This window comes from Ochotona curzoniae, unplaced genomic scaffold (genome assembly GCF_017591425.1).
Source record: "Ochotona curzoniae isolate NIBS_2020 unplaced genomic scaffold, NIBS_Ocur_1.0 contig_3432, whole genome shotgun sequence".
In the NCBI taxonomy this organism is placed as follows: domain Eukaryota; kingdom Metazoa; phylum Chordata; class Mammalia; order Lagomorpha; family Ochotonidae; genus Ochotona; species Ochotona curzoniae.
The window spans coordinates 5,668,608-5,740,696 of record NW_024465859.1 but is presented as its reverse complement, the minus strand read 5'-3'; the positions used below and the strand labels follow the sequence as shown (position 1 = coordinate 5,740,696).

General features: G+C 38.7%; 1 protein-coding gene across 1 annotated transcript; it reads right to left on the bottom strand.

Annotated features, from left to right (window-relative positions):
- Positions 1–32,479: 32,479 nt before the first annotated feature.
- FIBIN (fin bud initiation factor homolog) lies at positions 32,480–33,115 on the bottom strand. Its single transcript, XM_040980293.1, has one exon. It carries the CDS (start codon positions 33,113–33,115, stop codon positions 32,480–32,482), a length of 636 nt encoding a protein of 211 aa, XP_040836227.1.
- Positions 33,116–72,089: the final 38,974 nt, after the last annotated feature.

The window sequence follows — 72,089 nt, the reverse complement described above, 5'->3', positions numbered from 1 at the left end:
ATAGCATTTCAAATAAATGGGGTACATAAAATATACAACCAATTCCCCCTTATTTATCTAACTCTAGACTATTATTTAAGGGGATAACATGCTAATAGTTCAACTAGTATCTTCTGTAGCTTTATTGTTTACATAAAGGAATGGCTGCACACACATACACACGCATTCATGCATGAAGAATGTTCAAGTTATTGCATACAAAAAGCTAGATCTGATTACACACAGCTTTGCACATGTGAGTTTTGTTATTATACAAGAAAATTTTCCATGTATTTACACACAGGGATATCTTACTGTTTCTAATCACTGACATAAGAATGGTAAGATATTATTGCTTTGATATTAAAACACAGAACTTCTGGCTTATTTTACTGATTTGACAGAATGTTAAAAAGCTACTAAGCCAAGCTTATAGAAGGGTTTGTAGAAATAGATCTCCTTGTTTCCAATAGGTGTAGATGTAAACAGTTTCAGCATCTATCCAGTGTCATTTGGGAAGGGTATAAGTCAGTATTCTCCAGAGAAACAGAATCAATGAGGTAGATGAACACTGGTGCTTCAAGAAGATCATGGGTTGGAGAAAGGGCTGGATGCATGAATGGGAACTTCCATTCCACCAGCTGATTTTGGCCATGTGAATGGGAACCTCACTCCACAGGCTGCTTTTGACTGTTGGGTGGGTTGGTTGCAGGGAGCAGTCTAGCCTGGTTGAATAAAAGCAGGTGGTGCTATGTTGGCTCAGCCTGGGTGTGTGAACGGGAATCTCCATGTCACCTGCTGCTTTTGGCTGTAGTGGTGGGAGATGCAGCCTAGCCTGGCTGCTTAAAATCAGCCAATGCCATTTTGGCTTAGGTTGGGTGGCATGGGAACAGGACCCTCCACCATACTAGCCGTGTTTGGCTGGGGGTGTTGGGGCGTAGCCTAGCCTGGCTATGTAAAAGCAGTCAGCTCAATCTTTGCTTGAGTGGACAGTGGGCGAAATGTGGCATGATTGGCTACAAGCTCTGGGGACTTGGGTGGGGGTGTGGGATTACTGCCTAGGGACATCCATGGATAAGGCCACAGCATGGGTAGTTAAGCAATGAATCCTGAGGGACTCCCAGACAGGGCCACTGTACTTTCAGGTAACCAAGGGGACTGACAACTAGTGGTTTGGAGGGGAGATCATGGAGGATCTGTATGTGTCAGACCGATGCAACAGACCAAATGGGAGTCCTGAGATGGGCTTGGTAGCATGGAACATTGCTGACTACGACATGCCAGCCCACATGAAAGCTAGGGCTGTAGGGCCTGTGTAGTAGGGCTAGATCCCAGTACCTGACAGTGAGTGTTGAAACAGGGAACAGGTCACATCAGTTTGTTACATGACACTAACCAGCATGCAAGAGAACCAGGTCCAGGAGGAGATTCTGTGAGGAATATGTGGGCCTAACCCTGTGGGAAATACAAGATCTGCTGGTTAGCTTAAGAGTTGGGGTGACCCTGGCCCCTGCCGACACTTATCGGACCCTGCCGATACTGGGGCCGAGAATAGGCTGGGTGGGTTCACTTGCATGTGCATCCTAAAATAGGGTTTTGGGCATGCCAGATCTCAACATTCACCAGCTCATCCAAAGGCCAAGATGGAGTGGCAGGCTATGCAGGGTAGGGAGCTAACATCCACTGGCATATGTGATATCTGGGTCTAGGAGTGAGCTGAGTGGAGGAACTTGAGAAACTCACCTGGAGGATCATAGCTCATGCTGGTGAACACATGGTTAATGCCTGGGTGTTGGACAAGCTGGGCAAGGTAACTCCATCTGTTGGCAAATGCGTGGTTTGGTTTTGGAAGGGGGCATGCCAGGCATGGCTGAGAAAATCTTAGCTCACTGGCAAGTACAGAAACCAGGCTGGAGCACAGGTCGTGCAAAGTTAGGCAATCACACGTATTGATTTGCATGAGCCAGGGATGGGAGCAGACTGAGCAGGGCCAGGTTCCAGCACATGCCAGTGAGAGTTTGGACTGGGGGCCTGTTTGGTCAGGACAGGCTGAGGCATCCAAAGGCAAAGGCCAAGACAGGTGAGGGATCATGCCAAGCTGGGTCAGAACCATACTGGTGTGTGCAAGATCTGTGGTTGGGAGCAGGCCTGGTTGGGGAGCAAAGTGGATGCCCTGGCTGGGTTTTGCTTCTTACTGGTGAGGGTGAGGGCTGCAGTGGGACATGCTAACTTGTCTGGACATGGCTTCTGTATCCCTCAGCACAAGTGTGGACTGAGTCTGGGATTTTCCAGACTGGGCTAGATTCCAGCACCAACTGGTACTCATGAGAACCAGGGTAGGTGTAGGACAGGCTGGGCTAGGTCTCTGCTTCTGCTGAACCATGTGTGAGCTGTGTCTGGGTGTGGGGCAGGCTTGGCTGGGCTGTAGCACTTCAAGGTAAAAACTGAAATAGGTGAAGGCCAGAAAGGAAAGGTCACTGCTTCTGCCAGGACAGGATGTGAACTAAGTATGGCCGGTCCATGAATGCACTGGTGGGAATTAGATCTGGCATTGGGAGAGGTTCTGATGGAGGAGCTTGGTGAATTCCTTTGTTAGGACATAGACCCTTTAGGTGAGTACAAGGGACCATAATGGGTACAGCCCAGATCAGGTCAGGTTATGGTACCCACCAGCATACATTTGGCTCAGGTTGAGGGCGGATTAGGTTGGGCCAGATCTTATCACCCACTGGCAAATCCAAGCACCAGAATGGAGTGTGGATCTGGTTGAGTTGGGCTGCAATACTAGCCAGTTCACATAGGGGCTGGACTAGGGGCTGGCTGAGTTGGGCTAGGCTGTAGCCTCCATCAGTGTAAGCTTGAATTGGAAGTGGGCTGGGCTGGGTCAGACTACAGCACTCATAGGCAATTCTGAGGTGAGGCAGATCATGCCAGATTGGTCTACAGTGCCCAACCAGCACACGTGAGACCTGGAGGAAGCAGGCCAAATCAGTAGGGGGATGTCAAAGAGCTTCCCTGATGGACTACCACTCTCACTGGTGGGCATGAGAGCTGAAATGGGGACAGTCCAGGTTGGACCAGGCTAAAACAGCTGTTGTCCTCATTTGAACTGGATCAGGGGAAAGCCGGGCTGGGTTGACTGTTCCTACTGGTACATGCATAAGCCATGGTAGGTGTGGGTTGGTTGGGCTGCCCCACATTGTCAGCTGGCAGTGGGGGAGGGGCGCGCAAATTCTGCCAAGTTAAGTTGCAGAGCAACCTAGAGAGTCCAAGATCCAGGAGTGGGAGTGAGTCCATGCTGAGCATGAGAACCAGGACTTAGGCAGACATGGCTGGACAGAGATGGGTACCAACTGGCACCTGTGTTGGCTGGATAGTGAGGCTGGTTGGGTTGAACTAGACTTCAATGCTCATTGACTTGTATGAGAATTGAATGGGATGTGGGACAGACCAAACTAGTCTGCTGACATACAGGCAAGCATGGGAACCAGGGCAGGGGATCTCCCTGCTAGGGGCTATTGCAGGTTGCTCCAACTGTGCTGAAGATCCCATTTGTTTATGTGAAGACCAAGTGTGCTGTGGGCAGGATCAGGCTGAGCTGCAACACCCAATGGTTTGCATAGAAGACAGGGCTGGAGACAGAACTGAACTAGCAACTGCAGCCACCAATGTTTGTGTAGGACTGTGCTGGACCCTGTATTGGCAAGCACACACAAGAATCAGGTCTGAGATCACTTCAGATGGAGCTTCTTTGGGGATTCCCCCAACTGAATCGCTGTTCTCAGAACCTCAATCATGGAGAGAATTACAGTTTCCATGATCTGACTGTGGAGAGCATGTGTCAGAACTAGGTCCCCTCAGTGGCTTAGATGGAGCAGTCAATGAACAGCACATCCAGGTGTACATGGAGAATATGGCAGTGTATTGAGGCCTGCAGAGGACACCTGGTACCATAACAGAGGTTAGAGGACAGAGGGCAGAACAAATCGATCAACTACCCCAGCCAAGTGTTGGCATTGAATTTCTGGGCAAATGGAGACTCTAATGTGAATTATGTCAGCCAGTGGATTCTGAAGTGATTTCATTGTGCTTACAGTGGTGAGACTGATAGTAATTCTGAACTGTTGAACTATAAAAACCTCTTGAGAAAGACCCTCGGAGCTTGCTCCTGCATCAGTGGCCCTAGCATGGTGTCAGGTGGCTGTCCTCCATCCTACAGTATCAAGGTGGTTGCAAGGTTGTTGCAAGGCTGTGTTTAGCTCCTCCTGTTATCATTCACCTTCCCCAAGATACATGAAGGAATAAAACGAATGTGGAAATAATGGTCTCACCCACCTTCCTGTAGCCCTTGATCTTTTGCACCCTAATTTACTATGGAAAAACCATCAATAATAATAGTTATCATTATGTTAAAAATAAATAAATTAATAGGGACAAAAAACATCATGGGAAGTAGAATTAAAAAAATGTTTGTCATTTTGGGATTGACTTGTTTCACTGAGCTTATTGGTCTATAGTTGGGACCATTTGGTTATAAATGGTAGAATTTCATTCTTTCTTCCTGATATAAGGCTATCCTCATGCAAAATATAGGATCAATAGCCCTTTCAATATTGTTTTTACTACCTCTCAGGATGTGTGATATTTTTGTTTTTATTTTCATTTGTTCAAAAAGGTTTTTGTTTTTCTTATTAGTTTCCTAATAGGTCATAGAATAGCATCATTTGCTTCAGGAAGGTCTTTGACTTTTTTTTCCATTTCTTCAGTGACACATTGGTTATTCAATAGCATGTTACTTAACTTCATATTGCTATAAATTTTCTATGTTTCTTCCTGTTATTAATTTTGTCTTGTGGCTTTTCATTTAAGGGGATATATAGTAACTTTGTGGTAGAACTATTACATACAGATGTGAAGATACAATGCAGTGTATACCTCTACTTTCAAATCAAGAATGGACTCCCAATAAAATAGCTGAATGTTTCTTGATAATGAGATGCTGGACTCTGCCATTATCTATGCCCACAATGTCAGGATACACTTAAACAGCAGAATGATGGATGTATGATTTATTGTGAAGGATTTTACTATTATAATGACATGGGAGAAATTAGTGCAGAGACAGGGATATGGGGAAAGGGGCAGGGAAATTCCAGAGCCTATGAAACTGTATCATGGAATAATAAAATAAATAAATGAATTTAAGAAAATGCCTGTAGTCTAAACACAGAAAAAATGTTTATTTTGGTGCAAAATAAAGAGATTCATTTTAGGATAATTTTCCTTAATTTTTTTCAGTCTGACTGTCTATTGCAGAATAACTTGATGATCTGATATTTCACCAGATGCTTAGCCCTCTTGGTTGTGTACTAGCAGTATATTCTCTGTTTGGTCATCATTTCAATGTCTGCTTAACCTTGACATTTTCATATATCTTTCCCAAGCCTCCCTATTGCTGTTCCTTCTTGCATACTATGGTCTCTTTCCAAATCCCTTTCTGTTGCTTACATGTGTGCAGAAGGAAGATTAACATGTATACTATCTTTATACAGGTTCAGTTATGGAAGAAGGTACCCATCGTAGGCTAGTTCCATCACCTTCTGTTGTTTCAAATGGTTCTGTGCTTCATCCTCAATTGGTTTGAATTGGAGATGGGCATTCTCACCCAAGCCATTAGATAGGAGATGCAGTGCTCCCCATTTGGCCATCTTTGCACCTATGTCTATAATTTTCTCTTTATCCTGACTTGAGGTCATGAAGTTGGGGGGGGGGTTGGGGAACAATTCATGTAGCTGAGATACAGTTGAAGTCAAAAGAGCTGTTTTCGTTTTTTTAAGTTATCCTTTGAGAGACTCTGGTTTGTCTTTGCTCTCTGTTGTTTTTAAAATGTAAGACGTTTAACATTAATTTTTTAAAAAGCACTGAATTATAACAGTCAATCCTAAGGAAATGAAAAAATTCAGGTTCAAACTGCTTCGTATATAGAAAACGGTGGAGTTTCCTGTCAAAATCAGCCATGTTACTAGGGAAATTGTTATGCCTGCAGGATCTAATTTATGTTCTCTGCAAAACTCTTTTGCCCTGGTTAAAAATACACGCTCCTAAAATTCCAAAACAGGTTGGAATCTCTAAATATAGCATTATGTCTACAAGGACTAATCTAAAAGAAAGCATAAATCTCTTCTATTTTCAGTGTAACTGTCAGGAATCCTATTTTCTGGTAGGTGAAAAATCAGATGAGTAATTAGAGCCTTCCTTGGGTTAAAGAATATCACATATACCCACTCTAGAGCAACCATAGCATTTCTCTTAGAAACGCTCAAATCAAAATAAGGAACTCCTTTTTCTTCTGACAAAGAGCACATTACTGTTTCAGACTGACGCTTATGGGTGCTTCTCATAATCAGGGAAAACAAAGGTGGTGGAGTCTGAGAGATCTGGGCTGTAATCTTTTCTCTAATTTTTAGCTGAGTGGCCTTACACAGATTAAACCAGTTTATAGAAACATTTAATTGTTTGCTTATTTAGAAAGTTGAGAGTACAGAGAGAAGGGTATCTTCATCTGCTTGTTTGCTCTCTAAATATCTGTTAACAGCTCAGTATGAGTCAGGCCAAAGCCAGGAACACAGAATGCCATCTAGCTTTCTCGTGTGGGTGGCTGACACCCATATACATGGGTGTTTTCCACTGTCATCTCAGGTGCATTGGCCAGATGCTGAATCAGAAGTAGAGTAATGGGCTCAGAACAGCACTGCAATATATGATATGGGCTTTCCAAGTATAACTTCAGCTTTTGTGCCATAATGCCTGCTTCAGTTTAATACAATTGTGCTTAAGTGATATAATGTAAATAAAGCTATTGGCATACAGTTGACTTAATAATATTGCTATTATTATTTTATTGTCTATTATTGTTGTATTTATTATTACTAGAATTTTAAAAGAAGGTAACTAAATCAAAATGTCATATGAATCACCATACCTTGTCTTGAGTCCTAGTTTTGAAGACTTTAGTAAAAGATACCAATAATTCTTGAATATTTTGTACTAAGGTTACTTAACGCACTAAAATCGAAATAAAAGGAAAATTCAATATTCATAAAGCAAAGTCCCAGAAAGGTGATCTTGGATACTAACCATTTTCATTGTTATTTTGGCTCCATGTTTCATTTCTTTGTAGTCTTCTATTGAACATACACACTGCATTAAAACATCCTTCTCTCTCCTCCGTGATTGTCAATTGAATGCTGTCCAGCTACTTGCACAGTGCAGTTGTTCAGTGGGTATGTGTGGATTTTAGCATTAAGAAATACCTCATCAGTTTTGGGGTACTTAAAAATTTCATTTCTTATGTAAAAGTGAGAGAAAGAGATTTATCCCCCATCTGGTGATCCACTCTTCAAATTTCTCTCATGGCTAGCCCAGAAATATGCTTGATTGTTTCTAGAGTCTGAAGCTGTGGATGCAGCTTACACAAATGCACAAATACAGTTACTTTGGACATCACCAGGTGCTTGTCAGGATCTATACTGGTAGAAAAATTGCCTTAGATGCTGGAACTGGGAATTGGGTACAGAAGTTTCAATGTGGGATGTGGGCATTTTAACCTACACTCCAGTTCTAGGAGAATAGTTACATTAGCCTATGCAGCTCATGTGCTCTAGAATCACAGAACTTGCAGTTCATGACCTGCTATTGTGTGTTCTTATGAAGTTATCTTTGGCCTTTGGTATTTGTCTTCTTGAAAGCTTCTTGTCAAATGGGGAAAACTACGGAACTTGGAAACTAGTAGCAGTCACCAATTGTCCACCTGAGTTCACACTTTCCACACTTCTTCAAATATTCCTCCATTCATGTTGAAAATTATTTCCAATGAAATGAGAGTGGGATTGATGAATATCATTCTACATGCAACCTAACCAGCTCTCCTGTCTTCCCTCCAGTGCGGTTTCGCACATATGCTGATGAGATACTCCAGCGTTGTGGAGCCACAGGTAGGGGTTTGCCTCGTTGTGTGGTCACACAGAGGACAGTTGCCTTGTTGATTAAATAATGCTTTTTTGCGCTGCAGAGCTATTAAGTCACTGATTGTTTGTCAGATCTTATTATAGCCCATCTTAAACAAATTACATAACCAGGCAGATTTAAACATCAGAATCTAATGTTTAATTCATGTAAGGTACAGAGTTGTTGAACTTATTCTTTGAGCCTGTTTATTTTGTGTGAAATAAGGATTTGATAAATATATGAGAATCTTTTGTGTTCTGTTATGTGATGATCAGTTAGGTATTGTTGGAAATGCAGGAGATGTAGGAGAAGCTAGGGGAAACAGTTTTTAGACTAATAAGTCCTAGGAACATATCACACAGTGCTAGGGTGAGCCAGGTGGCAGAAAGAGCAGAAGTAATGAGAGGATGTTTCCTATGGTAAAAAACAAGGCAGAACAGAGTAAACAGTTTAGAGTTGGCTAGTCTGAATAATTTCGGTGGGTGCTATGTAATGGTTGCCAGGAACCTTGCTCTGGGATGATGAAGGCCTGGTATATTGCCAAGCTGCGTGTGAAGCCAGGATGGATGGAGGAGGTGTGCCTCTGGAATAGCTTTCATATCAAAGGCTTGCTCCCAGCTGAGCCCTATGCTATTTCTCAGATTTGGTTAGCCTCAGGAGAGGCTCATTTTTTAGCCAGACAGGCCAATAGGATGTCAAATCATCACAATATCTGGAAAATGGAAAAATATATACAAATAGCATATTACAACAAAATTATATTTAGATGTTAATGTATATGAACTATTCAAATTAATGTAAAACAATTTTTCTTGTTGTTTGGGCTCAACTGTACAGGATCGCATTAACCAGTTGGTTGAAAGTATTCTCATTGCTTGCTCATGATGATCATACCTATTCAGTGGCTTTGTCTACTTGTTTATGGTTATTTATTTTTAGCATCACAACTCATACTTGGGTATGCACCAATCAATATAAGAATTAGACTAATGCTTAACAAGATACCTTTGCCACCTTAGCCCAGAGTAGTATAGATACTTAGGATAGACAGATGTCAGGTTGTGGAGTGAGACTAAAACTCTTGGGATGAAGAGCTTTTGATGTGTTCAGTTGTTCGAGAGAAAAAGAAAAAGAGAGAAAGAACAAGAGAGACAGCTCTCATCTGCTGATTCATGCCTCAAATGCCTGAAGTGGCTGAAACTAGACTAAGTGAAACCAGGAGTCAGAAATTCAGTACAGATATCTTAAAGATTGGCAGGAACCCAATTGCTTAAGGCATCGTCACTGCCTGTCTCAGCTGAGAATCAGGAACTGGAGCCAAGTATCAAACTCTAAGTGGTACACAGGCATCTTAACCATTCAGCTAAGCACCTGCCCCTGTGGGATTCAATCAGCGTGATTTAGGTTTCTCCAGCGCCTCCTAGGTACTGTTGAGAGTCCAGAGAAAAACAATAACATCACATAGCACAACTTCTAAGTACGAGTCTAGCCTGCTGCTTGGTTTTTCTTAGTAGAAGGTAGCACCAACCTCTCCTTTACTAGAATCAGGTCGTCAGGTTCTGAACCTGGTAACTGCAACTGCAGGATGATGTGAGTGAGTGACAGGCTTTAACCCCAGGATGTGAACGTCTATGTTTCAAGAAGCAGAAGCCCATCCCACTCATAATCTGGGAGCTGTGATTTAAACCTTGTGGCTGACAAGCATTCAAAGTAAGCATTTGAACAAAGGTTATTCCATGGAGGTGCTTGGACACATTAGATTCTTTTCCAATATATCAATCTGCTGTGCATTGTTTTTGGAAATCCTATCTTTTTTCTTTCAACCCTGTTCATCAACATCCTTTTTTTTTTTTTTAAAGATTTATTTTATTTTTATTGGAAAGGCGGATATACAGAGAGGAGAGACAGAGAGGAAGATCTTCCGTCCGATGATTCACTCCCCAGGCAGCTGCAACGGTCGATACTATGCCGGTCCGAAGCCAGAAGCCTCTTCCGGGTCTCCCACGCGGGTGCAGGGTCCCAAAGCTTTGGTCCATCCTCGACTGCTTTCCTGGGCCACAGGCAGAGATCTGGATGGGAAGCGGGGCTGCCGGGATTAGAACCGTTGCCCATATGGGATCCCCGGCATGCAAGGCGAGGACCTTAACCACTGTGCCATCTCGCCAGGCCCTACATCCTTTTTTAATAATGAGTTGTATCAAACATCTTTATCAGTTTGATTATGTTCACCAAGAGTTGAGTCTAAAATGGTAACCTGCATTGTACTTTGTATTTTCAGAATATTTTTGAAACTGGTTATTTATTTATATATTTATTAAATATTTATTGCCTTTCCCCTGAAATTTTTGTTACACCATTTTATTGTGATGTTGACCTTTCCTTGTGATTTCCAAGTGTTCTATTTTCTTGCTACTAATCTTTTCTAGTTATACATGTCAGAAACAGCTTCTTCCAGTTTGCCATATATATGTTTTAATTATTTGAAAGACCCAGAGCTAAAGAGATGTAAAGAATAAGAGAGATTGGGCCAAGTATCGTTAGACTAGTGGCTAAAGTCCTTGCCTTGCATGTGCTGGGATCCCGTATGGGCACCAGTTCTAATCCAGGCAGCCATGACTCCCATCCAGTTCCCTGATTGTGACCTGGGAAAGCAGTTGAGGACAGCTCAAAGCCTTGGGACCTGGCACCAGTATGGGAGACCCGGAAGAGGCTCCTGGCTCCTGGCTTCAGATTGGCTCAGCTCCAGCTGTTGTGGCCACTTGAGGAGTGCATCATCAGATGGAAGATTTTCCTTTCTGTTTTTCCTCCTCTCTGTATATATGACTTTCTAACAAAAATAAACTTAGTCTTAAAAAAAAAAGAATGAGAGGGAGAGAGACGGAGGGAGATCTTTTAAAGACTGGTTCACTCTCCAAGCGGTTGCAACAGTAAGATCTGGGCCAGTCTGAAGTTAGAAGGGATGAGCCTCCTCTAAGCCTCCCAGTTGGTTGGTGGGAGCCTAAGAACTTGAGTCATCTTTCTCAAGTTCATTACCAAGGAGCTGGATCAGAAGTAGAATAGTTGGGACTTGAACTAGTGCCCCCATCTGCTACCAGTGTCACAGGGGGTGGCTTTACAAACCTGCCATGGCACCAGCCTCTTAATTTTTTTTAAAAAAAGATGTATTCTTTTTTTTTTTAACTGGAAAGGAAGATGCATAGAGAGAAGGTGAAACAGAGAGAAAGATCTTCCGTTAGCTGCATTAATCCACAAGTGGCTGTAATGGCTGGAGATGTGTTGGTCCAAAGCCAGGAGTCTCTTCTGCCTTTCCTGTGTGGGTGCAGGGTTCCAAGGCTTTGGAGCATCCTCTACTGCTTTTCCAGGACACAGCAGGGAGCTGTATGGGAGGTGGAATAGACAGTACTAGGATTAGCATCCATGTAGGATCCCAGCACTTGAAGGAGGATTAGTCAACTGAGCCATTGTGCCGTGCCTCTCTGCTTCACTTTCTTCAACATACCTTTTGAATGGGAACTGTGATAATTTTAATGTAGTTGAAGAAATCATTTCTCCACTTATATTGACTTGTTTTGTGTTTTAATAAGCCTCTACCTGTTGGTCAGAAATCGTCCATTTCATCTTCCACCAAAATCTCTATTTTGACATTACATGTTTAATCTATCTGGAATGAATTTTGTAGAGCAGGCAGAAGTTCTATTTTACTTTTTCTGGTATTGATTACTAACTTGTAATAACCTTTGTATGTCATTCATAATTTCTGAAAATTGATTTCAGCATTCCACCAGGATTAAAATTATTTGTGGTATGTCATTAACCACAACACTTTCATTAGACAAATACCCTCTTCCTCCACCTTCATCAGTGTTGTGTTCTGAGTATTTGTGTCCTATCCAGATTGAAATGCTGAGGCCTAATCACCAACCTTAGAATATCAAGCAGTTATGCCCTAGAGGCAATTACGTTATGAGGGCAAAGTCCTTATTAATAAGTGCATTTATTAAAGAGGCCTCAGAGAGCTGTTTCATGTTTCATCATGTGAAATGAGCATGAGAAACTGGGCCTTACCAGACAAGGACACTGCCAATGACTTTATCTTGGACTTCACAGACTCCATAACTGTGAGAAATCAAGTCATATTGTTTATAAGCAGTGCAGTTTACTGTTTTTTGTTGTAACAGCTTGAAAGGCTAAGTTAATTTAAGTAGTATGAAGACGGGCTTCCTCTTCCAGTTCTATTTACTTGTTGATGTTGTTCTCATGGGTGTCTCTGAACAGAATGGATTATATTCCGTTTCTTATATTCTTCTTTATCTCTAAACTATTTGCTTGAAGTCATTGCTGGGGTCTGTGTGGTGCGGGTGGAAGATGGGAAGGTGTGAAAAGTATTGTTCCATTGCAGGCAGGACTGTAAGGAATTTCCTGCTGTATGGCAGGGACCGGCGGCTGTCTCTACAACCACCTGAATGCAGCTCCACCTCCCTTTGCATGGACACTGGACAATCCTGCTGAGAATTCTGTAATTTATTTAGGCATTGTCTGCCTCTGCGCAGTTAATGTTTACTACCAATGTGAGCTCTGAAGTTAATATTGCTGATATCGTTTTAGCCAAAGGACCTTTTACAATTCATTCTGTCTGTCTCTGCTGCTCCCATTGACCATCCTTGATCTTTAGCTCCCTCCTTCTGTGATGCATTTCCTCTAACTGATTTATGAGCATTGTAGTAAGAATGTTTTATTGATTGATATGCACTGCCTATTGAGTCCTTCCTGACCACAGGGTCAGGATGGATAACATCTTGTTTTGAGTTGAAACGAACAGCAGAATTATCCTTAGAAACACCCACTTGACCATGATGTAAAAAGTCTGAGCCAGAGTTTGACTGTTTCTTTATAAATAAAGCAGACAGCTTTCCTGCCTTGTCCATTATGATCATGAAGTCATAGTGGTCCATTTCTTTCCTCTTTACACCGCATCCATGCACCCTTCTCAGTTGGAACTGGACTCCGGCAAGTCATGTGTCTTAAAGAACTGATCCCAGAGTGATTGTCCTGGTGTAGGTATTCCCATCGGGGCCCACAGAACCTCCCTTCAGTTTTATAATCTGTATCAAAAAATGAAAGATGGGTGCTGTAAGTGTCTTATACTTCTGAGTAAAAGCTGTATCAAGTGCATTTAAGGATCCTTCAAAGAATGCGTAGGCTAGAGTTTTCTGTAAAACTAGCAAGAGACACATTTGATCAAGAGTGGGAGACTTAGAGAGCTAGTGTTTATTTGCATGGCAATAATCCCCAGTAGAAGTATGTAAAAATAGTCAGCATGTTCAGTGGATGCGTGATAAAATCCAGATCTGCTGTGGTTAGCATTAAACTGTGGCTTTCAATGACATTTCTCCCTAGGGATAGGTTCATTACTCGGAAGAAGTAAAAATAGGACTTAGCAATGTTAGTGTAATGTATTGTGTCAGTAAACTTATTAGCCACATATGTATCAGTACTTTTTGAAAACAGAAAGTAAGATCCATTTTAACCTATTTTAAAAATGGATCTTATTACTTGGTGGCATAAAAAAAAGTTTCCCCCAAACACAACTGCTATCTCATTCTTATTTAACAGACTTTTGCACACTGCTTAACGGAACTGATTTAATTGTGGATAAGAAAGTACAGCAGAAATCCATTAACATGGAGGAAAAACAGAATTTCCCCTCTAAGATTTAGGAGGGAAAAAAATCCACAATAGTCAATAATTACTATTTAGCATGCATTCCTTCTAGTTCTAAAAACCAATGTTGCTGTTGATCCAGAGTCTTGTGGTTAAATCAGAAGCTCCAACTAACACTTCAGTCCATTATAGCCACTTCATGATGACATACCACCTACTAACACAGTTGTTTTTGAAAATTTCATTTATAGAAACTCACCAGATCTTTCAGTAATGTAATGAGATGCATAATTTGTCCAAGAGGTGATTAAAAAAGGAGTTTCTGAAATCCAGAACCTAATCTTGGGCCATAGTTTTCTGACGGTGATAAAATATTATGGTATCATTGTTACATATTTGAAAAATGCCTGTTTGATTTTAATTAAATTTAATATCTAACAAATGCTTCATTATGCAAAATTTATGGAGTATTTATTATGTACAAGGAATTTCCTGGGGAATATGATGAAAAGACATTTGTGTTGTTTTCAATTTATTTGGGAGGCAAAGACCTTCTTGGTAGTAAGCAATAAGAACCTGTCTGACTACTTTAAACAAACACTTAGTGGCAAGATTTGAGAACCTGAACAGACTTAAAGGCAAGGGGAGAGTAGGCTTATAAATGAGAAGAATTAATGACAAATCAATTTATGTATGCTTGTCTGTCTGTCCATCTATCTATGTAACTAGTATCTCACCTATCATATCAATGTTGCATTTCAAAGGACTCCATGGTCGGATGTTGGCATTTATAAGGATTCTACCAAGTTCAAACAAAATGGATGAAGATATTCCCTCCCCCCCAAAATAAATTAGATAGATTTGGAAAAGATATGGCATTAGTTACTGTCCATTACAAACAATATGAACATTTCATGCCTCATTGAAATAAGGATCACAATGACTCATTGAATTTGCAGTTGATATAACAATAAAGTATTCCAAAGACAAGAGAAAATTAAACAGGACAGACCAATCAGAGTTAACATAAATTAAATACTTCAGACTTGATTAATTTGAAATAGAGAAAGTTATACATAAAATACAAAAAAAAGAAGTGTTGTCTAGACCAGTTATCCAAGACCGAAACCCCACTGAAGGTGTTACTTTACCTATGAATGCTGGAGGCATTATAATACCAGTCCTCAAGGTGTCCTGCAGGGAAGTTGTAAGCAAAATAGCCTGATAATGACACAAAAATAGACTCAGATATGTAGACCAATGGAATAGAGTATACATTTCAGAAAGTAACCAACATATTTACACCAACTGATTTTTGGCAAGCAGGCTAAAATCAATCCAGGGAGGAAGGACAGCCTCTGCAACAAAAGGTTCTGGGAAAATTGGATCTACACACAAATCAACTCAAAATGAAGCAAGGATCCAACTTTATCATTTAATATCATCAAATTACAGGAAGAATAATATCCAGGAAACTACAAGACATAGACATAGTTAAAAACCTCTTGGAAAAAAACACAGAAGCATAGGAAACCAAAGTTAAAAACAAAACAACATAAAAACAAATTGTATTGGGCATGGTGCGGTGGCCTAGTGGCTAAAGTCCTTGCCTTGAACGTGCCGGGATCCCATATGGAATCTAGTTCATATCCCAGTAGCCCTGCTTCCCATCCAGCTCCCTGCCTGTGGCCTGGGAAAACAGCATAGGACGACCCAAAGCCTTGGGACCCTGCAACCGTGTGGGAGACCCGGACAAAGTTCCTGGCTCCTAGCTTTGGATTGGTGCAGTACCAGCCAGTGCGGTCACTTGGGGAGTGAATCATTGGGCAGAAGATCTTCCTCTCTGTTTCTCCTCTCTGTGTATCTGACTTTGCAATAAAAATAAATAAATCTTTCAAAAAAAATTCTATTATATCAATAAGAAGCTTCTGTACTACAAAGGAAGCCATCAGTAAAATGAAGAGGCAGCAGCAGAATGGAGAAAACATATGTAAGTTATACCACTCACAGAAAAGTAGCATCTAGGACATTTGAAGTGCTCTAGAAACTCAACATCAGCAAATTAAATAATCTGGGCAACAAAAGAGCAGAAGACATGAACAGGCAATTTTCAAAGGATGAAATACAAACAGCCGACAGACACATGAAAAATGCTAAGGTTCACTAGCCATCAGGGAACTATAAATAAAACCCAGCGCCTATAAAACTGTACTACATAATACAATGTAAGCAACAATAAAAAACAACAACAACAACAACAACAACAACAAAAAACCAACTTGAGATTTTAACTCATCCCCGCAGCTATCATCCAAAATAAAAAAAGACAATAGATGTGGTGAAACAGTAGCCAAATTCACTGTTGCCGAGCATGTAAACTAGTACAACATTATGTAAACTAGTAAACTAGCATGTAAACTAGTACAACATTATGTAAACTAGTAAACTAGCATGTAAACTAGTACAACATTATGTAAACTAGTAAACTAGCATGTAAATTAGTACAACATTATGAAAGACTATACGGAGATTCCTCAGAGATCTGAAAATAGATTATCACATGACTCAGCCATGCTATTCCGGGGAATTTACTTAAAAAAATGAAATCAGCAAATGAGTGAGTTATTTTTACAACCATGTTTATAGAAACTTAATTTGCAGTAGCTAACATGGAATCAATCCAGATATCCACCAATTGATGCCTGGATAAACATAATGTGGCATATATACAGTATGGTATACTAATATGCTATAAAAAATTAAATCCTGCTTTTTGCTAAAAGGTGCATAAAGTTAGAAATCATTATGCTTAATGAAATAAACACATACAAATATGTATTTTTCTGATACATACCCTCGTATATAGAAAAAAATGTAGGAATGAAGTGGTCACTTTGGGATAAGATTGTCATTTATAGTCTTTACTTACACTCTAGCTGAAACATGATCTAGTGATCGCTTTAGTTTATACTATTGAATATTACGATTAGTAACCAAATAAGCCTGTGAATATATTATGGATTAAAATGAAGGCTCTGTATATATTGTTGAAAAGAGGAAACGGAGGAAGGGGTTTTTAGGGAAGAGAGCAGGGGAGGAGAGTGGATTGTGATTGTCTTCTTTTTTTAAAAAAAAAAGATTTATTTTTATTATTTTTTTATTGGAAAGGCGGATATACAGAGAGGAGAGACAGAGAGGAAGATCTTCCTTCCGATCATTCACTCCCCAAGTGAGCGCAATGGCCGATGCTATGCCAATCCCGAAGCCAGGAGACTCTTCCGGGTCTCCCACGCGGGTGCAGGGTCCCAAAGCTTTGGGCCGTCCTCGACTGATTTCCCGGGCCACAGGCAGGGAGCTGGAAGGGAAGCGGGGCCGCCGCGATAGAACCGTTGCCCATATGGGATCCTGGGCGTGCAAGGTGAAGACCTTAACCACTGCGCCAGCGCGCCAGGCCCGTGACTGTCTTCTTAAACAGAACATACAGAATGCATAAAATCTGTTCTCTTTATACTAATGAAAAATTAAAAAGGTAAAAATAGAACACATCAGAGTACAGCAAGGGAGATTTAAAGAGCCCTAGGCCAGTAAAGAGAGTGCCCTGATTAGATGTTAGAAACATCCATTTCTATCAGGTAGATGTATCCTTATCAAGAAAGCAGACATACTGAAGTTATTAAATATTTCAATAATCAGGATTAATGGCAGCAGATTCAATTATTTGCATACCAAATTCCTTCTTAAAATAGCTTCCATATAACTATTCTATACTGAGAGAATGTGCAATAGAAAAGATTTTTTTTTTGTAATGCCTATCTTGGTTCATGTACCCAAATCAGAATGAGTTATGATTTGATATGATTAAATTCTGCAAAACAGTCAAGGCTGTTTCTGTAACTAAGCAGTTAAAAGTCAGAGGCAGTGTTTTACTCATTTATTATACATAAATACATACCAATGCATACATATGCACTTGGAAATTGACATCATCTCACTTCTGTTCCTCTTTTTTATTCTCTTCTAAATCTGATCTTCATTTCTTCATTTTTCTGTCCTTTTTAAAAACTTTGGCTTCTAAGGAAGAGGCCTGGCCGTTGCTCGGGGTCTTGAAGGCATGGAGCAACATTTCTGTCCCTTGGTTCACGGAGCTGTAGAACTCTTTTGCTTCTTTCCTAGGACAGAAACATTTGCCAGGAAGAATAAGGAAAAGATCTTTCCTTGCTCCTGTCTTCAGGCTCTTGTCCTTCAAGAATCCTTCCTCCTTCTGCACAAATGACTGCCAAAGGACTTGTGATTATGAAACACAAAATAGCCTTTCCTCACATTTAGGAAAATGTATTTTGTTTTTTTGAGAATGAGATGGAGAAATTTTCTAATTCAGATTTGCAACAGAGGGAATAAACTATGCATCTTCCTTTCGTTAGGAGTTTTCAAATTTAATGTAAAGTTGTTAATTTTGAGGTTTCCTACTACTTGAATCAGTTGCTAACTAGTAGCTAGTAATTACTGTGTTCTAAAGTCACATTGAAAACATTCCGCTTTCTGTCACCTCAGAAAGTTTAAAATGATAATGTCAGTTTTGAGACAGTAGTTGGCCGTATCTTGAAAGAAATGTGCTTCTTCGTTCTTATTCTGTACATAATGTGGAGATTTTATCAGCGTTTTATTCCCCAACAAGCCTCACCTGTTCTAATCCTCTTATAAACTTTCATAGCAAGACCTATTTATAGTTTGCCTCAAATGTCATAGCTGAAACTATGCACTTGTTTATTTATGTTGCAAATATTTATGGAGTGTCTGCTTTATGTCAGGTTTTGTTCTAGTTTCAGGGTTACAGGAAAGAACAGTATATACTTCATAAGCTGGCTGCTCTTACATAGATTTCTCTTGTTGAGGAAGACAAACAATAAGTAAATAAAATAATTTTATGCAGAGATGCAGGCTCTAGAGCAAATAAAATATGACAAGGTAGTAGAAAGGAGAATTTGGTGAAGATCTTGTCCATACTAATGACCTTCAATATCTGTGGCTTAAATCAATGGCGATCTCAGCTTCCCACAATGCTCTGAGTTGATTGAGTCCAACTGGATGATCTTCCTTCTCAACAATCTAAAGCATGATGTCACTTGTGTGGTTGCAATTTAGGACCTTCGCAAGCTATGGCATGTTCCATGACCTCTGTGTTGTTTGGATCTTTATGCAGGTGATTCTTCATTTGGAATCTAGACCTATGTTTTTTACAACTTGTCTAGCATTTGAGGAGAAAAGGCAAAAACTGTTTGAAAACAACTCCAGATCAGTTACAATGCCACTTCCCGCACTCCATATTGCCTAAACTGTTAGAACTTACCCATAATGTAGGAGAGGAAAGTAGTTGCCACTTATGGATGAAGCAACAAGTAGCTCTATCTATAATTCAACAAAGACAGATGATTGCTTGCTTAATGACTCTTTTACTAGATTTTTAAGATCTGAAAAAAATCCTGCTAATAATATCTGCTGTTGCTTACTATTGTATCACTGACTGTCAATGCTGCCAAAAATTAATAAAGGGTGTCAATAAATGGCACAATGACCTAGTGGCTAAAGTCCTCACTTTATAAGCACCTGGATCACATGTGGGAGCTGGTTCGTGTCCTGGTTGCTCCACTTTCCTTCCAGCCCCCTGCTTGTGGCCTGGGAAAGCAATAGGAAGGTCCAAAGCCTTGGGACTCTGCTCCAACGTGAGAGACCAGGAAGAAGTTCCTGGATCCTGGCTTTGTGTTGACTCAGCTCCAACTGTTGTGGTGACTTAGGGAGTGAACCAGTAGATTGCAGATCTTTCTCTCTCTCCTTATCTCTGTAAATCTGACTTAAGAAGAAAAAAGAATAAAAGACAGCAAATGATCAGGAAATAGATGATGTGGACAGCAAATTCTTGGTTCACATTTACCATATCCCCATGCTGTGACCATAAAAACCATGAATAATGGATCATGGGACTCTTTATCGTTGAAGCCTGGTAAGACTTTGAAATCTTTTTGAAGTGATTATCCAAATAACCTTTACCAATTAAAGTTGTCATGTATGTTTTATATCACCCTTAACTATAACCCCAGAAAGTATGAGAAAATGGGGGTGAGCTAGACTTGGAAAGAGATTCTTTGCAAGGCAGAAATAAAAGATCAGAGTTTGAATTAGCTTATATTATATTAATGCTGGTGTGCCCTTTGGGAATGAATGAAGAAGTTCCCAAGCATAATGTTTCCCTTTTAGGTTATATAGCCTCCTGGTATAAATGATATTATGAGAAGTTAGAAATTTAAATGAGAAAAAGCTAGACTCTTTGCTTTCTCTAAGAAGATAAAGCCCTAGTTCAGGAAATACGGCTTGATCTCTGCCTCGGATTGATGGCACCAATGCCCAGATCTATAAAGCATTTTGAGAGGACATTCGAACATAAAATAGGAACAGGAAACATCAATGAATGTTATGTCTGTGTTCCTAATTTTCAGCTCTGCAAAAACAATACAAAGTAAAGCTGGGAATTCATCTTTCTTGTAAGTGCTGGTCTTTAGGGTTGAAGATTTATGACTTCAAGTCCAGACAAGTTGATTTCACTCTGTAATCAGATTGGTTCAAATGATGACTGGTAAACATCTGATAATTACTAGATTTCTTTTGCATCAAACCAATCAACTAATAAAATGAAAGCATCAATCAACCAGATGTTTTGTGCATGTTATGCCAATTGGTTATTCTAGACAAATGTGGCTCTTTTTCTGTAATTGTCTCGCTAGATTGTAGAAAGTGGAGGGTCTAATCAGCAAGAGAACCAGAAATATAGTTCTGTTTGTTAAAGCCAAGGAAATAAATTTAACCTATTGATATGGTCTTGCACTTTTCAATTAGCTATTGTGGCATTATAAACATCATACTATATAAGATACACAAATGTGTATTATAATTCCTGGAACTTTCTGGTATGTTTATAATTCAATGTATTTGTCACACTTTTGCAATACAAATCTTCCTAACATTCTTTTGTCCACAAACCCTATAAAATATGTTACTGAAAAGAAATCTTAGCTTTATATTCAAGATCCTTAATCCAGGCACCTCCTCCCTCTTTTCTCAGTAAACCTTTTATGTTGGTGTCTTCCAGATGAATGTTTTTTATACCGAGAGCTATTGACATTTTGGGTCAGATGATTCTTTGCTGTTGGGGATTGCCCTGCCTCAGGATTCTCATACTCATTTCGATATATATTACTTTACAATGAATGCAATGGCTTTTACATATGGACACAACAACAGTACACCAGGCTGGATTTCCTCATCTGATTTCTTTGGAAAATCCCTTAAGAACCATAATTTCCATTTTACAGAGAAGAAAACCGAGGCCTACTAAATTTTACTGATTACTCAAATCCAGATAATAAAGGAGTCATGATATAAGACAGTACACATTGCGTCCAACGTTCCTTCTTTGGATTATATTTAAGTTTGTAATGATTTACAAGACATGAGCCTTGTGACAGGGTTCATCTTCCTGTTATTGAAGATGGATCACCTGGGAGAAAAAGCTAATTGAGTTTCCATCTCCTCTGTATTTCCATTTCAGTGCTTTCACTTGCCTTTAATGACTTTCTCAGGCCTTCTCCCGAAGAGGGAGACCTTCCAGGGCTGAGCTCAGCCTAAACATGAAGGTTTTGGGAGAGACTTAGGAAATTCTGTTCAGCTGTTTTTGTACAGGGGGAAAAAGATATAAAGTACCTTTCCTCTCTATCCCAAAATAACATAGTGTTTGAACTTGCAAGCTCATATGTGGTCAGACCATTATGACAAAGTCCAGAGTTACTTGAAAAGGACTTGGACTTAAATGTGTTACCTCTATCACAGGGTGGTGAATGTGAAGCTTGCTGCTTTTGGGCTGTTGGTGAACCTGTGGCAGAAAAGCTGAGGGTGTCCAAAAGAGAAAACTTCCCAGATGTGGTGACTTGGGCTCTCGATGGAGCCTTTTGTCTTCCTTCTACCATATCCCTTTCCTCCTACGATGTTCATCTCAGAAACTCAGAGTCTGTGCTGAATTCAAACACACAACGTGGAATTCTTTCAGTCATTTATTCAATTATATTTGTTGAATTCATACAAAGTTGCAGAATGTGGTGCTATTTGGTGTATATTTTTCATTTATTCATCCCCAAGAATCCGATAAATAGATATTATCATTACTCATTTGTATAAAAGTAACCCATTGTGTGGTTAGCTTATTTAAACTGCTTTGGTCATTAATATGAGTATACAACTGAAATTCAAAACAGTGAGTGAATGTTATGCTTTTAAATACTGTGTATCCTCTTTTCCTAAAGACAGACCAAAGCAGTGAAATAGAGATTATTTCTGCTGCATAACGGAGGGATTAAAGGAATCAGGGATACTGAGCCAGGCCAAAGAAGGTATCAGATGTTTGATTAGCTTGATGTGGAAAAGAAAAAAAAATCGACTTGTGTGTCCTTGAATGGCAGAAAATCATAGAAACACATAGCATATAAAATATGAAAGCACATTTTGTGATTGAGAACTCCTCTTTGCAGAGAAGAGATTACCCCACGAGGTAGTCAAATATGGGCTGGGTAATTATATGGCAGGCTGTCATTGTGTAGGGTGTGTTAAAGCAATTAATGACTGGGCAAACGGGATGAAGTTGTCCTTCTGGGTTTCTGATTGTTTGGCTGTCTATCTTAATTCTCGGAGTATACACATGACCTGGGATAGTCATCTTCACCTTTTTCAGGTCTCAGATTCTCTATTGGATGATCTTATTTCTAACTCTGATCTTCTTTGTGTATCTCTGAGAGGCAAAGCGATAGCTCAGGATATAATCACAACTATGGTTTTATTAGTTGGACACGTTAACACAATGCTGAAATCTTGAGTTTTATCTTTATGTTGCCTTACTCAAACTTAGAAACTTGAGCTTAGGGTCAAGATCTTCTCTTGCTAATTTGCTCTTATTTACTTCTTAAATTAGTGCAGAGTTTCTTTTAGTTAGTTCCTGGGGCCACTGAGGAAGACCTTTCTTCATATACTCCTGACCCCTGACCTGCAGGTGCTTTGGTCCATCCAGAATTTCAGCTTGGTGAGAAGGAAAGATAGGTCAGCACAGAAGGAGCCAGGTCAGGGACAGAACAATGGCAGGGGAGAAATAAATCAACAACCTTTCTGAAAAATAACTCTTTAAATTACTTAGTGAAAAATGATTTTTAAGTAATGGTTTTTAAAAGTTTATAAAAATGAAACAATTACATACATTTCATCTGTATGGTTTTAGGAGCCTGATGCAGCAGTAGTTTAAGGCAGTGGTGGTGGTTGCTCATTTGGTAATGGCTATATTTTTACAGAGGAAATGGGAAAGCCCTGTAAGCCCTGACATCCTCTTAATATTATGCCATTATTGGAAACTGTTAGCCTAGATTTTCACTGAGCTCTTTTTATGAAGAAACTCTTGGAAATTAAAAGGTTCATGGAAAATGTGACTAGGGGTTAACTATCATCAATATGCATGTATGTGTGTGTGTGTGTTTTGCCAACTTCTAAGTCTAAATGGATTTTTGTTTGATTCAGATAGTTGCTCTATTTCTGATTTTCTGACCAAATGCTTTTAGTTAGAAAACAAATAGACTTATTTACTCTTTGTGTTTATAACTAAATATTTGCACAAATTAGTATTCACTGGGTTAAAATACCTGCTCCTATATTAAAAGAGGATGAAGATTCAGGTCTTCTCTTGACATAGGTTGAAGGGTTCCAGAGTTTGATTCTGAGTCCTTTTTCAACTAAGCCAAAGGCTTTTACCTAGGACTCATGTTCAAGGTTGCATGGGAAGAAGCCAGCTGGTTAGTGAGTTACCAGCTATATTCTCACTTCAGGGCGCCTACAAAACTACATTCAAATACATGGGTCCAGATGCTCCAGTGAAGCCCACTTAAATAGGAGCTAATTTACCCTGTGAAAACTCAAGAAAGCTCATGCCCAAAGACTACAGAGTCTGGCCAAGAAGTCAATAGTAGCAGTTACACAATGAGAGTCTTGGGCTACAAACAGAGGTCCATGTTGCTATTCCAGGGATAGGATCTAATATATAGTTAATTCTCAATAAAGATCAAGAGTTGGGGGCCAGCATGATGGTGTACAGGCTAATCTTTCACTTTCCATCAGTGTTCCATATGGGTACTGTTTTATGTCTCCGTTGCTCTACTTCCAATCCAGTTCCTTGGTTATGGCCTGGGAAAGCAACAGAGAATGGCCTAAGTCTTTGGGCTTCTGCACCCACATGAGAGACTCAGAAGAAGCTCCTGGCATTGTGACTATAAAATGAAATAAATCTTTTTAAAAAAAATCAGGAGTTAATACTCTTAATTTTAATTTTTGAGAGTTCCCACTGTAGTGGTCGTATTTTGAAATACCCCAAATGCACTTGTGCCATACATATGCTCAAAGAATAAATAAAAAGCACTGTATGTGAATAAAAATATATCTTTGGCTTCTGTGGAGCCTGCCTAAAATGCAAAGGCCAAGACACATATTTAAACACATAGCATGCCTAAGCCTTATTTGGAACACAATTGTTTTCATTTCAACTGAAGAACACATAAGGTTATAACGTATCCCTCCATAAAAGAAAGTCTCTTGAGGCACAGTGTGTTAAACCACTGCTGGAGATACCCACATCCTTTCCAGGAATGCCTGAGATTGAGTTCTGCCTTCCCTTCAATTACAGCTTCCAGATAATGGACCTGAGAGGAAACAGGTGGTATCTCAAGAGTTTGGGTCCAAACCACCTACATAGGAGACCCTGATGGGGTTACAGGCCTGTGACTTTATCTTGGCACACACCAAGTTGTTGTGGGCATTTGTGAAGTAAAGCAGAGCAAGATTCTCTCTACCTGTCACTCTGCCTTCCACGAAATGAAAAGTGAAGAATTATCATGATGAACTATGCATTTCCAAGTTATGCACTAAGTCTTACAGTGGATCATTTCTGTAGCTTGCTGGAAACAAGGCTAGATAAATGTCTTAGTCCCCAGTGAATCGGATAGAAAGCCAAGGCTCTGGAAAGTTATAATGTGCTTGGATTCCTCTGCTAATAAACCACAGAGGCTCAAAGTGAATAGGATTTGGCTCTGCCACCTCTTTTCATAACAGCAGATCTGTTGTCTTGAGGTAGACAGGAGACAAGAAGGAGAGAAAAAGGTAGGTAGAGGCAAAAGGGAAGAAGAACCTGGCTAACAGGATACTGACATTTGAAGTACAGGCAAAAATATAACTTAGAGCAAAATAAGGCCACTAGATTTTTCCTTGTTTTGTTTTAATCTGTAGTAGAATCTTGTGCAAAATGTTCATGGTTGACTCAAAAGAACTGCCAACATGGCCACACTTAGAAAGTTGAGTGGAGTATTCTTGTTTGTTTGGTTTTAGGATGAGAATTATGCAAAGATCAAAGCAAGAGAAGACATTTAGGAAACACATTTCTCTGACTGCCTGCAGAAGGAAAGTTTTTCACAACATGAAAATGCAAACCATTACTATCAATTCCAGAGCATGGAGATTTTACCTCATTAATCATAGCTGTCAGGTTCTTTCCCTTAAACAGCAAGCTGTTGACATACAAAATATCTTCTGTTTTTCATGGAAAATCAAAATAAGGAAATGGTAAAATACACAAGCTATCAAAGAACATGTTTGCTAGAGTTACAATAGGATATGCTATGCCCTTACTGAGTAGAATGAAATGTGTAATTTTGAAGTCATTAGAAACCCTCAAAAGAGCATCTGTATACTTAAACATAGATAGATACAGCTTAACTATGGGAAAGAAAACTGTAGAATAATGACATGACGCGAGATCATTGATAAAGGGAAGAGGTGTTTGAGAAAAGTTGTTTGAGCAAAAATGTCCAATTTCATGGGTATATCTATTCTAGCCCATCAAAGAGTGGATAGAGCCAGAGCTTGTGGATAAGAGTTGCAGTTTATAGTAAGAGGGATTACCTAGAATCTAAAGATACTTGTAACTGGGAAGAGCATCTATTTCTAATTCACATATACTGTGATCTAGTGGGGGAACATTTCTGTTGTTCTATCTTTGACTCTCCACACTTCAAGTAAGCACAAATGAACTTAACAAAACCATCAGAGACAGGCAATGATAATGTAGAATGCAAAAGGGGAAGAAGAAAAGAAATAGAACTTAGAATTTTGAAACTAGATTAGCATAGGAGATTGAAAGAATGATATGTGTTTTTCTGGGACAAAGTGGTAATGGAACATTTTTTTTTTTTTTAACAGAATGGAAACCAGTTGCTAACTTTTTCATTGGCACTTCCTTAGTACAAGCCACATCATGTCTGATCAGTATGATCTAGCAGCCAGACAGATGATCTTGCTTCTATTATTGCTTTATAGACTCATCTTCCATCATGGCTGCTTTTTTCTCCAGTAAGCTAGATCATGGCACTCTTCTACTTAAACTTCAAGTAATTCCCCAATAAAATGAGAATAATACACAGATTTCCTTTGATGGCCTTTCACTTCTTCTGTTATCCTGCCATACCTGTCTCAATTCAAAGTTTTACACTTTTTTCTTTGATACATTCTGATTATTTTCTCTTTTCTCTCCAACCCTGGAATGTATACCTGTTTGGTCTGCTCAGAGGATCTCATACTTGGTTTTTTTTTTTTTTAACCATTTACATTCTTGGTTCATACTCAAAATATATGCTTTAGTTCAAATATCTTTTACATATTCCTGCATGGCATTTTAAGCCAGATTATCTAAAATAATAAGAGTACTGTCTAACATGAGAGTTTTTTTTTTTTTGTTTGGCAGACCTGCATAAATGGGAGGTCTTTATGTCTGGATTCTGTAAGTACTGACAGAATTATTTGCTTCTTGTGAACATTAGGCTACCACCTGCCAAACAGTAAATACTGTGAACTGAATTTGCCAGTTCAGGATCCACAAAAATTTGTTCCAGTCAAGTGTGATAATACATGTGCAAGTTCTCAGAAAACGGTAGATTTAGAATGAAGGCAGTTATTCTTGGACAAAGAATAAACTACAGGAATTTATACTCTACCAAACATAAAATCAAGCAAAGGGGAAAAAATTCTTTGAAAGGGACTGGGTTGAATTTTTTTCAATTAAGGAAATTATAAAACAGAAGTGTTCATTTCATTGGCCACTGCTTATACATTTTAGAACAGTGAGTTGAAAATAGTGTGTTCAATCTTCCATCTTCAGAAATGAAAGAATCATTTGGTAGCTTCAAGGACTTGTAAAATCAGATGACCTATGTTTGAGGTTTGAATCCATTCTTGTCTATCTATGAAAACTGGAAAAATAATGTACCCAATTTATGTTTCAAAGGAGGAAAATCTGTAGCATTTACAAACATGTTCTCTTTCTTAAATGTAATTCTGAAAGAATTATATTTGATAATGTATAACAAACACTTTGAGCAGTTCCTAGTCAATAAAAACTAGGTAATTTTACCTTCACTATGCAAAGTGTCTGAATTTGAGAATATTCAAGAGATTCATTCAATGTAGCAAAAGTACTTTTTTGGGGGTCAAGATCTAGGACCCGAAACTTCTGCCTCCTTAACCACTGTGGATAATTCTAAGTGTTTAAAAAAGATTTGTGAAGTTGGGGGCAGGCATTTGGCCTAGCAGTTAAATTGTCTGCATGTTATTATACCAGACTGTCTGTATTACATTCCTAGCTTTGCCTCCTGACACAAGTTTCTTGCCCACATAAGACCTGAGAGGCAGCAGTTATTGTTCAGAAGTTGCATTCCTGCCACCCACAAGGGAGATTTGGATTTCCTGGCTCCCAATTTTGTGCCTGCTCACTCATGGCAGTTGTAAATATTTGGAGTAGTTAAACAGCGGATGATGTCTCCCTGTATCTGTACCTTTCTCTGTGTGTGTATCATTTAAATATATACATACATACATATTTTAAGAAAAAATGTATGCAACTAGACACATTAAAAATTTAAAGCAGATATTGGCAACATGGGAGTATATTAGAGACACCAAAAGTATTGAAAGAACATACAACAAAACACAAATGTTGTGCATGATAGAAGGGGTTTCAGAATACTGATAACTTTGTCTTCCTTGTGCGTATCGTATCTTCTATTAACATACAAAGGTATGTCTTTTATAATCAGCGAAGAAAAGCTATTAAAAATAAAACATAACAACATTAATAGCATAAACGGGTACTGTATGGCTCCTGAATGTGTGATTATTTAAAATTCTTATTTTATGTACACAGTTTACATCTTTAAGACACTTCCAATTAGATTCTGGACGAACGCTTACAGAACCCTCTAAATGCTCTGGTGCCATACTTGCTACATTCCATGTAGGTGTCACTTTCTTCACAAATTCAAAGTATTTCTATCATGGTATCTTTTTTGGTGACATATTAAAGTTATTTGCTGCGTAGCATATCCATCAGTATCCTGACTTTTGAAAGAGTAATTCTAAGTACTGATCTGCATAGTTCTGTATTCTATTTCTAACCAATACCATACCTCTAGTTATTTGAATTTTATATTAAATAATTTAAAAACTGTGGGCATTACTATTTCCTACCCAAGCAATATTCTGTATCAAGAATTTAATAATCATTTGGTGAAAAGCACCCAAAGGACATTTAATTATACTCCCCTTAGAAATATTTCGTATTGTCAGTGTTTGTCATAGATATCTTAATTATTCATGAAAATAATTATAATGTATGCATGAAGGACCCTATACAAATGCTTGAGTCCATTTTCTTATGTAAATGAGAATTTAAAAATCCTTGTATTACAATTTTCAGGATCCCACTGGAGCACTGGTTCCTGTCCCAACTGCTCCACTTTCCATCCAGCTCCCTGTCTGTAGCCAGGGAAAGCAGTGGAGGATGGCCTAAGACCTTGGAATCTTGTACTGACATGGGAGACTTGGAAGAAGTTCCTGGCTCCTGGCTTCAGGTTGGCTCAGCTCTGGCTGTTATGGTCACTTGGGGAGTGGACCAGTGGATAGAAGATCTTTATGCCTTTCTCTTTCTAGAACTTTCCTATAAATCTACATAAAGATTTTAAAAAGAAGACAATGAAAGTATGTGAACTATTGTACATTCTTTCAATTATGATACATGCAATATACTTGCCAGATACTGGCCGCTTCTATAAATTCAATGGACCTACGTTTGGTTGTTGCAGAACTAAAGTAGCCTAAGTTTTTACCAGCAGATTCTAGAGAGATATTTATCTGCAAAACACTTCAACACTGGTTCAAAGAATCATTAAAAATTTCCTTAATGATGTCTATTATGGAAAGTAGTGCACAAATATTGCATGTTTTTGCTGCAAACGTTTTTTTTTTCTTATTTCTATTTCAATTAAATTTTCCTTGAACTCTCTATTGTACTCTGGGCTATTGAAATTTGCAACATGGTCTAATATCAAAAGTAAGAAATAGAAGTTTTGAACAATGTACAAAAAGCTAAGAGGGGAGCTGAGACACTCTACTCTGACTGCAACAGTGTCAGAAGTAGCGTTTACAGTGAGTAAATGAGTATACACCCCAGCGGAGACTTACCCTTCTTTTTTCATTTGATTATGTAGGCCCTACTTAGCTGTCAAGTGGAAAACAAAATGAAATATTTATCTGTGCATCACAGTTGTTAATTTTGGGAAAAACTCTGAGTCTCAGTTATTTTAAAAAGCTATACTACTAAAAATAGCAATAGCAACAAATAAGATTTATTGGGGGTTTCACCTTGTTTTAGGAACTGTTCTAAGAACTGAGCACATATAGTTTTCTCTTATAAAACCCTTTATTCACACAGTGCATTTTTCACATGAAGAATTATAACCAATCCAAGCAAAATCCTTAGCACAAGTCTTACCAATAATGTTAAGCATTAAAAAAAAATAGACATCTTATTGTTACATAGATAAGAACAATAACTAATTTATTATCCAACTAAATTTCTGAGAGACTTTTCAAACTTCAGGTCCTTTGATGAAGTCCCATACAGCTAGCACAAAGTCTGGTACAAAATGAGTGGTTAGCAGCTATTCATAAAAATAGCTTAATATTCTAAATTGTGTTATGTGCTTTTAAATAGATTTCTCAGAGAAGAGAGTGTGCAGATTTTTTTCCCTTGGATTTTCACAATATTTGCTGGTCTAATACAGAACCACAACTTTAAAATGTTATATGTCACCATATAAGTAATAAAGTCTAACAAGAATAATGAGGAAGTGGAATAGAAAGTTCTTAGTGTGACAGACTTCCTTTTGTCATAAAGTTTGGGAACATCTTGCAATGCTGACATGCGGAATGACAGTTCAAGTCTGCCTCTCTCCTATCTGGAAATTCCCATTTGTGTTCTGGTACTATTTACAAAAGATTCTGTGGGATTACTGGCCACACATCTGGGCTTGAGTTGAGTGACTCAATGCTTGGTAATTCTGTTCTGGTTTTGTAGGAATTGTAGAGTGTTACCACTGGAAAGAACCTTATGCATAATCTATTTGAGTATTTTCAAATTTGTAGCAGATGGATCAGCACTCTTTTTCTACACCCATGGAAGACATCTCTAATTTGGGACAACACCCTTTACTTCTCTGCCTTATGAATCCCTCTTAATGTAATACCATAGGCAGCCATTAGCAATTGGTTACAATTAACATGCTTGAGGAAACTGGTTTTCTATCACTGTCATGCATCCAATATCCTCTTGTGACAGTTGGGAAATTCAAGGTGATGACAACTGATATGTGAATTGGATAGTACTGAGTACTGAAAAGTGAGTGTCATGGGTTGTAACATCAAACTACAAACCTCTAAGTACCAAATGCCACTCCTGTACTTGTGCTCCCATTTTGTTGCTCATTCTTCATAGAATGAAGAAGGAAATCCTTTTAAGTGATCAATGGTCATCTTTCCACATGAGTCCAGCTAAAATAGATCCTTGAATGGTGAGAAAAAAATTTTAGATATTGTTCTAACCACTGCTTTTTTGTTTCTTCTGTTTTAAGAGATACAGTGGTTAACTTTTGCTACTCTTTCCTTCCTGAGTATCTTGAACATCCTATACTTCCATCTATGAGTGCCGAGGCTACAACAGCTAGCTGAGGAACAGTCCCCCATCCTTCCTGAATCTCAGTTTCCCTTGCTGTAGTTGAAGGTTATTGAATAATTCCTAGGACTAGAATGTTGATTCCATCACGTATGGGAGAGGAAAAAAAAATTCCAGTTCTCTGCAGTATCAAGCAAACTAAACATTTGTGTGTGTGTGTGTGTGTGTGTGTGTGTGTGCATGTGTGTGCCTATGAAAAGAAGACACATTTAAAATGGGGTTGAAGATTGATTACCCAGTGAAAAACATGCAGAGTGAAATTTTTGCCTTTTAAAGCCATTAATTAAATAGCACAGACATAGCTTTACAACCATGAAATACCACTGGAGTTACTATAACCCAGAAACTGACTCTTTGTACATCATGAGAGCATACAAGGTCTGAGCCTTGTCAAAAAGTTTTCCTGTTGAGGCTATCAAAAACGGCAGGAATGCTGGAGAGAAACTAAAGCTTATTAGAGAACTTGCAATTAAAAAGTTCCACATAGGTAGTTTTTTTTCTCTTTCCTCTGAAGGTGAACTGTCAAATATGTTCTGATGCTTTAATTTCTGTGCTTTAATTCAACTGATTTAAATCTCACTCTTTCTCTTTTGGCAATCCCCACTCTGAAATACAAAAACTGCAGATATAAAATAGAAAATAAGCCAGTATTATATGAAAACACATTTATTGACTGAGTAATAAAACCTAGCTAAGGGATTCCATTTAGTTAGAGCCCCCCTCTTTAAAGTACAACATTCCATAAGCAAACAGAAGGAAAACTCCCCGAGTGAGAATGATTACACTGGCAGCCCTTTCATAGGCATTTGGAGTGTATTCAAACAATCTCTCTCCTTTCTTGCATTTGACTGCATAACTGACCGTAAAGCAAAGACATACACTGTGAGAAATAGTGAATCAGCGTATCCATGTGACTTCAGTCCTCAGAAAGTTTAAGCTTCTGAAAAGTGGCCACTTGAACTGATGTAGACCCACTGAGGCTCTGTGGAAGTCTTCCTGTAATGGATGGTTCGCCTACAGTTTCTCACCAAAGTTCTTACAAGAAACAAAAGTCGAAATAACTTGCAGATCTTGGCTAATAAATAAAAGAGAAAAGGGGAGGAAGCAAACAGTTCCCGAGGGCCAGTAGGCGTGCAGAGCAGCACCTTGGACCTCTGCTACAACGCATGTAACTCTGACAGCTTTCTGATCCCCAGACGGGAGGCTGAAGGCGGACAGGAGCTATGCACTCTGCTCTGTGCTCTTGGGGAATTTGAACACTATCTCCAGGTCAGGGCAGTTTAATCAGTTCCTCCTGCACAAACTGTGCTTTTTGATATGGCTGGAATAGGTATCTCTACACGGTTATAAAGTCCTCTAGGAAAGGCAGGAGTCATTCATTGCTTTAAATTGTTCTCTCCAGGTGATAAATCCATAATAATAACATAAATAATGTACACAAACAGAAAATCCCACCAAAGAGCAAAACTACACACTCAATTCTCAAAGCTCTCTTATGAAAGATGACCTCAGATTTATCCTGCAAGTGCAAATCTGAATTTAAAAAATAGAGCAGACATAGGAAAATGAGAGCCCATCCTGTTCCCCCACCCTCCTCAGTAGGGCAGCTCACATTCCCTGTGCCCGGCACCTGTACCCTCCCATCTATACTTTCAGATAATCGTTTTTCAGTCGACCTAGCCGGGTTCCGTGGCTCCTGATGGTGAGGGCCAGCAGCTCGTATTTGTCCCTGAGACCCACGGAAATGTCCAGCGTTTCCTTCAGCAGGGATCTGGTGTGGACCAGCATCCCCAGGAAGTCCTCGTTCAGCCTGCTCTCCTGCCGGCTGTCCTGTTCCTGCCCCTGCTTGAACTTGATTTCCAATTCAGTGAGGGATCTGTCGGAGTTGGAGTAGGCATCCCCGATCTGGTGGGATTCCCGCCGAAGGTACTTGCCATAGCTCTCTTCCCCGTCCAGGTCGTAGGAGATGCTCTTGCTGATGCCCTCCAGGACTCGCCCAGCATCCTCCACCTGGCGCCCTAGCACGGTGAACTCCTCCCGGAGGGTGAGACTTAGCAGGCTTCTGGCCTGGCTCCCCTCCCCCTGGGAGCAGCGCCGGTGGTCACTCACCCTGAACAGCAGCTGGCATTTCTCAGGGTCATCGTTTTCCTCGTAGTCCCCGTCGGGCACGAAGTAGTGGTGCAGAGTCCCATTGGACATCTCTGGGTAGAGAGGGCCATCAAAGTAGCCCTGACACAGGTGGCAGAGGAAACCCATCCAAAGGAACGTCAGGGACACCATTTCGGATATCCAGGAGAATCAGGGACCCCAGGAAAATCTGCCCGCCAGGCACAAGAAAAGGGGTCCCTCTGGGAGTCAGTGCCTCTCGGAGACGCGGTCCGCTTCAGTGCCAGCCGCTTTGCTGCACTCTGGCTTCCGCTCCCCAGCAGGCTTCATGTGGCTCCCGCGCCAGGGTCGCACCCGCAGCAACTGCCCCAGATGCAACTGGCTCTGAGCTCCCTCGGCGCTCGCCTCTCTAGAGGCTGGGGCTGTGGTCCGCGGGATCACAGGGTGGAGAGGGAAACACTGCCCCAGCTCTGGCTGGAGGCTGTCTCCTTCGCCTGACAAAGTTCTCTCCTTGTTTCTGGGAGTTGGAGCTTTGCAGCTGGAGAGAGAGGCTCTTGTTCTATACTGTTTCAGTCCTGGACTGGGTGGGAATACAGAGCTTTTCCTTTGGCTAAAGAAACCCTGAGGATCTCTCAGCTCTCAAATTACAGAGGATTTCGTCACGTAGAAGCCAGGGAACAACTTTGGAAATAAATCTCTCTCTGGGTCTCTATTGTTAAAGGGATATGGTCTCTTTTTAAAGCGGAAACTCTGCAAACAGAATTTAGCTTGAGGGAGAAAATAGAAGAAGGAAGAAATGAAATTTCTACAATAAAAAAAGCTCAGTTGGTTATAGCTATTAGGAAGAATGATGTCTTCCTTAGAAATGACATCCCACATGTTTAAATAAATGCCGGTTTGGATTTGTTGCATATGCTTATTTTCATCTTAAAGAAGTTTGTGACTTTTAAGGTAAACCTGAAATGCCAAAAGTGACAGTCTTGTTTGGAAAATGTGCGTTAAAATTTACTTTTAAAATATGTTGGAGGCATACATAGATACATACATAGTGACTAATTTGTCGAAGACCGAAAAGTAGAACATGGAATTTGCTTACTTGTACGCACAGGAACAAGTGACATTTATAACGTGGAAAATTTACCCATGGCAAGCTTCCGCACTGGGTCTTTACCCTACTGCTTTCCCAGTCAGCTGTTTCCTTTGAAATACTTCAAAAGCTTATAAAGACCATAGGACTGGTGTCGTTATTTCCATTCCAGATGGAAAAAGGAGAGGTGGCAAAACATTAAGCAAACTGTTTACACTTGTACAGTTCAATTGCAATTAAATCAGAATTTGTGATTCTGAAAATTAATTTGAGAAAAAAAATTTGAGAAATATTTTCTTCCAAGAAACCATTTAAGTTTCTGATTTATGAACTGATTCTTCAAGAGACTTTCTATGTGGCACTCACTTGGTCAGCGAGGCTTGTGTATATGTTGTGATTTTTATGCTGTGATTGTATTCTATGTCTGTTTTCAGCATTTCCTTTGTGTCAGGATCTACTTTAAGAATTGAGGAAACAGCAATGTGCAAACTTAGAGACATATCCTTGTTCGTTTGGGACTTCTGTTCGGAATAAGATACAAAAATGTGGTATTTGCTGGATAGTAATATGTGTACAGAGAAAGAAAGCGGGGACGAGATGGGCGAGCAGAAGCAGGCAGCACTCCTCTTTCCAGGCTGTTTCCTCTTTTCGCTTCGACCTGCAGCTCATAGTCTCCTGCTGACTTCACAGTGCTCTGTGCTGTCTTTCTCCCCGCTATTGGGCAGGCGCCATGTGCAGCCATGGCACCACCTGGTTCAGGGACTATCACACTCGTTGTCCTCACTTTCGTTGACATAAACAATCCAGATTCCCAGAGCATCATGAGAAATCCAGTGAATATTTTGTTGGTTTCATATCACACACCGAATTTTTTTCTTAAAGATTTATTTATTTATATTGGAAAAGCATGTTTATAAGAGAAAGATCTTCCAGCCACTGGTTCACTCTGGCCACAATACCTAGAGCTGAGCTTATCTGAAGCCAGGAGCCAGAGCTTCTTTCAGGTCTCCCATGTGGATGCAGGATCCCAAGGCTTTTGGCTGTCCTATGTTTTCCCAGGTCACAAGCAGAGACCTGGAATGGAAATGGAGCAGCTGGTACATGAACTGGCACCCATATGGTATCCTGGCGCATGTAAGGTGAGAACTTTAACCACTAGGGTTTAGCACTGGGCACACACACACAGATTTTTTGAGACATGTTGATAACATAGTTTAGTTTTTATCCACATACTGGGCACTATCAAAACATAGATCCAACCAGTTTTCTCAATATTTACACCAACCAGAAAACCAAAACTGATTTTCACTCTATCTCAAAAGAAAACTACAACATACTTTGTTTGAGCGATTGGACTATTGGACTCTGGCCACATTGCTTCATTTCTTTTTTTTTTTTCTGGGACATTCACAGATGACAACACATGACTCAAATGGATCACTTGGCCAAAGAAGTGAAGAGGAATTTACTCTGATTGACTCCATTTGTTGCACAATTGTGACCCTGACTTACTAACCAATTAAATTTAGCAAAACTATGCTGAGTACTTCCTATCTGCCTTTTTCTTGCAAGATGCAGAGTGAAATTTGCTGTGGATACAAAGAAGTATAATTTTCAGCCTCCAAAGAACTTGTTCTCTCATTTAAGATACAAAGATTCTATACATGTAAAGTAGCAATAGGAAAGGATGAGAGTATGTATTTTCTTGATATAATTATCTAAAGATAACAATCTTGATGCTAGGTGTGATGGCAAAGTGAACTGAGCTACTGTTTGGGCTGCCTGTATCCCATATTGGAGTGGCAAGGATAGAGTTCCACCTCTATTTTCTACCCAGCTTTCCGTTTCCGTTGATGCATACCATGGCAACTGGCAAGTGAGGGAGAAATGGCACAAGTACTTGGTCTCTGTAGTCCATATTAAACATCTTAATAAGGTTCCTGGCTCTTAGTTTCAGTCTGTACCAGCCATGAATTGTGGGAGTTTGGAGAATAAGTCAGCAGATGGATTATCTGTGTCGGTATGTCAATCTCTCCCTGTTTCTTTGCCCTTTAAATAAAGATTAATAAGTCTAAACTTAAAAACCATAAAGGTAAAAGAAACCTCCATCTCATATATTAGAAAGGAATCCTTTTAGTAACCGATTGAAACCCCACTTCGTTCTGGCTCACAGCAAGGGGAAGTTCACTAACTCATGGAGTCTTAGATCAATGTTTCAGACAAGGGCTGGTCTGTAACTTGTTTATCTCTCACCGTTTCCTGGTTCTGTTTCAACAGATTATATTCATTCTTGGTCAGTGGCTTTTACCTGTGGTCTGGGATGACTACCTGTGATCCCTGAAACTAAATGCTTTCTTGTTTATGTCTAGCAGGAAAGACATATGGAAGCTTGTGTTAAATCAAATTCAGGTCCCTCAAACGAGTCTCAGTACAGGCATGACTTGGATGATGAGTCCATTCTAAGCTAGGCTTTCTGTACTAGAGGTTTCAAGTAAACTGCTTAGTTTATGACAGACTATTATCTGATTCTGAAGCTGAAGGCAAGGTCTTGGCTAATTTTAAGTCCTTTTTACAAAAGAAGCAATGTAAGGGTAAGTTCTATGGGAGTTAGTATGGATGCCACGCTTACCCCAGCTTTTGCTTTTTTTTAAGCCATATTTGGAAGACACCACTACCATTTTCTGCCAGTTTGCTGGTGTTTAACAGCTTGGCAATTTAAGGAAAAAGCCCTCACTTGTAGTATTTTCTGGTCTCCTTAATATAAATACTCTCCTCTCTGCTACCACTGTCGAGAAAACACATACCGTAATTCACCATTCTACAGTATTCCAATTATGTACGTCAGGAGAAACGTTCAAATCCATACCTGCCCAATAGAGGATTTTGAAGAGCAAAATCAAGAATCTGACCACTGATAGGGATGACAGTTGAGTCTAGTGCTGGAGACTGGCGGCTAATGAACAAAACAGACTAAATACTTTTATGATTAAAGAACGTTTCCAGATGCACTAACTAAAGTTATTTAAGGAAGTAGAGGAGCACTGTTGCCCAGTCCCAGTTGCTTATAATGTATACAAGTCTTCCACACAGTTCTAGCAAAGTTGACTTGCTTAGCTTGTTTGTATTTTATTAAAGTGTATTTTAAAATCTTGTTCTTTTGTACCAATTACTACTGTAGATATGGAGGAAGGAATTCAGGTGGGCACTTTGAGCCTGAAGATGCAAAAGCGTAAGCTGTGCAGCTCCCTGTTGTGACTTTAAAAATATATCCTCTAACTGTGGATTATAGAAAAATGTGTATTAAGTATATAGAAGATTTTGATGAGTTTTGGACCTGCCACACAGCCATAAGCCAAAAGGAGACCCTCAAAGTGGCGACTGTCCCTCCGAGCATCCTCACAAACTTCCAGACTGAGTCGAACCTGCAAGACCAGGTTAACTCCCCTTGTTCCTGTCAATTGTTTGGGTTCAAGGACTCAGTCGAGGGGCAAAGAAAAAACAGGGGATGATGGAGAATGGAATAGCATTTACCAATTAGAACGTTAAAAAAAACCAATTAAGAGGAAATTAGAAGCATTTGTTGAATACATTGTTTGTGGAATATGGGGCTGACAGAGAAAGAAATAGATAAGAGAAATAAATAAATGCATGGAAAGGAAGAAAATATCATGCAATGAAGTAAGTAAACAAGTTAGCAAAGAAATAGAATGAAATAATTTAAAAATGTATTTATCTATGTATTTGCAAAATTGTGACATAGAAACAGATAGCCAGAGAGAACTCAGATCTACTGATTCATTCTCCAATTGCCTAAAAAGATTGGGATTGAGCCTGTGTAAAAATAAGGATTTGGAAACTTAGTTGATATTTCCATTTGAGTGACAGGAACTCAATCTCTTGAGACATCACCACTACCTTCTAGGCTCACATTGCCAGGAGGTACAATTCGGGAATCAGCCAAGTGTTGAATTCAGATACTCCAACAGTGTCTTTTTTTTTTTTAAAGATATATTTATTTTTTGTTGGAAAGGTGGATATACAGAGAGGAGAAGAGACAGAGTGGAAGATATTCTGTGCAATGATTCACTCCCCAAGTGGCCACAACAGCTGGAGCGGGGCCAATCCGAAGCCAGGAGCCAGAGCTTCTTTTGGGTCTCCCACACGAGTGCAGGGTCCCAAATCTTTGGGCCGTCCTCAACTGCTTTCCCAGGCCACAAGCAGGGAGCTGGATGGTAAGCAGGGCTCCGGGGTTAGAACCAGCATCCACATGGGATCGCGGGCGTGCAAGGCGAGGACTTCAACCACTACGCTATTGTGCTGGGCCTTCCAACAGTTCCTTAATTTACGGCTTAACCACAAAGCTAAACATCTACCCTCTGAAATAAATTTTGACCATCTATTCTATGCTATTTGTGATACTATTGAAGTGATTTTTATTATTTATTCTAAGGATATTGGTTAAGAGCAGAGGGAAAGCTAATGAATAAGCTTGACCACATGCAAACTTCCAATCAAATAAAGGCAATACAACACAGGTGAGACATGAGTCTGATCCATTACCACGCTATCTCTTTATTGGTGAGAATATACTATGTTGTTCTGCGGCAGAAACTACCTTGAAAATACTAACACCACATTAAAGTTCACTGCGATTCTGGGAAACTCTGTGATTCTCCTTTATATGGCAACTCTACTATATTATCTGGAAAATGAGACTTTTTGTTTGAGAACTAGGGTTAAGGAGCTCTGGGGAGTCCTGTACTGCTCTTACACGTGTTAGCTCAGAACTGATTCATGTCACTTTAGTACACTGCCAAGGGTGCAGTGGTACATGGCACTGCCTTGGACAGAAGAGAGGAAGAGTATCACCACTTCTAGCACCCAGAAGTAAAGGAAAGCTGATACAAGTGTGAAGGAAGGGAATGAGATCAAGGAGGTAGAAATACCAGGAAGCTGGTGGGAAATCAACATGGTGAGAGATTAGGCATCAGCTTGGCTGAGGGTCATTCTGCAGACACCGGTAATTAGACACTATGAAGGACAGCAAAGCAGCTGAGTCCTTAGTGAAGTTACATAAACATTAAAAATGACAAGAGATGTTCATTCAGAAGAAGAGAATGCTGCAAAGGGATGCAATCTTGGGTCAGAGGATCAAAAGGTTTAGTTAAGACTTTGATAAGGACTCAGTGTCACCAGAAGAAAATTTATAGCATAATTTAAACTTTTTGACGCCTTTCCACCACACTTAGACTGAAACTCAGTCTCCATAGTTGGCCTGTGACTAAAATTGCTTGTTTTGTCTCTTAGTTTCCTTCCGTAGAGTCTCCTAAATTTTATATGTGGCACTTTTAAACCTTGACTAGAAGGCCTGGCGTGGTGGCCTAGTGGCTAAAGTCCTCGCCTTGAACACACTGGGATCTCATATGGGCACCAGTTCCAATCCTGGAAGCCCCGCTTCCCGTTCAGCTCCCTGCTTGTGACCTGGGAAAGCAGTTGAGTATGGCCCAAAGCCTTGGGGTCCTGCAACCACGTGGGAGAAGGTTCCTGGCTTCAGGCTTCAGATCAGCTTAGCTCTGGTCGTTGCGGTCATTTGGGGAGTGAATCATCGGAGGGAAGATCTTCCTCTTTGTTTCTCCTCCTCTCTGTATATCTTCCTTTCCAATAAAAATAAACCTAAAAAAAAAAAAAACTTGGTAGAAAAGTGGAATTAAAAGAGAGATGTCTTTGGGCCCGGCGCGGTGGCGCAAGTGGTTAAGGTCCTCGCCTTGCACGCCCGGGATCCCATATGGGCGCCAGTTCTATCCCGGCAGCCCCGCTTCCCTTCCAGCTCCCTGCCTGTGGCCTGGGAAAGCAGTCGAGGACGGCCCAAAGCTGTGGGAACCTGCACCCGTGTGGGAGACCCGGAAGAGGCTCCTGGCTTCAGATCGGCATAGCATTGGCCCGTTGCGCTCACTTGGGGAGTGAATCATCGGACAGAAGATCTTCCTCTCTGTCTCTCCTCTCTGTATATCTGCCTTTCCAATAAAAAAAAAAATAATAAAAATAAATCTTTAAAAAAAAAGAGAGAAATGTCTTTACTGTAATGCCATTTCACTGAAAGGCTCTCTTGATTTCCAAATGTTAATTAGCTTTTCCCATCATCCCCTGTGCTCTTTTATCGTCAAGGTACTTTCCATTGCTTACACTTCAATTTATGTATTTATTTGTTGTGTGTGTTTTCCTGCTAAACTCTGTTTAAACCGCAAGAGGACAGGGTCTGTTCACCTCCAGTTTCCTTGTGCCTAGCATAGTGATTACTTACTGTTTCAATGAGATATTTTGTAGTTAGTGTTCAACGGCCATTTTTCTTTGTTTTCATTGTATTTTGCCATGTATGTAACTATTCCTTAGTTTATCTCTTCTAATAGACTGTAAGTTCCTCTGGAGGGTTTTATTTACCTTTAAATCTCTGTGATAAGCATTAAGTTTTTTTACACATATATATGTATATATGAGTTTTTACACACACATACATATATATATGCAACTATATACCTGGCAAAGGTCAAATGTATGTTAATTGCTGTAGTAACTAAATGCAGAATTAAGGAATTGTGTTATTTAGTAATCATGAGATAATCTATCCAATCATTTGATGTTATGTCTGTCCAAAGTTGTACTGAATCTGGAGCACCTCTTCAGAAGGAAAGGGAAGGAACCTTCAGAGCACACAGAATGTGGGAATCTATATCATGATCCTATCATCTGTAATCTAGAGAATTATCAGATCACTGCAAGATATGTTGCTACTGGTTTGGCAAAAATATTCACTTCCTTGGCACAGATGGATTTAGAGGACAACCAGATTGTTCATTTTCCTTTTGTTTGCAATGTTTTATTTTTTTATTTTGCTTGTCTGTTTAGGTTGCAATAACAGAATATTATAGACTTTATTGCTCGTAAACAACCAACATTAATTTTTCACAGTTCTGGAGGTTTTAATAAGAGCTACAACCACATTCACAAAGGAACAAGCCTCCTGACGTATCACCTCTCAAAGTTCCCAGTTCCCAACCCCATCACACAGTCATTATATTTCAACATAGAGTTTGGGAGAGGAAACACATACTCAGCTATTATGCTCTTCACATTTTAATGCACAGATTGAAAAGAATTTTAAAAAAATTAGGAAGAAGCATATAATGAGAGAGGAAAATGTCAACAGCAGTTCATTCAGAAGAGGAGAATGCTACAAAAGGCTTCAGTCTTGGGTCAGAGGATCAGTTTTACAAGCCCTTCACTCTGCAAGGGACGAGTAGGGGGCAGACTCTAAAGAATACAATGGTGAGAAAACCATCAGCAAAAGTCAAACAAGGGGCAGTTATCAGAATGGTAAGCATTTGGAAAGTGAAAGCTCATATCCAACTGGGAACAATAAGAGGGTTATGAAAGTCCTAGACTTGCAGCCACTGGACTGAGCTTATTAAGAACAATGGAGTTGACTCAGTTCCCTTACTCAGTGCACGCTGCTATTTTTGTTCTTGATAAAACTCACAAGAGAATTCCTAAACTGATCAAAATGATGAGTCAGAAATCAGATGGGATAGGGGATATGAGATATGGAATGATTAGTAATGGCATCTCTTTTCTTTGTCAGAAAACAAAAATGTATTCTGATCTGGTGGCTTTTGGTTCTCAGATGCCCTTTTTCAAGAACTTGCAGATTTAAAATTGTCTTGCAGTGGACAAGGCCATGATTATATATTTAATTCAAATCCAAATACAATGATTTAATCCTACAGAAATGTAGTTGGAAGATGATTATAGTGGCTGTCTTGGAGATGAGTCAAAATAATCTTGTCATTATTATCCTTGGAAGCAGAAATCTGGCTATGCTTCAAGAACTTTACTTACAGATTCTACTTCAAGGCAGACTCAGTTTACTTTTACTTTACAGCTTTGCTTATCCTGCAGAGTAAACAGCTACACTTCGCTTCTTACATCCTTTTCCTATTTGATCGTTATTGCTGATGATTTCAGTGACTCTGAATAATAAACAGGTGGAAGTTGAACAATAAACACATCCAGATGTGTGTCATGTCATAATTCACTTAAACATGCTTTATAGGCATTGAATCTTAATTCAGGATGTGCTCTTGTTTACTACTGGGAAACTATTTAGTTCAAGTTCAGAGTAGGTACTCAGCGATATTTTTTTTTAATCGAGAAATTAAATAAGTAATTAATGAAGAAGTGAGGTTACAAATCTATTTGCTTTGCTTGAAAGCAGAGAGAAAACTCCGGTCTACTGATTCACTCTTTGGAGGAATGTAACAGCTGGGGCTGTATCAATCCACAGCAGTGATCTTGGAATTCCATCCAAATGTTCCACATGGTTGGCAGGGACCCAGCTGCTGGAGCCATCACCTGCTGCCTCCTGCAGTGTGCATCAGGAGTGATACTGGAATTGAGAACACTTCTGGGAATTGAATCCTGGAACTCTGATACAGGATATGAATATGCTCAGAGACATCTTAACCTCTGTGCCAAATGCCTTAGAAGTTATCAGTTTAATAGTGAGTGTATGTTTCACACCATGGACTCAAGAAAACTTCAGGTTTTAGTTTTTGGAATCCATTTCATAACTGTAGTGAAAAGTCTTTAAGAGCTCTTACAGCTGGTGTAGCTAAGGATGATTTAGACAAAGGAGACATTAACTTACTGATAAATTTTTTTCTGAAGATATTTTGCTCATAACAAATGACTTTTTATTTGATGATAGTGAGACACCAAGCTGATCTTTGAGCATGCTGTTTCAGCTGTGTCAAGAAGGAACAGCAAACCAAGCAAATGTAGGTGGCTGTAAGAAATAGCATCATAGATTTAGTTACATAAAATTATGTGAGACTCATTACAGCCACAATGAAAGGAATTGGAATAACATTTTCAACAAATTTTAGTAAGAACTGATTTTCTACTGAGCATATATTATGTAAAACAATCAACAAGAAAAGTGCTAGAATTTCAAAAATATGAATGAATCCATGAGCGTGCAACTTTTAGTAGAAAAAAATTGTATTCCCATGTGGGTCCCCCTAAAAGTTCACAGAGAAAGGAATTCAAGGTAAATTTATTTTGATAAAAAATTTCTTAAAGTAAATAACAGGTTTTTTTAATAATGGGCATTTTTTCCCTCATGATAATGTATGTTCTTGTAAGTTAATAAAATTCTAGCATAAAAATGGACAAGCATTTGCACAGAAGTTAGCACAACATATCAGTGGTCCAGGTTTGATTTCTCCAAAGAGCCTCCTCTTTGGATTTCAACTTCCTGCTAATATCCACCTTGGGAGATGGTAGGTGATGGTTCAAATAGCTGGGTCCGTACTACAACCTACATGACGCTCTGTTACCCATATAAAATACCTGTATTGAATCCCCCTCTCTTATCTTTGACCTTGCCCAAAATATGGTTTTTGTGGGCAGCTGTGGCATGAACCAGCAGTAGATCCTTGTTCATGTCCCAGCTGACCCACTTCTGATTCAGCTCCCCAATAATGAATCTAGGAAAGCCAAGTACTTGGTCCTCTCCTCTCTACATAGGAAGCTGAGTAAAGCTTCTGGTTCCTAGAAACCCTGGCCATTGCAGCCATTGGGGAGTGAATCACTGAAGGGAAAGTCTCTCTCTCTTCCTTTCTAGCTTTGCCTTTCAAACAAATACACAAATATTAGAAAGAAGAAATATACAAATGAATATTCATAGTTTTTAGATGTTGGAATACAAATCTGATCTTTATGAAATTCTATATACCTATTTGTATAAGATTAAAAATTTTTGTTCCTTTGACTTAATAATTTTATTTCTCAAAAATCTTACCTGTCTCAGTCACAATCCCTACATAATTCTTTCAGATAAGTCAATCAATCTTTAAATAATCCATTCCATTTGAACAGAAACATGTAAGCTGCTTTGTTTTTCATTGCTTGTAGTTTCAAAGGATTTAAATGTAGAAGTGAGCAAGAGCCTATCCATGGGGATAAAAGTAAATACTTAGTACATCATTTAATTCTGGGAGTTTATTCTGAAAGCTGCATTATTAGTCAATTTAGCCACCAGGCAATATAGCGTTATCATATTACCATACATGCAGTTAATTGTTATAAAACACTATTATGTAGCACCTGACTATATTTGAATACTTTGAATATTTTAAACACTGCTTTAAAGATAGTTTCAGTTATGTGGTAAGTTACATGTATACATGAATACAAAGTTAAGATGGTAACATGATGAAATGTGCCATGTTTTCCTCTATGGTGGCAGAATGGACAAAATCTAGGTTCTTCTTTAATTTGATCTGTATTCTCAACACTTTACACAATGGGATATTGGGTAACTTTCAAACTTCATTTTATTCCTTTGAAAGATAGACACACATACACAGAAACTGACAGGAAGAAGTCTCCTGTTCTTTGATTCAATGCCCAAATACCTGTAATGGCCAGGGTTGGGGCAGCCCAAAGCTAGGAACTCATTCTAATCTCCCTATTGGGTGGCAGGGACCCAACTACTAAAGTCTTCTTTAGCAGGAACTTGGAAACAGAAGTGGAACCAGGACTCAAACTCATGTATTCTTATATGGGATATAGACATTCCAAACAGTACACTAACTGCTGGGCTACATGTTTACCATTAGAACATATTTTAGGGAAAAAATAGCACAGAGAAATAGAAAAATCTTAGGCCAAATTCTTTTTTGTAAGATTTATTTTTAAATTTTTATTGCAAAGTCAGATATACAGAGAGAGGGAGAGAAAGAGAGGAAGATCTTCTGTCCAATGATTCATTCCCCAAGTGACTGCAATGGCTGGGGCTAAGCTGATCCGAAGCTAGGAGCCAGGAACTTCCTCCAGATCTCCCACGTGGTTGCAGGATCCCAAGGCTTTGGGCCATCCTCAACTGCTTTCCCAGGTCACAAGCAGGGAACTGGATGGGAAGTGGGGCTTCCGGGAATTAGAACTGGTGCTCATATGGGATCCCAGTGTGTTCAAGGCAAGGACTTTAGCCAGTAGGCTTCATGCCAGGCTCTTAGGTCAAATTCTTTTTTTTTTTTTTTTTTTCAAATTGTTTTTTTATTTTGACAATCTTTACATAGTTAATTTGGGTAAAAAGGGTCAAGGGTTACAGGAAAGTGGGTAAGACTATTATTTCCATATTGTTTCTTTCATGTATCTGAGGTAAAGGGGGATATTGAGGGAGAAGTCCCACCCGGTTTCCCACCCACCCCAAGTCCTGCATGTGGGGCATGCTCTGAGATACCTGCTCAAGTGGTTTTGATGGTTCACCAGTTATGAATTGTTGCCAATCTCGCTTCTCCAAACAGGATGAGGTCATTGAAAAATCCACTGATTGACATTGTCCATCATAGTGTCTCTATTTGCCCGGTAGTTTGTTGCCAGCCTATAGCTGAGGAGGTTAATTAACTTGTTCCATCTTCTGTCCTTTCATGGTTAGGGTTCTGAGTCTGGCATTTCAATTGGGGAGATCCCCAAAGAAACTTTGTCTGAGGTGTTCCCAGGCCAGATACTCATATGTACCAGCAAGTACAGGGCCCAGCACAGTCCATCACCCGGGTCAGCTGGTAGTTGCAATTGCTGGGTTGGCCTGCCTTCCACTGGAACCAATGGGTGTTGCAGTCCAGCCTGGTTCTGCACAGCGCATGCTCGGCCCTCACATAAACCAGTGGGAACTGCAGCCTGGTGAGAGCGACCCGCGATAACCCCCACCAGGCCCACCCCCTACCCTGGTTTGCTAGTATGTGTAGCAGACCAGTCCAGTCTGTCCCACATCCCCCTTGGCTCTCATACATGGCAAATGGCATTGAAGCTTAGATCCATCTAACCAGTTCAACAGTCAAGCCCTCATGGGTGTTTTTTTTTTTTATTGTTATTAACATTGTATTATGTGATACAGTTTTATAGGCACTGGGGATTCCCCCCACCCCTCCATACCCCTCCACCTTGCTGCATAACCACAGTTCAAGTTCATGGGTGTTGTTGAGTGCCTCTCTGTCTAGCCACCCCAGCCCCTGTCCTGGTTTTTGTGCCCTCCGGTGGGAGTGGTAACCCAAGAGGGGGGAACCCACTATTTCCCTCCCAGGTCTCTCACTCCCGGATTGTGCACTTTCCAGGTGGTTCTGCAGTTTAACTTGACAGAATTAGCCCCCAGTGCCTGTTTCTGCCAGCTGATGCTGTGGCTATGCCCAAACAACCCTTGCCCACTCTAATTGTAGGTTGCACCCATAGGAATAATCAGCCTAGTCTGGCTTTTCCCTGATCTAGTCCACATGAGGTGCACAGGTGTTGTAGCCCTGCTTAGTCTGGTCTGCCCCCATCCCAGTTCATGCTTTCCAGTGGGAGTAGCTGTCCAGCAGGGGAACCACCTCTTATTCTCCTGCTGGTTCTATCCCCTCCCTTCCTAGTTCTCACGTGTGCTGGATGGGCACTGCAGTCACATCTGGTACAGACAACCTCATCCTGGAATTTTGTAGTGTTGACTCGTTTTTATCGCAACCAAACCTGGCTCGACCCTTACTCTGTTCTGGTGCTCGGATTTGCGAGTGATGACGTTAACTGATGCAGCCTGGTCTGCCCCCGAGCCGTGGCTGGGCTGAAGCATCCAACAACAAGAACCATTCCCACATTCGGCTCACACATAGTTCAGGAGGGGTTGCAACCTACGTCTATCCTGGTCCTCCAGGAACACCAGACAGTGCTGGGGTCTGGCCCAGCCTGGTGCATCCAGTCACAGTCCACACTTGTGCCAAGGGAGATTTCAACTGTTACCTGAGCAGAATGCAGCCCCCATTCCAGCCCATGTGCTCCTTGGTGGTAGCCTTAATCCAATTAGTGGATAATCCCCTTAGCTCTGCAACCGGGCCTGTTCCCAACCACGGATCACGTGCATGCTAGCGGTTGCTCTGACCCAGCCCCTCACTTCTAACAGCACATACATCATCAGTCATTTGATCTTATCTTCTTTGGGCAGAAATTTCTTGACATCTTGATCTGGTCAGCACCCTACAGACTTCTGCTTTAGTCTCTTAAACCAGTTGGTCCTGTAGCCAAAGTACAAACCTTTGGACATAGGTAACTTTCTAGACTCATTCACTGTGAAAATAGTCAGAACATTCCATTGGACTTCATTGTGAGTTTCTAGACTTCATTAGTTAAACTTGTGGTACCAGCATCGACTCCTGAGTTGGAAGGAAAGGTGAGAAGAGAGGGAGTATTTTAATATGTTTTTTTGTGATGAACTATAGTTGGAGAGCAAACCAGAATATTAAAATATCCAAGAATTGTAGTCATTCTAAATAATCCAGGATAGCCTGGTTTTATTTACTTTTTTCTTTCAAATGATCTGTTTATTAAAATAGGTAATGCTTTCCCAGATTTTGCCTCACATCATGAAATAAATGGAAGCTGTTTCTATGACATAGTTTGATAACATTTTGCATACAATTGTTTAGATAAGGAAAAATTTAAAAATGCACATTGTGACATATTTACCCATTTAAGTTCTCTCATTATCACATAAGATTTCCCCTCAGATCTGGTTAAACCAAGTAAGAAAGCAAGTTACTGTCTACCTGCTCTTGGTAATAAAAAAAGAGGGGGGCAGGGAACGGTACTATAAAAAAGGGGGGTAGAAGAGAAATGTATAACTACCATTTTAAAAGATGAAAAGTACAGGGCACTTAAATATAGAATATTCTTCTGAATTCAACCATGGCAAGTATCCTATGCAATATTTTTTCAGTTTTGTGAAAAAACAAGTCTGGATTTTAAACATTAGCATCCTTTGCTTCAGGAAAGCATTTAACTTTCCTTTTCATTTCTCCATTGACACACATTGTTCATTTAGTATCATGTTATTTAACTTCATGTTGCTGTAACTTTTCTATTTTTCTTTCTCCTGTTGATTTTTTTTAATGGCTTTTCATGTTAAGGGATGTATAGTCACTATGTGGTAGAGACTATCACAAACAGATGTGAAGACACAATGCAGTTTCATCTCTACAACGAAATCAAAGATGGACTCCCAATGAAACTGTTGAGTGTATCTTGACAATAGGGTACTGGACTCACTGCCATTATCCATGCCTGTAATGTCAGTATACGTTTAAAGAGCAGAATGATTGACCTTTGACTGATTGTGAAGTACTATACTATACATAATATTGAATCCTCTTGGTTAGCATTTTAATTAGGATTTTTGCGCTCATGTTCGTCAAAGGTATTGGTCTGTAGTTCTCTTCTTCTGTTGTCTCTATCTGACTTTGGTATTAAGGTGATATTGTTTTCATAGAAAGAGTTTGGAGAGATTGCCTCCATTTCTGTTGTTTAGAAGAGCTTGTAGAGAATTGGGGTAAGTTCCCTTTGAAATGTTTGGTAGAATTCAGCAGTGAAGTCATCTGGTCCAAGACTTCTCTTGATTGGGAAGGCTTTAATTACCAATTCAATTTCAGTCCAAGTTATAGCTCTATTTATATTATTAATTACCACTTAATTCAACTTTGGTGGATTGTATGTATGCAAAAAAACTATTTATTCCTGCTAGCTCTTCTGATTCATTGGCACATAGTTGCTTGTAATAGTTCCTAATAATTCTGTGTGTATTTGAGATATCTGTTGTTATATTTCCTTTTTCATTTCTGATGCTATTGGTGCGTATCTTCTCTCTTCTTTTATTTTGATTAGTTGGGCTATTGGGGAATCTATTTTGTTGATTTTCTCAAAGAACCAGCTCTTTAATTCATTGGTCTTATGTACTGTTCTTTTGGTCTCTAACTGGTTTATTTCCTCTCTTATTTTGGTTATTTCTTTTTCCCTACAAACCTTGGCATTGCTTTGCTGTTGTTTTTCTAGTTCCTTAAACTGTAGGGTTACCTCATTTATTTGGTGCTTTTCTAGTTTCTAAACATAAGCATTGATTGAGATGAACTTTCCTTTTAATGCTGAGTTGATTGTGTCCCATAGGTTTTGATATGTTGTATTGATGCCTTTATGTGTTTCAAGCAATTTTTAAACTTCCTCTTTGATTTCCTGTCTAAACCATTGTTCATTTAGGAGCATATTACTTAGTCTCCATGTATTTGCATGTCTTCCTGAATGTTTTGATTTCTTGGTCTCTAATTTCAATTCCTTATGGCCTGAGAAAATGTATGCTACAATTTCAATTTTTTAAAAAGAATGCTGGGCCTGACATGGTAACCAAGTGGCCAAAGTCCTTAACTTGTACGTGCTGGGATCCCATATGGGCATTGGTTTTAATCCCAGCGGCCCCGCTTTGCATCCAGCTCCCTGCTTATGGCTTGGGAAAGCAGTCTAAGGTGGGACTCTATACCATCATAGGAGACCTGGAAGAAGTTCCTCGCTCCTGGCTTCAGACTGGCTCGGTTCCAGCTGTTGTGGACATTTGGGGAGTGAATCATCGAATGGAATATCTTCCTCTCTGTCTCTCCTCCTTTCTGTGTATCTGACTTTGCAATAAAAAACAAATAAATCTTTAAAATAGGTGTTGAGGATTGTTTTGTGGCCTATAACATGGTCAACTGGAGAAGGTCCCGGGTACTGATGAGAAAAAGGTGTGTTCTCTGTCTGTAGGGTGAAAGGTTCAGTAGTTACCAGCCGAGTCCATTTGCTATAGTGTCAGAGTGAGTTCTGTTTTCTTCTCTTTCAGTCTCATTGATCTGTTCATTGATGTTAATGGGGTATTAAGGTCCCCCCTCACGACTTATTGTATTAGAGTCTATTTCTCCCTTTAAACCTCTTAATTTTTTTTTTCATGTAGCTAGATGGATTGGCATTTGGCGCATATACATTTCTGAGTACTGCTCAGGGCTCCTGATTATTATTCCGATGACATTAGATCCTGTGAAGGAGGATCTGGGCTTCTCCCATACCATGTGGGAGATCCAATAGGGAATGGATGACCTCAGAGTTCTCAACCTAAAAGGGGACTCCAATTCTTCGTGGTCTTCTTGGCAGCAACATACTTATTTTAGAAACCTGGCTCTATTTTATGTGACTAAGCCAATTTATTTAATTTCTTTGGCCTCCTGGCTCTTGATTGTAGAGAAATGGATATATTAGCAGGTACAAAAGAACTCTTGAGAGGTTTAAACAGAGGGATTTATGTAAAGCATTTAGCATTGCAATTAGCACAAGGTATGTTCTTAATAGTGTTGGGCATGATGATTGTATTTTAAACTCTAGAAATATGAAGTTTTTTTCTTTCTATTGAAAAGATATTAAAATTCAAAGTAAAGGAACTGGCTCAGTAATAGTTTTATTTTTGCTAAGTCATCCTTGAGCAAAAATGTACCTTACCAATTTTTAAGCACTGGCATTACCTAGGAGTTGCTATAATTATAAAAAATCAGAACTTTTTCTGGACTCACCAAATCAGAATTCTATTTTACCAAGATCTCCAGGTGATTTGCATGTTCATTTACTTTGGAGAATTTGATTTAGGCTAGAGAGTATATAATAAGAGTTTACTGCTAATAAGATTTATTTTCATTCATGTAAATATTTTTCCATTATTTTTCATGATACAGTTTTGTTGGTATAGGGTCCGCTCCCCTTCATCTACATTTCTTTCCTCTTCATTCTTCTCTACTATTATTTTCACCCATATTATTACAATAGCATAGTCTTTCAGCAATAGTCACAATTTGACATTCTGTTATTTAGGTGTACCATGCACTGTAGGTATAGGCAATGGTAGAAAAATCTAGTCTGATATTGTCTAAGTATATTTAACAATTTAATTGGGAGTACTCCTTTTATTCATGAGTAGAGATGCAAACTGCAACATATTTTCATTTGCCAGTATGTTAGTCTCCATTATACAGTTCATCTATGAGAATATACGTGTATACACATTTACATATACATCTGTATTGCATTTTGATTTTGATATAATAATGATGATTCATGTCTACTTGGCTTTGTTTTTCAAAATTAGTGTTTGGAAAACAAATATCCAAAAACAAAGAAGTGTAACAGAATATATAATTGATTTTCAAATTGTCAAATTATATTTAGTGTGACACTTCGTGCAGAAGACAAACATGTGTATTTGTTTTATTGTATTAATACCACATGATTTGCACACAAATTATTCAAGGCAGTCTTTATGATCTTTGTATTCCAGTGAATAAAACTGAGTCTTCATCACATTGTAAATGCTTTTAAAGAACACAGCAATAAGACAGATAGGATTGGAGTTAAAGTTGGGTGTTTATTTCTTTAATTTCTCTCTCTATATTTTAATACAACAGCGTACCAGTCCTTCAATTATTTTACATGTTTGCTGTTAAGAGATTAATCAAAAGACCTTCTTCTTTTCAACAGATAGGAAACAAGTTCTGTATGTTCAAGAGAACTTACCTTGCTATATCAGTCCTCCTTATGTCCCTTTTATGCTGAGTCTTAAAATCATACACATTCTGCCATTGAGAATTACTGAGCCAACATATGGTTTCAATTGGCAATTCCAGTATATCATTATGAAAAAGAAGGGAAAAGAAAACATAACCAACTTTTGTATTTTTGCAAATGTTTTAAAATAAAAATCTATGAAGTGTAAGGTCTAGAGTTAAGTAGAAACACATTTATATTTATTTATTTTTACCTTCTCTTTTAATCATGCCTAATATAGAGCCATAGACACAGCTTTCATTCAGCTGTTTTATGATTTCCTGAAGTTTGGAGCACTATTTACCAGAATTGCAGACTATAGTTTACACTGTCTGCCTGTGTCCCTAAAACGGCTCAGCAGCTGCCAGTCTGAGTGGGCTCTTTGTCCTAGAAGGTCTGTAAGAATTTATCACACAGCTCTGACTATACTGAAAGAGAGATTTATACCTCAGGGTGGATTTTGCTTGCAAAGTGCTTCATATTGGGAATCAGTGGATTTCAATTAGTTTGCTGTTACCCATGTCCAAATCAGTTCGGTAAAATCTGAAGTGGTAAGTGGGAGGCAATGATTGAGGTAGATTGTGGAAGAATTCTGACTCTTCATGAAAGTTTGGCACAGAATACAAGAGCCTTGTCATGTGACTACAATGCCACACTTGTGTAGAAACCATGGCACTTTCATAGGCATTATTGCATTTCACCTTCTTAATGAGTCTTTTAAGATGTTATCAATATACAAATACACTGCTGTGGGAAATCCAGTCAAGGAAGTTGTGGTTTGCCTCAGTTTCGGTAACTAATGCCACTCTTCCACATCATATTCTTTTTCTATTTCGACTCAGTTTGACTTTTGAGACACCAGTCCTCCTGGGTTTTTCCTCCTCTGTCATTTTCAATTACTTTTTCATACAGTCTTATATTTTTACTTGGTTCCTGTGTATTTGGATACATTGGGGCCACATGCCTTAAATGATTTTCCTTCTCTATTTTCTTTGCAAATGGTCTCATTGATTCCCCTGTCTTTAAATATCACCTATAGTAAGATGACTGTCAAATTTGAGCACAACTTACATATTAATTGCGTTGCAAAACAGACAGAACTGTTGAGAGTTTTCCTTATGTTCTTGATTTTGTTTACAGCTTCCACATAAAGAGTTCAAAAATGACAGAGCTCCGAGATAGAAGAGGCCCAGATTCCTAACTCACCCCTGGATCTGAGTACAAAGAATTCCAGTCTTTAAAGACATTATGTTTATATAATAATATAGCCTATATTACAGATTCATCAATGAGATAATAAATTTTTTGATGAGAGGATGTTTTGCTTAACTGAAGTACAGAGATAGTATTCCTTGTCAACAAATGTAAATCTTCTGTTAAAGTTCATTTTCAGCATTTTGCATAAACATACATTTCATTTTAAAGTGTTTTTGTAAAGATAGACACAGTGATAAAATTCATGTGCACATAATTTTAATACAGCATAGTTATTGCTTTGACACCATTTATGAGTTTCCATTAGATTATTCTTTTGTTACTTGCTGTTATGTTAGTATAGTAAGTAAATTAACAAAAAAGTTTAGATAAACTCTAATAGTACAATGAAATGGGTTTTGGAAACGAACGTCTTTATGCTTCCACTGAAGGTATAAAAAGCTGCTGAAACTCATGTTTGAACTCAGAAAATAAATTTGTTACAAATTTGTGTGTGAATGCTAGTCACCATTTTGCTGTAGTTTTCTGACACCAGAGGAAACAACTTGTTAGTGCTATTATAACAAAATACACACAACTGGACAGTTTATAACAGTTGAAATTTGTTTTTCCCAGTTCTTGCTAGAAGCTAAGCTCAAAGTACTGCCATGTTTGGTGTCTAATAGATTGCCCTTTTTGCTTTTAAGAATTTTAATCATTCTAATTTTTCATATTATTGATTTCTTGTGAGTTGGAAATATTGTGGTAAAGGCTTAATCTGGTAAGATGAACACATGCTGATTTCTATAGTTGTAGTGTTATCATATTTTAGCATTTGTAAGTGATATAAAGGGAATTTGCCATGTTATCTGCAAATAATGTCAGATTATATATCTTTCTATCTCATGTATAAGCCTTTTTCTCTCATATTTTTGCAATGGCTACAACATATGGTTAATTAAATGTTTAAAGTATGGACAGTAGGATGTTCTGCCTTCTTCCAATCTTAGTAGGTAAATATTTTGTTTTTATTTCCTTCTTTCCTTTTTTCTCTTTCTATATTTATTGCTTTCCTTCTTTCTAAGATTTATTTTTATTGGAAAGGAAGACCATACTTATAGACAGAAGGAGAAACAGAGAGAAAGATCTTCCATCTGTTGTTTCACTCCCCAGTAGCTGCAGCTGAGCCCATCTGAAGCCAGGAGCCATGAGCTTCTTTCAGAGCTCCCATGAGGTTGCTGAGTCCCAAGGCTTTGGACCATTCTCCACAGTTTTCCCAGGCCACGAGCAGAAAACTGAATGGGAAGCAGAATCAGCTTGGACATGAACTGACACCTATATGGGATTCTGTCCTTTGCAAAGTGAGGATTTATCCACTGAGCTGTCACACCAAGCTGTTCCTCCATGTATTTTCATAGTCACTGTATCTTTTCCGAGAAGCTAGGAAGTCTGGAGCTGTTTCTGATGATAACATCAATGATGCATTGTCTGCTTACATTTAAACATTTTTTTGAAAAAGATGTGGAGCCGTGTATAGACCAGTCTCATACAAACATAAATACACTGCTTAATGTGCTAAACAACCAATTTGAGGGCAGCCAGTGGATCTAGACCGCAAGGAGCACCATGAAGAAGGTTAGTCAAGGGTAAGATAGTTAAATAACACAGACAGCTGCAGGCTTCTTTCCTGCATTCCTTTCCATGTTTTCAGTTAAATGGTCCCAGTTAAGATAGTTAGAAATGTAGTAGCTACCAAGCTAGAGGCTAGGAAGTTTTAGTGTAGAGTTATGCATCTTTTAAGTTCAGATTTTTAAAGTAAGATAGTCTCAACTTCCTAAATTACACACACATTCATGATGCAGTAAAATTTATCATACATGGCCTATATATAGACTCAGGATATTACTCTCTGCAGGCTGTGAAGTGAACTCATTCCCAAAGGGCTCCCCCTACATAAAAATGTAAATAAGTATAATAGACCTATTGCATGCCTGACTGTAAATGAGATTGTGGAGGAACAGCAGAAAATTGAAGCTAATGTTTTATACTCCAGAGGTGTACAAATCTAGTGGAGGAGATAGACATGCGTCTTAGAGAAGTAATTCTGTGATAGAACTACAATTCACAGACAAGGATAAAAGGTCACAGCTGTCTTCCAGAGGCAGTGTAAATGCTTCATGTTTTTTTGTGGCCAATGAATTTGATAAGTTTCAATGACATATATGCTGTGTATGGTGTAGGCAGGTCATCTACTGATTTAGAACAGAGATTGGTGGTTAATGAAGCTGCAGAAACAGGGGAAAGTTGTGTGTGTCTATGTGTTGAGAAGGAAGGGATATTACTCATCCCCCTTGAGCCATTTTATAACACTTAATATGCTAGGGATTTTTATAAAAACTTTATGTGGTGCATCTAATTGATTCTTCTAGGTAGACAAAATTGTCAGAATAAGGATCATTGAGGGACAAGAATAAGTTGAAATCAAGGAATTGTTTGTGGAAGTAGAACATGAAGTGATTGCTGAGTGGATCCTGGAGAAGCTATTTAGGGAGTTTCTCAGATGACGTGTTTCTAGGAATACAAACCTAGAATTACTGAGTCTGTTCAAAGGACTAGTTGCAGAGATGATGGGCACTAGAGGGTGGGATGGGTAATTTACTTTATTTGAAACTGACTAGCATGGTTTTAGTTTAAAATAGGTATCTCAGTAGTTTGAATGGCCTTCTCTCAAATTCAGACTTTGCAAAAAGAAACAGCCTGTTTCTTTCATATGAACAGAAAGATAAAATATTATACTGATTGCTAATTATTAAAGATAATTTACTGCAGCCTAAAAATCTGCTTCAGGCACTCAACCTTTATGGTTTCATGTAAACCAGTAATAATACAAGAGAAGAGCTACAGTCACCACGGTTTTAGAGATGAGAAAGCAAAGGATTAGGCAGGAGAGGTAATTAATCCAAGGCTTGCATCTCTAGAGTAGGTCTTCAGTCATAACTGCAAAACTCCAGCAGTTTGATTCCAGAGCCTTAACTTTAAGCCATGCAAAGTGCTGAATATCACCCACAACAAAACATTTCAATTACAGTGAAGAAAACCAAAGAAGTAAATTGTAGCAAGATGTATCCCTTCAAAAATGAAAGTATGGTTTAAGTATTTAAAGATTTTCTTTCTTCCTTCTCTCTGAGGAGTTGCAGACCTCAAACAGATGCCTCCTGTCTCAAGTGGAGCCATGTAGTGGTAGCTCTCAGCCATTGTCCTCTGGCTTCCTCCAGCTGTGATTTTCCACAGATGCCGTTTTGGACTATCTTGTCATTGACTTCCTGGTGCCAAATTTCTTCTTTTTTATTTTTATTTCCTACAGACTTGACTATGCCTAAATCACCTAAAGCTATTACCAGAGCCCCTCGTTGCACTAAAGTTTTGCACCTAGGACTATTTTAGCTTGTTTCAATGTGATTTTCATGCTGAGATGAGGGGGACCCTAGATTTCTGTTTTGATGTTGTTGTTGATTTTTGTTTCATGTGGAAGAAAGCTGCAAAACTGCTTTGCCAAACATTTTTAAAAGCAGCAAACAATCTGGGAGGCATTTAAACATAGGGAAAAATAAAGGGTTTGTGGGAAAAGGATTTGCAGAGAACTTGGGCAGCTCTCTGAGGACACCCCATGAGACTAAACACTCAGTAGTGCTTGTCACAAACGTTCTATTAAAATTGCTAACTTTCATTAACCTGTTGAGTCACCACAATTTCTCGGTCTGATGGTTTTAAAATTACATTTTATGATTAAATCTTCATAACCATTCTTGAATATTGCTATTAAAGAAATTTGTAGTCCTTCATCGGGGAATTGATTCTGTATCATTTTGCTTAAAGAATATTCAATCTTCAGATATATGTATCTGCATTTTATGTGTAATTACACAAAATGATGTGAAAATATTTTACGTGTAGAAGAGGAAAAATATGAAATCTTCACTTCTTTCTCCGTTTCTTTGTTGTTTCTACTTATATTTTGTCTTCTGACATTTAAATCTCAAAAATTTTGAGGGGAAGGAGGTTAGAACATCACCTTTTGTCTCAGACTTTATGTCCTTAGGAACTCTGAAGGAGGGAGGTAACTAGTATTCTCCTGTTCATTCCTCCTCCATTTAGACTTCATTTCCTCGGGATCACCATGTGACTTCTATAGGCATATTCTATAGGTAATCACCATCACTGCACTTCTCTACTCTCCAAAATGAGAATAAGTCAACATCTTTGGCTTACATCTTTCCGTTTTTGCTTTCAGTTCTCATTCTGCTTCTAACCTTTTCTCATCATTTGATCCAAGGTAATATGGGCACAGTACAATGGTTTGGATATATGATGTCTTGGAGGCGGTTTGTTTGAATGTTTATGAGGGTTTTCTGAAGAAAGGGAACCATATTTAATCATGGTACCATATATTGTAAAATATTTTATGCAGTGTCAGAGTTTCAATGAATATGCTGGTCAAGTCATATGTTCTTTAATTATTAAACACAGCAGGTGATATGTGAAAAAGAATTGAAAATATATAAATTAATGGACATGGTGTGCTCCATGTTTTGAATCTTTGAATCATGTTTTGAATACAGTTTTGAATCTTAGGCTATACTTGTATTTCCATATAGTTGTTCTAAGTGATAATTACTAATACAAAACCAGAAACCATTAAAGCAAAATTTTAGCAAAAATGGGTTAATGAATATTTCTCAGTATCACTTTGTTTAATTTAAATTCACTTTAATAAATACATGTTGAGAGAAGAAAATAGAATACATTTATCATCATTATTATTTTTTGAAGAATGATTTTTTTTTTGTTTTGGTCATTCATTCATTCCCAAATGCCTTAATCAACCAGGACTGGGTCAGGTCTAAATCAAGAGACAAAAAACTCAATTTGGGTCTCCCATATGTGTGGCAATGATACAAATACTTCAGCCATCAACTGCTGCTTTCCCAGAGGACAACTGGCAGGAAGCTATAATGGAAGTCAAGTAGCTAAGAGTCTAACCAGGCACTCTGTTTTGGAATCTAGGCCTCCCATGTGGAGATGTAACTGCTGTGCTAAGCACCCACACAGCAAATAAACTTTAAGTGCATATCTTCTGTGAGCTAGCGATTTCCTTATGGTTTTGTATTTACTGTCCTTAGCAATTCTGTCAGATCACTCTTTTATTCGATAAGGTGAATAGACTGAGGTTTATAGGAAACTAAAAGGTTTTTAAATTTTTTTTGTAAGTAGCAAACTACAGATTAAAAATTTGTCTTCTTCTAATGTGAAGAAATGTATTGAAATATTTTTATTAAGCATCTACCTTGCGCAAAGTTCTTTACTATTGGCTGCATAGAATGCAAACAAGATGCAGTTTCATTTTGATTTGAAGCAGAATAAAATATAACAAGAAAAAAAAATAAGGTAGGCTTTGTAGTCCAAGAAAGGTACAGAGTAATATGAACAAGGCTGGAGAGGAAGTGACATTGCGATCGAGAAAATAAGAAACGAGGCAGACAAGATAAAAACTACGTGGGAAGCGCCTTTCCCTGAATAAGGAGGTTGACCTAAGAGGCTCATTGCCTCAGTCTTTTATTGAATTGCTTGAATTGAGCTAATGTGGCACAAACATTGATAGTCAATGTTCCATATTGTCGTTAACCAGCAAAGCCTGATGGTCAGGAAGCAACAGTGGGACCAAGTAGAGAAGTCAGTGACTCTTTCAAGCATATCTTAAAGCACATAGTTCTGTGGCCTTGGACCATTGCCCAGCTGTGGACTCTTGCCTATATGCCTCAACTTTGGTTTGGAGCTTTGCTGAATCATGGACCACTGCCCACAGAGTTTGACCTCTCCATAGCACCAGCAGTTTGTGAATTCAAGATTTCAGACACAGTCTGCACTGATCTTTCATATCATGTTAGAAACTACTTGCAGCAAGATACTAAGGCCATTTAAAGGAGTTATACACAAGGCAAGTGTGAATTACCTTGTGTGTAATTAAAAATGTGCAATTATAATGGGAAGTAATTAAGTAATGATTTGAGGAGCAAATATGATTTTGTAATGTATAATACAGAAGAGGTTTGTTCAAGTGGATGAAAAGAGAGTGAAAAAGACAAGTAAACAGGAAGAATCTGTGACAGCTGAGACAGTACACAATATCACAGACAAGCCTTGCCCTCCTTATAGTTTAGTGTTAAGCCATCTCTCTAAAAGCCCACTGTGAGCATATGCCTCTGACATGACCTGACCGTTAGTAAAATGAAGTCACCATCATTGAGTCTTCTCTCAGCAGAGTAATTCATTGAGTATTGAGGATGGAGAAGCAGAATTTTGGAATCTAATCAGTCAGAAAATGAATAGATAATACAAAGGAATTAAAAAAATAGTTATGACTAGTATTAAAGGAAGATGGCCTTAAACAGTGATCTTACAAAGAATCGTTGGCCCAATGCTCAATTTCACTGGATACTGGTTTCACTGGGTGTTGAGAGTTCCTGATTTGACTTACAAACACCATTGTGCAGAGCAGCCTAAGCTTGTGAAAGCTATTACAGGACTGTGTTCATGAATTAATGATCGTTGCAATTTAATTGGGTGAGAGCCAGGAATTTGGAATAGTAGTTGAGACGCTGCTTGTGTCATCTGTTTGCATATCGGATTGCCAGTGTTCAAGTCCTGGCTCTGCTCCTGATCCAGCTTCCTGATAATGGGCTCTTCAGGAGACGGTAGTGATGGCTCACATATGTGGGTTCCTGCTACTTATATAAAGACATGAATTGAGATTGTGGCCCTTCAGTCTGGGGAAACCCTGGCTGTTGTTAGCATCTGGGGAGTGGACTAGCTGCTGGGATTTTTCTCTCTGTTTCTTTGCCCTTCAAATATTTACAGTTAATTAATTAAAATATAATTGATTGAGCAGCTATTTTCACATCTTTGCTCTCTTTCGATTGTGAAGACTAGATAGGAGTGGGGACTCCTTTTTCTGTTGCACACCATTCTTGTATATAGGACATAACATTGCATATTGTGTAAGTTCAGTATTTGCTGACTGGTTGCATAAATAAATCTTTGAACTTCAGTGGGTAACTTCCAGGCAGAGATAGATCTACAGCCTGAATCTTAAAGCAATTTGTCCCTCCATTTGTACTAGGAGCATCCTCTTCAGGATGGATTCCTGAAACACTGGTGCTTCCCTTATGCTCCACCCAGTCTGCAAACGCTCATAGGCAGGAGGAAATGCTCAAATCATCTAGTGTATCCACAAGTCTTGCATCATTCTCAGAGAAAGGAAGATTATCCAAGTTCTTGTTCCATTGGAAGGATGAGGTCAAACTGTAAGGGGTCAGCGGTGCTCTTAACACAGCCTTTGTGTTGTTTTCATATAAATATTTTCACTGGGACATTTTTTGGCAAACCAGCCTAGCTCCCAGGACTGTGGAGAGCAAGGAAGCTGTGCTCACCACATGCCAATGGTATGCACTTGAGTCAACTTCAGGCCAGTGTGATTGAAAATCATGTCCTTTTTCACTTTTGTCTTGATGCTTTCCCACTGACTCAGTGTCTACCCTTTATCCCTTTCTCAAATGGAAAACAGCTGGGTTAAAAGAGAAGTCCATTAACAAATGCCTCACTCTTTCTACTATCAAGAAAGAAGCAGAATTTTTGACACACTACCACCATTAGAGATGTTTTGCTGGTTACCAATAACTATTTTTACTCTATTTGATACTTTTCTGGTGGAGTAAAGACACTATATTCTTGTGGTAGTTCTCAAAGTATCGTCATTTTTTCTTTTTCTTGCAGAAGCTATGAAAAGATGCCTATTTTCTGAGGCAGGTAAGTTTCTTTAGGAAAATGTAAATAACAACCTTTTGAGCCTTTTGAGCCTTTTAAAATTTATATATACAGAGAAAAGGAGAGACAAAGATCTTCCATCTGTTGTTTCAGTCCCCAAGTGGCCACAACGGCCAGAGCTGAGCTGATCCAAAACTAGGAGCCAGGAGCTTGCTCCGGGTTTCCATCATAGGTGCAGAGTCCCAAGGCTTTGGGCTGTCCTTAACTGCTTTCCCACGCCACAAGCAGGGAACTGGATGGGAAGTGGAGCCTTTAGGGTTTGAACCGGCACCCACGTGGGATCCTGGCACAGGCAAGGCCAGGACTTTAGCCACTAAACTATATGTTTCTAGGTGTATTTAATATACTTAATTTTCCCCCAAAATGTGAAAATTAATTAGGAAGTTAGTAAGAGAAAATGAACTACTAATTCTAGTGTTGGTGAATTTTTGTGCTAGCTATGGGATATTGGGTAAAATTTGGTACCTTTTACCAAGTTTTCCTCATTGCTTAAAGAGGCATTACTTCTGCTACATTTGATTTGTGTGCTGAAGGCAAACATTAATAATCACTTACTGAATACATTTTCATTGGATCTACCTGCAGGACCAGAATTATCTCAGCAATAAAACGCACTTCAATTCTATTGGAGTCTTTTAGACGCCAAGAATGTAAATGAGATTAAAAACAAGAGAAACCTATCTAGTTCACAGCGTTGCATGCTGTCTGAAGTCTGTCAGTTGTGTTAGATTCTAACAGATCTACCATGGGCTTTGGTGTATCTGAACTACTTTTCAGACCAGTAATTTTTGCTTTCTTTTTGGCCTAATTCCAATTATTTGACCGCATGAGCCTACAAAGCTAGCTATGGAAGTGTCTCTTAGCAGAATGAAAATCACGTGTAATGGCGTACAGATGCCGATGCAGTTCTCACGTGCTCTCTCCTCACAGGACTACTGCAAAGTAAGTGGTAACTGATTTTGGCACTCTCGCCTGCTCTCCATAAGGCCTATTTATGATAGTATTTGAGCCCTTGGGGAATTCTTGATGCTTTTGAAAAGTAAGTCACTTTAGAACATTTCTTAGGAGCCCCTTAATTAAATTAATTTCCTTTTTTGTTCCTGGCATGTAGTAAGTGTTAAAATAAATATTTGTGGAATGAATGAACTCTTAGGCTTCTCTCTGTCTGGAAATTCCACTGTTAAGTGTAATGTTCTTTCTGGAAAGATCTTTATTCCCCTTGGCACATATGGAATCTCCCCTCTGTGTGCTGACCTCGCTCTCTAGACTTTGGAAACAACTGACTGTGGGTATAATTAGACACTGTTTGTCTTGCAGACTAACTGCTGAATCTGTAAGGAAGAACAGCACGTTATTAGTTTTGTATCTTTTATAGCATCCACTTTAAAATTGTTACTTAGTATCTCTTTAACAATAATGCTGTTTCTTGAGAAGTTAGCATCTAAAATGAGACCACCAAGGCAAGAGAGGTGTGTTCTAGTTTGAAGAAATACAGACATAAGCAATGTCTGTCGAATTGTCATCTCAAGGATATACAGTGAAAGAACCCCTAGGACTGGTAATACAACACTTACTCCTGACAGCTATTAGCTTCAGAGAATTGGGACATCCTGGTAGGCAATACAGGGAGAAAGACAGAGTTGGTAAGCTTTTAAATTGCCTTGGGTTACCATGCAACAGAAGCAATGGAGTCATTTTTTGGCTTAAATCACTAACTTGTTTCTCATAGTTCCAGAGATAGAATGTTGAGGTCAACTTGCTAACATGGCATGCTGGATTTTTAGTAAGGACTCTCCTGGTTATGTCCTCTCATGGCCTTTCTTTGATATGATCACACACAGAAAAAGTCCTGATGTTCTCATCTTATGTCATCTCTGGGGCTCAACTTTTATAATCCCACTTAAAACTAATAACCCTAATAACTTCCTATGGTATCTATTCCAAATACTATCATATTGACTAAAATACTGTCAGCATGTGAATTTGGGGGTGACAAAAAATCAATCTGTAATAGTGACTTGAAAACTAAGATATACTAACACTGGTTCAATATTCAAGGGACATTTAATGAGGGAAGAAAGAGCTTAGATAACTGGGGAAAAAAGAGCATGATAACTGTCTAAACATACTGAAGATCTTTGTAGCAGCAGGATTAAGTCACGTGTCTTCACAGTGCAGAACTGAGATAGGTAGACAGCCAAAATTAGAGATTGTGGGAGAAAGAGCTCTTGTAAATATTCTTCTTATTGCAGCTTATAGTCATTGCTCATGGGCATGTGTTCAAAAACCACAAACTCCCCAAACTAGAGTGTGTTTACCAGTGTTAAGGACGTACATTTAAGAGTTGACATTCCTTTCTGGATGAGACATACATGGGGCAAAGTTTTGGTGTCCAGCAATCTGACAAATAAAGCATACCATACAGCAAACAAAATGAACTTATTACTTGAAATCCAAACATTCAGACTTGGGACTTGAAGTCCCACAGATTCATAGCACTAGACACTGATACATTTTGATAGTTGGAGCATCAAATAGAGTGAGACGAGGTGTGTGGGCAGAGAGATCTCTCATCCTCTGGCTCACTCCCCATGTGGTTAGAGCCGCACCAATCCAAAGCCAGGAGCCAGGGGTTTCTTCCAGATTCCCACATGGCTGCAGGTGCCCAAGGGCTTGAGCTGTCCTCCACCGTTTTCTGACCATAAGCATGGATTTGGATTGGAAGTGGAGCTTCTGGGACATGATCTGGTGCTCGAAAAATGATGCCATCATGGGACTGCAAAGGGAAACCTACCCTGCTGGGCTGCAGCATCATTCCCTCATTGCTTGTTTGTAATAGAGGAAATGACAGTGAGCTCTTGGGATTGTGGTATGCTCCTGAAACTTCCTGAGTAGATACCATGAGGGTATTTTTTTAGTATTCTCTTAGGAGACTGATTTCACTTGGGTAAAAGGTATGTCTTTTGAGAAGCTGATCAAAGATTAAATACATCATCTTAGACCATGGCTAGCTTTCCAGAGAAGTCAAAGCAGTTACTAAAGAAGCAATCTGCAAAATTCCAGAATGTCAGTTTCACTCATATAGCTTAAGTTTTTGTACTCTGCATAAGTTTATCACAGATCAGAGTAAACATTTGATATTTGTGATTTTGAGACTGGCTTATTCAGCTAATCACGGTAGTTCCAATTTCATTCATTTAGTTGCAAAAGATAAGATTTCATCTTCTATGATGAGTAATAGTCCATTGTGCATATACACCACATTTTTGTGATCCTGTCATCAGTTGATGGGCATCTGTGATGATTCCATATTTTAACTGTTATGAATTGAGCTGCTATAAAAATGGAATAGAAATAACTCTCTCATATGCTGATTTCATGTCATTTAGATAAATTCCCAAGAGTGGGATGGAGTGCTGGGATCATATGGTAGACCTATTTTCAGATATCTGAAGAATCTCCATACAGGTATATGATTACTGTGTACAGCCTTTGTCTATACTCCTGAGAAATACTAAGTTTGTTCTTTTTTTTTGCTTGCTATGTGTTGATATCTTTAACTAATGGGGTGCTAATTCGTTGATTGTGGAGTGAAATGAAAGCATCCTATTGTAAAAATCAGAAAGTAAAAGAAAGAAAAGAAATTGAGAAGGAGAAGGGAGATGGGGAACATTGGCAGGAGGGCAGGTAAGGTGGAAAATATCAATATACTGCTAAATTTTTATTGTGAAATTTGTCTACGTAAACAAATAAAAATTTAAAAAATTATAAAGGAAATAAACTGGTGTACATACTATCAAGAGTGGGATAGTTAAGCACATAATCTTTCCAGTGCAGACAACCTCCAACATAGAATAGCTTTTTTCCAACTTTCTAATTGTGCAAAAGTGATACTCAGGAGAGCTCTTGCTTTGAATGTTGATGTTTTCCTGGGCTGGCGAGATGCTTGTCAGCAGCAGTGAGTTGCAGCTCTCAGCAAGCTGTGTGATCATGAGAGGAAACTGATAATCTGCACTGACTGCATTGCCAAACCGTGATGCTCACTACGTTGGACAAAGTAAATATATTTCTTAAAACATATTTATTTTTATTGGAAGGGCAGATTTATTTATAGAGAGAAGCAGAGACAGAGAGAAAGATCTTCTATTCATTGATTTGGTTCCTAAGTAGCTGTAATGGCTGGATCTGAGCTCATCTGAAGCCAGGAGCCGGGAGCTTCTTCTGGGTTTCCCACATGGGTGCCAGGTCCCAAGGTTTTGGGCCATCCTTGACTGCTTTTCCAGGTCACAAGCAGGGAATTGGATAGGAAGTGAAGCAACCAGGAGACAAATGGCCACGTTGGATTCTGGAGTGATCAAGATGAGGATTTAGCCACTGGGCCACGGTACCGGGACCAGTAAGTACATTTTTCAATTTATTGTATTTTCAATTTATGTAGTGTTTGTTGGGACATGTCCTTACTTTAAGTTGAGGGCCATCTGTATTTCAGTTCTGCCTATGCAACTTAGCCTTGCTAAACCTCAAACACCACCATAAGAAAAACCATAATACATATCATTTCCGTTTCCCATGTTTACACTGATCCAATTTTTGACCATTCTTTGAACATTTTTTTTTCCATTTTCTCTCCTCCCAGCAATGAATGTTACTTTTTATCTTCCTAAAACCACATTTACTTTTCTCATTCTTAGACTTAATATTTTGTCCTGCAATTTGCTCTTTGATTTTTTTTAAGCTAGCCATGTCGTCTTTGAGTTCATACAATAGACACAGTTGTTGGTTCTCCCAGACTTTATATTCTTAGTCCACTGTTTTGTAGTACATCACTTTCTCCAAGACTCATCAGAAGACACAACAACCATCCAGTCATTCCTTGATTCTCTGATTCTTTTGAAAATGGAAATCCAGTCAGTTCTCCAGGTTATATAGACATCCTCTATAAGGAATTATTTCATTTCCTTATCCTTGAGCACTTGGAAGGCTGAATTCTACTAGAAGTTTCTAATCTTAGAATTTCAAAATGTGAAACAGTGCAGTTGATAATACAAAAATCAGAAAACCTGTATGGACTTGACCACTACAACCAACATCTGTATTTCCCTCACTGAAACATGCTTTGTATCACACAGCTTAAAGACTTACACACAGCAAAACTTTATATTTTATATCTTTTAAGGAAGAAGCAAAACAGGGTAATAAAGAAAGCTGTGTCATAAAAGTGTCTTAGTCACATAGAACTATTGTATTTAGGGTTCCTAAATTGCCTTCACTACTGACATATGCTAAGGACTATCTGGAGAAAATCAGAAAAAATTTTTCCATAACTTCATGTCATACAATATCCTGAATTTCTCATGCATACCTACTTAATCCCCAGAAATTGATTTTAAATATGTCAGTGCAATTAGTAGGAATGTCCTAGTTCAGAAATGTTTTTAAATACATTTCTTCATAATTCAACATGAAATAAATAAACATTTGTAAAGTTTCTTTTTGGATAGTAACTCATACAGCCATACCAAGTTATCTGGAATTCGGAACATGAAGCTGAAATGTGGAAACAGAATTGGAAAATGGTGCTGTGAACCACAAAGCACTGTGTGTTTCTATGGATTTATCTGAGCCAGAGTTTTGGCTGAAAGAAGAAAATGAGCAATTCCAATAATTCAAGGTTTCCTTCATTCACTGACATTGCTTAGGCCAGTATTTCTTAAACATTTGGGGGTGCACAAACTTAAGAATTCTAATGCCTAAGATGAGGGGCAGAGTTCACCCTCTGTACTCTTACAGAAGTGCAGAGGTCAAACAAGAGCTTCAGGCAAGGATGTTTACGGTTGAGCAAACAGTGTAAACTTCAGTTCTAATCTGTAGCTCAGAACTCAACAAACATGGTTTCATAGTTTCAGAACTATAGTTTAACAGCTTGCTAAATATGCCCACTGAAGATCCATGCAAATGTATCATCATTAACTTAAACTTAATCTACCTAAAACTAACCATCCACACTCATTTTCATGTCTCCCTGTTTTCATATTCCTCTCAAGAGTCCACACCATTAGGTCAGCCATCACAGTAAAAACAGTACCCATGCCTGGCATCTCATAGTTGATCTCCTGTTTTTCCCTCTGCCAGGCATATATGCTTATTTCTATCCCTATTTACTTGTGGATTTCTAACTAGTCTTGTCTTCTACATCAAAAAAACAAATCTCCAACTATTTTCACCTTCAGCTAACAGTATTTAGGTATCTTCACTATCTAATGGATTAAGTTTAACATTTTTTTAATCAATATTTCAGGTTCACTAATAAAATCTCCTTTTACTGGCGATTTCAAGTCTTGCAGAAATTTTATCTTTACTCAAAAATCCCTTGACATTTCCAGTACTCTTTCTTCTTTCTTTCTCCTGTCTTTCCCCTTGAACATCTATATATTTATTCTATGTCTTATGTCAAGCTTTTATTGAGGTGTAATTTACATACGATAAAATTCTTCAATTTTCAGCATGTAATTCAAAAATTTTTGGAAATTTACAGAACCATACAACCATCCCATGCTCCGTGTTTGTGTGTGTGTGTGTGTGTGTGTGTGTGTGTGTGTGTGTGTGTGTGTGTGTTTGTAAGGCACATTTTCAGAGAGAAGGAGAGACAGAAAAAGATTTGCCATCCACTGGTTCACTGCTCGGGTAACCCTAAAGACCAGAGCTGAGCTGATCTGACACCAGGATCCATGAGCTTCGTCTGAGTCTCCCATAACGGTGTATGATCCGTAGGGTTTTTACCATCTTTGACTCTTTTCTCATGCCACAAGCAGGGAGCTGGAAGGGAAGTGAAACATCTGGGACATGAAACAGTACCTATATGGGATCCTAGCAGAGGCAAAGGAGGATGTAGCATCTAGGCCTTCATTCTGGGCCTTGCGTATATGTTTTTACTTAATAAAATCAACAATACCAGGCACCATGATTGCCATTTTACTTTCATAATTATAGCAATTTTGAAGATAGCAATTATTTTATGAATTAAAAAATTAAATTTGAAGATGCTAAAACATTTGAAGTCATACTAGTCTTTCAAAGCTGACAGGATTAGACTCCAGATCTGCCTGATCATGAAAATCGTACTTTAGGATCGTACTTTTATGACATGTTTCTGAGAAAATAGCTACATTAGAAATGCAATCTATGACATAAAATACGCATTAGTCCTGCCACTGTTGTGTCTGTCCTACCAGTAGACAGAAAGGAAACAAAACAAGTCAATTTGCACATATGGTAATATTACATTATGTCCAATAAAGATAGACAGTCATAATATGCTATGCAAAAATTAAAGAAAAATAAAATATGTGTTTGGAAATTGGTCAGCTAAGTGATTCACAGATATATACCTGTCCATGATAAGATTATTTTATGGTTATTTCACTGTTATTTTTGTTTAAAACTATTAATACTAGTATTATGTGGGGAAAATGAATAAAGTCACTATCATATGCTGTCTTTGAGATAAATAATCTCTCAAGGTTTCATTTTTTCATATATAACATGGGGGCTGGCTCTGTGACTCAGTGGGCGAATCCTCCATGTTCAAGCGCCAGTACTCTGTTTAGGCACTAGTTCATGTTCTGGCTACTTCGATTCTAATATAACTCCCTGCTTAAGTCCTGGGAAAGAAGAAGATAGACTAAGTCCTTGGGACCCTACAAACCCACATAGGAGACTCAGGAGAGGCTCCTGGCTTTAAATAAGTTCAGTTCTGACACTGCAGTCATGTGGGAATGAATTGGTTGATAGAAGATCTTTCCTTTTCTCCTCCTCTTTGCATATGTGTCTTTTAAATAAAAATAAATAAATCTTAAAAAGCTAATATATAATATGCAGCAGTGGTATCACAGTATTTATTTTGAGAAATTATTACAGTGAGAGGATGGAGTGACACTTTCCAGATTTTGAAACAAAAAACTGTTAACAAAGAATAATATATCCAGCAAAGGTTTCATTTGTGCTTGAAAATGAAATAAAACATTTCTGTGCTAAAAACAACCTAAAAGACTTCACCAACACTAAGCCAGCCCTAGAAGCACTACTCAAAAACATGCTGAAGACAGAAAGAAAAGAATTTAGCCACACTTAATAATGGCAGAGGGGAAGTTCCTCTCATTAAAGTCAATTAAAAGTGGAGATCTCAAAAGAGATCAAACAGGACCAAATCACAACCTATCAATATTAACTTTGAATATGAATGATTTAAACTCATCAATCAAAAGACATAGATTAACAGAATGGATCAAAAAAACAGTATCTATCAATGTGTTGCCTACAAGAGACACACCTAATCAACAAAGACACATGAAAGCTGAAAGCGAAAAGGACATTCATGCCAATGGAAAGGAAAAAAAAAAGCCAATGTAGCCATCTACAGATGATATAGACTTCATCATGAAAAACATTAAAAGAGACAAAGTGGGACCACATGTAGTAATAAAGGGATCCATTCAGCAAGAAAAAGAAACAACAGTAAATGTATACACACACCAGAGACACCTAGCTACTTGAAACAATTATTGACAGACCTGAGGGGAGATATAGAAGCCAATACAATGTTAGTGGGGGACCTTAACAACCCATTAACATCAATGGACAGACCGATGAGACAGAAAGTCAGCAGGGAAGCAACACATTTCATGCAGACAGGAGAACAAATGGACTTATTTGATATTTACAGAACCTTTCATTCCACAGACACTGAATCTATATTTTTTCAGTTGTACCTGGAACCTTCTCTAGGATCAGCCACACTATAGGCCACAAAACAAGCCTCAGTTATTTAAAAGAAAACTGAAATCATCCCATGCATTTTCTCAGACCACCATGGAGTGAAACTAGAGAACTGTAAATCAAATTCCCCCCAAAATTTGTGAAAGCTGAACAACATGCTACTGCATGAACAATTGATTAGAGAAGAAATGAAAGAAAACATTTTTAAAAATCCTTGAAACCCATGAAGAATCAAACAAAAACCTGTGGGTCTCTGCCAGGGCAGTGTTAAGAGGCAAGTTTATCACAATTAGTGCCTAGGTTAGGAAGCAAGAAAGACAACAGGTAAATGAGCTAAGCATACACCGAAGAAGCCAGAAAAACAAAAAGCAATACAATCCTGAGATGAACAGAAAAAATAAATGATCAGAATATGAGAATAAATAAACAAAATAGGGACCAAAAAAACAAAGCACAAAATCAATGAAACGAAGAGTCAATTCTGTCAGAAAATATACAGAATAAACACCCGAGTGGCCCAGCTGATCCAAACAACAACAACAACAACATCAACAAAAACAACAACAACAACAAAGCTAGTTGGAGAAAAGAATAGTATGAATGATGAAATGGGGAGATATAATAACAGATACCTCAGGAAATGGAGAATAATCAGGAATTACTACAAGCAACTATATGCCAACACATCGGAAGACTTTCAAGAAATGAATAGATTCCTGGACACAAAACAAATCTAAATAAACCTATAACTGAGACAGAGATTGCAGTAATTAAATCCCTCCCAACAATGAAAAATTTGGACCCAGATGGCTTCATTGCTAAATTCTACAAAACAGTCTAGGCAGAACTGACCCCCAATTCTTCATAAACTGTTCAAGACAGCGGAAGAGAGACAAACTCTTTCTGAGACCAACATTACCTTAATACCAAAACCAGACAGAGACACATCAAAGAAAGCTATAGACTGATATTCTTGATGAACATCAACACTAAAATGTTGAAGAAAATACTAGCCAACAGAATACGACAACACATCAGGAAGATCATTAGCCTGAACCAGGAGGGATTTATCCCTGGGATGCAGGGATGGTTTAAAATAAACAAATCTATAAATGTGATATACTACATTAAGAAAATGAAGAACAAAAATCATATCTAGAATCTATAGATGTAGAGAAAGCATTTGATAAAATACAACACATCATGCTAAAAACCTTATGTAAGATAGGCATAGAAGGAACATTCTACAATGCCAGCATCATACTGAATGGGGAAAGATTGTAAGCTTTCCCACTAATATCTGAGACTGGTAACTATATCCACTCTCACCTCTGATTTATAGCATTATTTTTCTTAATAAGTCCTTGAGATGCATTAATAGATAATTTACATGAGACATTTTGATTGTTTATAAGCACCTGATGTTATAAATGTCCCTTTCAACACTGCATTTGCTGCATCTCAGTGGCATTGATATTTTAGTTTTTATTGTAATTTCTTCAAAAAAAGGTTTTTCCCTTTTCCCTTATTAATTTCTTCAGTGACACATAGGTCATACAGTGGTATTATTTGCTTCAAGGAGGGTTTTTTTTTCCTTTTCTTTAGTAACACACAGGTCATTCTGTAGCATGTTATTTAACTTCATGTTGTAAATTTTCTGTCTTCCAGCCTGTTGTCAATTTTGTTCTATGGCTTGTATTTAAAGGGATGCATAGTAACTGTGTAAAAGAGGCTATCATATCCAGGTATGAGGACACAATGTAGCATACATCTCTACTTTTGAATCAAAGATGGACTCCCAACAAAACTGTTTAATATATCTTGACAATAGGATGCTGAGTTCTGCCATCACCTATACCTACAATGTCAAGATACACTTAAATAGCAGAATGATGAATATATGAGTGTTCATGAAGGACTACGCATTGTGATAATAGAGGGGAAATGGGTGGCAATGAAGGGGCTCAAGGGAGTGGGGGGAGGATCCCAGAATCTATGGAACTGTATCATAAAATTAAAAAAAATTAAAAATGAAAATGTACACTCCCATTAGTGATACATAGTCTTCTCTCTGTATCCTACACAAAGCATGATACTCATCATCTGTGCTAAAAGCCATTGTAGTTTATGTGACTTCATAGCTTGTTTTACCTTTAATTTACATTTCCTCAATATTTGTGATGTTTAGCAATTATATATATGTGTGTGTATATATACATATAACATGCAGCTGTAGTATCATAGAATTCATTTTGAGGAATTATTATGGTGAGAGAATATGGGAATAAAGAAAGGGATGGAGGGAGGAATTCATGAAGGAAAGAAATGACATGAAGAAATAAAGAAAAGGAGAGAAGAAAGAATAAATGCAAACACTACTTACTACATTCAGGGGAACATGTACAATTGTCTATGTTTGTGTCTCAGTGGAATGCCCATCCCACTTGCTTTTTGTAAAAAGTAAAGAATATATTTTGCAATTATGTCTTAAAAATTCTAGGGTTTTCTAACAGGTTAGAGTGGTATAACTTTAGCATCTTGACTTCATTTTACAAACAACTGAATTTTACTAAATATGAGGGGAAAAAGAAATAAATGAAAAAGGATATAAGGAAAGAAATTATCAGAAGGGAAAGCAGAAAGAAATGAAGGAGAGGGAAAAGTGATTTGATGTTAAAAGAGAAATAAAAAGAAGAAAGAAAAGAGAAAAAGAATGCAGAAGAGACAATTTAAAAAAAAAAGGGA

What these genes read in the sequence shown, in the direction of transcription:
- FIBIN (XM_040980293.1), bottom strand. Translation starts at nt 33,115, where the DNA reads ATGGTGTCCCTGACGTTCCTTTGGATGGGTTTCCTCTGCCACCTGTGT.